This window comes from Leiobunum rupestre, chromosome 1 (genome assembly GCF_980474605.1).
Source record: "Leiobunum rupestre chromosome 1, qqLeiRupe1.1.hap1, whole genome shotgun sequence".
NCBI classification, from domain to species: Eukaryota; Metazoa; Arthropoda; class Arachnida; order Opiliones; family Sclerosomatidae; genus Leiobunum; species Leiobunum rupestre.
In genome coordinates, this window is record NC_143384.1 from 73925818 (window position 1) to 73994779 (window position 68962).

The window sequence follows — 68962 nt, forward strand, 5'->3', positions numbered from 1 at the left end:
TGCTCGAGCAATAGTCGAGATGAGAACGGACATAAGCACTATACAAAATCTTAAACGAGTTAGCACTAAAAAAAGAGAAAGATCGCTTTAATAGATAAAGGGCTCTCATTCCCCGGGCTGAAGCAGCTTTGCTGTGAGTGTCCCCCAACATTCTGCCCGAGAGCATCACCCCCAAATCACGAATGATATTTTGAGATTCGATTAGTCTGCCACCAAGATGATACTGGAAGAGGGGGTTGTTACTCCCACAATGTAGAACTAATATTTGGTGGAGTTGAAACTCATACCGTTAGAGCCCACCCAATAATCTAATGCATTGACATCTGATTGAAGTAAAAGAGCATCAGACACAAAGGTTATTCCACGGCCGACTTTGCTATCATCAGCAAAAAGTTTCAAAAACGACTCCTTGACCACAAAAATGACAAAAAGTGTGGGGAACACCACTAGTGACCGAGCACCAGGACGAGGTGATGCCATGAAGAACAACACGCTGAGACCTATTACTTAGGAAATCAGCAATCCAGTTAACAATGATTGGTTGAACCTCTAAGAGCTCCAATTTGCGAATAAGTAGGGAGTGGGGGACTGTGTCAAATGCTTTCCGTAGGTCTAAGTAGATAAGGTCAACGGCGTCCCCATTATCAAGACAGCGCGTGACAGCCTCCATAGTCGAAAGCAGATTCGTGAAGTAGGAGCGTCGGAGGAGAAAGCCATGTGGGTCATTAGAAAAGAACGATCGTTTTGAAAGGAAAGAAACATGAGTGTCACGAACATGTTTTTCGAGCTCTTTACTGGGGAGACAGGTCAAACTAATAGCTCGAAAATTGTCTACCGAGCAGGAATTGGGGGACTTTTTGATGGCAGTGACATTTGCCTGTCTCCAAATGGACGGCAGCCAACCCGACGCAATAGAGAGTGTAAATATCGATAACACAGGGGATGCAAGAATGGCAGCGCCCTCTTTGAGAAGACGGGGATGAAGATCATCCGGCCCTGGTGATTTACTAATGGATAATCGATTAAGACGCAGCACGAGCCAGAATCGCGGACATACGAGTTTAGCGCCACCTTTTCTACATGTTTTAAACAAATTCGTCTGCTAGTTTCGAATATTAAAATTAATTGTCTACTCCTACTAAAAACACGGGACTAGAAATACGCGAATAGAAAAACTAGCAGACGAAAAGCCGATTAAAAGTGTAAAGATTCTACGATAGATGGCGATACTTGCTATGTCCGTGAATTTTTTACTGCCCCGCCTAAAACGGGAGACGACAACTCCAGGTTTACTTGAATCCTCCTAGGTGTCAATCGGACCTATTTCTTAATGAATGTTACGAGCGAAATACAAGTTGGGAGGGGAGAAGGGGAAGTATGCCTTGGGGAGGGAATTATGTTAAAACCAACAAATAACGCTTCGTAGTGAGGAACGGAGGAACTAATTAGCATTGGTCAAAGTTAGTGTGACTTTTCGTCTTTATGTGGAGATGCTATCGCCATCTACCTACGATATAATACCATAGACTAAAAAAAGATCCAGAAAGACGACAATAAATGGTCTTTTATGTGGTCGATCTCGAGTTGAGCATTCATTAAACCTTTAGCATACGAAAGTACAGGGATTGTCACACTTTTGGAAATTATGTCACTTTTGGTTAAAGGGAGTATGAACTTCCATATTTATGGTGGATCAACGAATTTCACATTTCTGCCACCAGGCTTAACGGAAGCTTTAGATGATTGGCGCTAGTTACGTTTAAAGCAATTCGTAGCTCGTTTTAACAGACAACTTTTTGATTTAGTTATTATTTTTCAGTTCGATTCAGTTCAGTTTATAAAGAGCTTAACTTAGAGCGCTATCTATTGGTTCATTTATGCAATCTCTCGCAAGTCGGCGGAGACTTTTCTCGCGTTTTTGTTGTGGTCTCGCTAGTTTATAATTTAATTTTGTTTTAATTTTTAAATATATAGGAGCGTGATGAACTCTGATGTTAATAGAAAAGGTAATATTATCTTCGATCACTGTCTACAAAATTATTTCTTATCAAAAGCTCTTAGTGTTCACTGAACGCCTTTCGGAAGCCAAGGCTTAATATGAATTTTGTTGTCAAGGTTTAGGCTTAGCGTTTTGGCTCAAGGCTCTGTAGATTTGAATATTAGTTGGATTTTCAACTGCAAAAGGGAAAGTTGGTCTACAGTTCGGTGTTGCCCAAACTTATAACCATTAATTTGCTTTTATAATTTCTAAACGTTCGTTTTCCCTGTAAAATGCGGCAACTACTATTCAACAAGGAATGTTTCTTAGAATTAAACCCTTTGTTTTTGAGAGTGATGTTATTTTAAAAATTTTGGATCTTGTATTTTCCTTATCATTAAATTAAATATGAGCTACCAACAATGATTAGTATCTCCCTAGTTTATTACCTCATGAGTTTTATGATGATATGGATTCGGATTTTCTACTCTACCATTATGGGCATTTGTAAGTTATCAATGATTTGATCTAAAATAAAAATATTATACAAGAGTAGCCTTCCCTAAAATATAGAATATATTAGAAATGTGACCATGTACCTATTTAAAATGCAACAACTATTACCTCATGAGTTTTATGATTATATGGATTCGGATTTTCTACTCTACCATTATGGGCATTTGTAAGTTATCAATGATTTGATCTAAAATAAAAATATTATACAAGAGTAGCCTTCCCTAAAATATAGCATATATTAGAAATGTGACCATGTACCTATTTAAAATGCAACAACTATTACAATATGTGTCAAACTTGGCCTATAATTTAATTGAAAAACAAAAAATTATTTATTACTCCTTAAAGCAACACCTTTTTTAAGTAAAACTATATTCTACTATTTGCCATTGAATGATATTTACACCAGTAAAGAATTATAATCTTTGTTAGATAAAATGAAATGAAATTATAGTTTGGATAAAGTTAATTCTTTCACAAATTATGTTGTATTAATCGTTTGATTTGGTGTTTAATAGTTGTAGCAATTAAAGCATAAAGATAGAATTTAATTTTCACAGTCAAGGATAAAAGTTCTTTGCTTATCTAAAACACTTGAGTAGCAGTAGTAGTTGCTTTCGAAAATACGGGGCTACGTTAAGTTTCACCTTTCAGCTGTCACTCTTTGCTTTATCTTTTTACGAATGTTAAAATAAGAAGTTCAAGCTTTGCATCAATCATGCACATTAAATTTTTAATTCCAAATACTGATCTGTAATGAATATGTTGACTGATTAGACATTTTGATTTAGTAATTATAATTGAAAAACCAAGACCATATCAGGCAATAATTTTAAAATGATGTGAAATAATTTACTGCTCTTAGAAGTTGTTAAGGAATAAAATCTTACCAAAAGTGTTGGAAATATGTCTAGTTTCCAACTTCCACTTGAGACCTATGACCCTTCACATCTATTATCAAACTGGTTTTTAAATTGGTGTATCCATAAATCTTTAATTTATGCATTAGTCCCAGTTGACTATTGATTAAATAAATCAGTTTGATTCCAAGATCTGTTCAGTTATTGATCCTGGTTCAAGCGTTTCCTACATTGGCCAGTAATGTAACTTAAAAATTTAGAAATATAATGGTGTATGCATTTTGGTATTCTGATTAATACTGTGAGAGATGAGTTTTTATATTGTTTGTGTATTTTCTGTTTACAGTTATGGCTATTCAAGCTAAAAAGAAGCGCTCCAAAGGCCCAAAGTCCAAGTTTAAAGGTCGCAATGACACTGGGGGACCAGTAACACCAGGGGATAGAACTCCTGGTGAAAAAGCTGGTAAAAGACTTGATCAACAATATTCTTCGGAACCAATTTATGTTGATGAAGAAGAAGAAGAGGAAGAGGTTTTGGGATCAGATGAAGATGAACAGGAAGACCCACATGACTATTGCAAAGGTTAAGCTGAATTTTGATATTTTCTACTATACACATATCCAGCTCCCCTGCGTCTTAACAATATAAGAGACTATTAGGAAACTACTCAAAGGTTTTTAATCTTATTCGTAATTGTTTTTTTATTTCCTTAAAAATGGGTATATGTATAATTAGATAATGGCTTATCTGTCTGCCCTGTTTTTTTATAAATAAATGGAATGATTTTGGTTCCAGTGCCTTGAAAAATCATTGCTGCTAATGGGTGGGGATATTTTTCAACAAAATCTGGAGACTTGTATTCCTTTAAAAAAATATCTAATCGAAACCCCATTGCAAAGGAGAGAAGAATTTTGTTTAGAGTTTTGAATAAACATATTTTATTTTTAACTAAGGATCTAAGCAATATTAAATTGGTCGACAATTTTCAAGGGCACCACTCCCATCCTATCTCCAAACTTCCTCAAAACTTGAGGAAGATACATTTATGTTTTTTAGTATTGGCTCATCTTGTCAGCTACTGCTCACCTCCCCCACTTTTAGTGGACTTTGCCAAATTTAAAAATCAAAAGTATGAAAATATTTTTAAACCTATTCTGGGCAACATTCCTAATTGACATTATGTTATGTATAGCCCATTTTTCTGATCATTAATAAACTAAATTCACATTCCTTCCTTTGCCATATTTTAAGAAAAGTAATTTTTATACTTGGCAAATGCATATGTAAATTTGATAACAAACCTGAGAAAAATATCGTTAATAATCAATAAGGGCTGTAACACAAAATAAAAAACGCAGTAATACTTGAAAATATTATATCAAGTAGGCTTATCAACCGTCTATTTCACCATATCAAAGCTATAAATAGATCGCGATAGTATAAGAGTATTGAAATTTGTCATAATTTTTCTGTCTCGAAATGTGAAATTTGATTAAAAAATTGTTTGGTAACTAAATCCAACATGAAATTTATGTTAAAAGATTTAATTATTATCATAATACATGTGTATTATAAGAACAGTTTAACTTGTGGCTAATTATAACCAGTTTTAAATTTTATTAATGACAGTGTGAAAATGATGTGGATCTTTCCTGAAAAAAATATTTATTAAGGCTTATAAACAAAAATTAATTGAACATATATTAAAATATTTCTTGTAGGTGGTTATCATCCAGTAAAGATAGGAGATTTGTTTCATAGTCGATATCACGTAGTGAGAAAGCTTGGTTGGGGCCATTTTTCAACAGTATGGCTCTGCTGGGATCTTAGGTTGGTATTTACTATGATCACTTTTAGTGATTTCCATTAGCAACACAATTACTTACATTCTTTGTTCTTAGTGGGAAGAGATTCGTAGCTTTAAAAGTAGTCAAAAGCGCAGCTCATTATACTGAAACTGCTCTAGATGAGATTAAACTTCTTCGGAGTGTAAGAAACATTAACATTTTGTTACTTATATTGAACTTTCAATCAGCCTCGTGATCTGTCCTGATAACTGTTAGCCTACCCAACCCATGTTTTAAATCAAACCACTAAACCTTTTCCTCTTCTAATTGAGCCTTCTTAAGCCCTGTTCCCAATGGTTGTTCTAATGGGCCATGTGACAAATTGTAACATCCATAGGTTAGAGACAGTGATCCTCAAGATCCATATCGTGAGAGGGTGGTGCAGTTGTTAGACGACTTCAAAATATCAGGAGTAAACGGCACCCGTATCCTTTTCCAAAAACATTTTTCCATGGAACTTTTAAATGATGATTACATGCCTTGACTACGGTAAATCTTAGATGTGTGTATGGTTTTTGAGGTATTAGGCCACAATCTCCTGAAGTTAATAATACGGTCAAATTATCAAGGAATTCCTATAGCAAATGTGAAAACTATTGTTAGACAAGTAAGTTTCTTCATTTGGAAATTTTTTTTTTCTTAAACACTTTTCCAATGTAAATAACATCTGTTTAGGTTCTTGAGGGCTTGGACTATCTTCATACTAAATGTAAAATTATTCATACTGACATCAAGCCTGAGAACATACTTTTAACTGTTGATGAGGCGTACGTTAGAAAATTAGCTTATGAAGCCACGCAGTGGCAAAAATTAGGTCTTCGATTACCTGGCTCTCATAGTACGTTAAATACTAGTTTTTTTTTCGTCATATTTTGGTCTAATTTATTTTCTTTTATATCGAAATTAATAGTTAGTACAGCTCCCAAAGAATTTCTTGGTCCTGATCCTAGTTCAAAAATGTCTAAAAATAAAAAGAAAAAACTAAGAAAAAAAGCCAAACGCCAGCAAGAATTACTGGAAATACAAATGCAACAACTCGAAGAACTGGAGCATGAGTCTCAAACGACACTTCAAGAGGACAAAAATACTAATAGTCCTTCTCCTGAAAGTACCTCGCAGAAGTCAATAGAATTAGGTTTAGCCAATGGAGACTCTGAAGATGGTAATTTGTTTAATTTTCTCTTAAATTACCTTATGTTAAGGACAAAATTTCTTTTTCCCTATTTTTAAATCAGAAAAACTAAGTATTAGCTTCATTTTTGTAATAGTCGTTCGCTGAAGAAGGACCACGTTCTGATAGCTCAGATTTAAATAAAATTTGTTTTAAAGCCATGAAGTAGCAGCTTTTGTTCGAAAAATAATAATAATTCTTAATTAACCATGGCTCAAAGTTTTAACATTTATAAGTATTAGCTTAATTTAACTTTCCGACTTTTAGTTTCACTAGTTCCTTGTTCAAGGACGGAGAGCATCGCTGTTGATGTCATTTCTCAAATTACGGAAAGGTCATCTTCGCCAACGCCAGAAAACGAATTACCCGATGAAATTTTTGGTTATAATGGTCACGATGGTTGTCTAAATCCTTCTGGTGACTTCATGCAGCGGCTGGAACGCTCCGAAAGCACTCTTTCTCCTTCAACTCAGGAGAAAAGTAAAGAAGGAACTCTAAGGAGGGTTGCTTCATGCCCTGGTATTAAGAATTATGTCTCTTCCGGAATGGATAATTTCCACTTTGATGTTTTCTTTTGTACGATATGATATATTATTTTTTTCTGTTTACCCCACTGACGTCGATGATGCAGATAACCAAAAATCTATTGAGCACAGGCCAGATCCAGTTCTGGAAGTTTGTGACATATCAGTCAAAATCGCTGATCTTGGCAATGCTTGTTGGATGGTAAGTGGTTAAGACATTTGGGCCAGGATTAAATAAGGTTATTGAATGTTTTTGGCATTCTATAGGATCATCATTTTACTGAGGATATCCAAACCAGGCAATATAGGTGTTTAGAGGTTCTTCTTGGTGCAAATTATGGTTTACCAGCTGATATTTGGAGTACAGCTTGTATGGTATGAATGTGTACCCCATTTGACCCATAAACTTAGTTTCTGATGGCTTTTTTTTTGCTATTTTGAAGGCTTTTGAAATGGCTACGGGTGATTATTTGTTTGAGCCACATTCGGGCGAAGACTACTCGCGGGATGAAGACCATTTAGCCCATGTTATAGAACTTCTAGGTGAAATTCCTAAGCACATAGCATTCTCTGGAAAATATTCTCGAGAGTTTTTCAATAAAAAAGGTAAGTCTTTGTCTTTTGCTAAATAGTATGGCAAAGGGTGAAAAATGGAAACTTACTAAAAATTATAGTGACACTTTAATTTAAGTGAATAAATCTGTTAAACAAATTTTCTGCCTTACTCTGAAAGAGTTGGCTGCATGAAAAACAAATTGAAATAGAACTTAATGAGCATTAATGTTAGGAGTGCGGCGATGAATAGAAGATACACTCTGTAATCAAGAAGTATCCCTTTCCTAAAATTAGGGTTTAATTTAACAGGGTTGCCATGGTACCTGAAATTCCTGGAAAAGTCAGGGAATTTGAATATGGGTATGACAGTCAGGGAATTTGAATATTTGTATAAAAGTCAGGAATTTTTAAAATTAGTCTAATAGCTTTTTCCATTTGATTGCTCAAGTTTCGCTCCGAATCTGTATCGACTAGAGTAAAACCGCTAATGGAACATAAAATTTTGATCAGAGTGATCTAGAGCGCTAGAGAGCAGTCAAATGGAAAATGCTATTAAAATCAGGGAATTTGAGTATGGGTATAAAAATCAGGGAAAAGTGATAGAATTTTAAAAATTAGGGAAATGTCAGGAAATTTGTATATGGTTATAAAAATCAGGGGAAAGTCAGAATTTTAAAAATTAGTCTAAAAATCAGGGAAAAATCAGAATTTGAATATGGGTATAAAAGTCAGGGAATTTTAAAAATAAATCTAAAAATCAGGGAAATGTCAGGGAATTTGAATATGGGTATAAAAATCAGGGAAATGTTGTGGAATATAATTTCGGTCGCAAATAGGAAACTTTTACTAAAATATAGGTTAAAAAATACAATCTTGGCACAAAATAAGTCGGGGAAAATCTCCAGAGATAGTCAGGGAATTTGATTGTGAAAAAACTTTGGCAACCCTCTTTAAGCGTGCTTTAATGATTGAATCACTCGCCTAGGATTGACACAGGTTCATGCGATTTATGAGAAACCGAGTTTTTACATTAATTTTCTTTGCACATTTATTAAAATTTGCTATTACTATTAGCCAAAGCTAGATTACTTGAACTAGAAATTTAATAATATAACATTTTTCCGATTGTATATTATTTTGATTTGAAATTAGGGGAACTGAGACACATAACTAAATTAAAACCTTGGGGATTGTACGAAGTGTTGACGGAGAAATACGAGTGGGATCCAGCAGAGGCGCAAGCCTTTACGGACTTTCTTATGCCCATGTTGGCTTTTGATCCAGCTGAGCGTGCCAAGGCTTCCGATTGCTTGAAACATCAGTGGCTCAATTCGTGATTATTCTCGCAAACCTACCCATTATCTCTTTCTCTGTAGCGACAAAATGTAAACAAAACAAAAATCAATAGGGGGAAAACAATATTTACTTGAAAACCAAACCCACGCAAACTAAGATTACTTTCTCGGCCTTTGTATAATTTAGTTCGAATAACTTATCGCGATTATTATTATTGTTAACATAAAATGAATGGTTAATATTTTGTTTTCATTTTTCGCCCCCCACCCTATCTCCATCGTTCGTTCATCCGTTGTTTTCAAGCAGCTGCGTTGCTCGTTTAACAATAATCATTATTTTAAAAGTGATAGTATTTGCGACAGGACCAATAAGTTCCTCCAATGTTAGCTGCTAAACAAAATAAGCGCAAAAGCAGGTTTTTTCTCGTTGTGTATAAATAAAAAAAACAAAATAGGTTACTATTTACCGTATACTTCGGTGCTAGGAAAAACAAATTTTGATGCAAAATATAACGGCTGTATATTTATTAGACTAGACCCCGTAATTTTTATTAGGGTTTGGTTTTAATGAATAGCAAAAACTTTGTTCTTTTTTCATTTTTTTAGCAAACTTTAAAAAAAAATAATAATTTTTATCTTGAAACTCTTATAGACTTGAATAATTATTAATAATAAACAATGTGTATGGTTATTATGGAATGAATGATAAAACCGTTTATTTTCACACACCTTAAACTAAAGAACAAAAACTTATTTGGAGTGTTTCGCATTTATACCATCCTGATGAAAAAAAGGAAAACTTTTTCACGTAAATAACTTTCGTTTTCAATACCTTCTTTTCGGTTTGTATTGAGGGTAATAATATCAGGAATAATAATAATTCATGAGAAATTCTTAGGTCTATTATATCTAAAAACAATTCAAACTTGTCATATAGACAAAAACAAGCAACTCTCTAAATACAACATAAAGAACTGCCCCCTTAGGATATAAAATTAGGAATGAAAAACATTTTTTGGCTGCCCCTCCTAAAACAAAAGTAGACTACTCGAATATTTTCATTTGTATTCCAATGAAAACTTTATAATTTTACCCCGACAATGGAATAGGAAAATGTTCTTGTTAAAGCAACAAAATAAAGATTGAACAATTTAAATAAAAACCGAAGTCCCACAAATTACTTCCCGAAACCTGTTTTAAAACATCCGAGGGATTTAATATTATGTACCTTAGTGAATGCTTTGTCGTAATTTAAATAAAAAATAAAAACATTTAATTGCATTTGAATTTATTTAGCCTATGGTGAATAAAACTGAAAATATATTTGGTTTGCAAGTTTGAATTAGCAGCTGCTATCAAAAGTAAATAGGGAGAGAAAGTCTATCACTGCCTTCAGATTTTAACTTCCACCATGCTTGACACCCTTTTTAAAGAGCTAGTGATCACGTGATATTTCTAACCAATAAGGATAGCACATTACGCGCGAAGTAGTGCATTTGTGGTATTCCGCTGCCCTACATTTCAGAAACTCATTATCGACCAATTTTGAGATTTTGAGTTTCACTACCTTTTATACTAATTTTAAGTCGCTGATTCCTAATTATTTTTCAAAACGCATTTTTAAGCCAAATTTTCAAAATTACCGCGCAGAAACGCATTATCGTGCAGGAGATAAGCATCTGCTTAGGACGTAACGTTGGAATTGGTCCGATAAATTTTTCAAACGCGATAGCATTGTCTGCTAGACTTTCTCGATTAGTTTTAGGACCCACTGAGGCCCCTGCTAAAAAGCATACCGGCATACCGGGCATACCATTAGCCAAGATAGGAGTGAACTTGGCCAGAAATTTTCCTAGCTTATACAAAATGGCCTGGTTCGCTCTTATCTTAGCTAATGGCATGCCAAGACTTGTAAATAGCGGCAGTCCACGCGTCAAAAACCCCGGAAAAAATTCATGGGACTCCTAAAAAAATGTCTTTAGAATTTTATGTTCTATTAAATGACAATAAAACTTTAGAACTAGACAGCCAGTGTTTGAACTTTAAACAAAATTTACCTATTCTTTCATTTTCTGCCTTTTCGGCAATTTTTGATGTATTTCTGGCTTTCACTTGCTCATTTAAGGCATTTACATCAATCTTAAACATAAAAGATTTAAAGGAAAGAAGCTTGTTTAAAAAACATAAGCCTTGGCTAATCCGTAAGTTCCGTAACTAAATCCTATTATAAAGCCAAAGCAATTCAATGTCAGCAGCTTTATACTATTAACAAATATTTTTGAATGTATGAACTCATAAATAATGCTGTTATTTAGTTATTTTACTACTTAATTAAATAGGCAAACATAAACTAATTTAATACTAGCCAAAAAAAAAGCCCAACACAACTGTTACAACTGTACAACAAATGTCTCGTGACTCGTGAGTGAGGGACCGTATGCCCATGCTTTACAGCACGGGCATACCATTAGCTAAGATAAGAGCGAACTTGGCCAGCTTATACAAAGCGTTTTAGCTTCATTTTCGCGCAAGGTTTTGAATGTTTATCCATTTTACAGACATCTTTATTCAGTTAAAATTACTTTAAAATGATTTAATTTAATTTCAATAATAAAACTTGATAATAAATTGTTTTAACTTCATTTCCGAGTATTTTCAATGGGCATATCTGCGCTTAGAGGGGGCATACTTGGGCCAAAGGGTTGGAACTTCATGCAAACGTCATATTTAAATGTTTTTCATTTCCGACTACTTTTCAATGGGCATATCTGCGCTTAGAGGGGGCATACTTGGGCCAAAGGGATGGAACTTCATGCAAACGTCATATTTAAATGTTTTTCATTTCCGACTACATTTCAATGGGCATACCTGCGCTTAGATGGGGCATACTTGGGCCAAAGGGATGGAACTTCATGCAAACGTCATATTTAAATGTTTTTCGTTCATTTCCGACTACTTTTCAATGGGCATACCTGCACTTACAGGGGGCATACTTGCGCCAAAGGGATGGAACTTCATGCAAACGTCATATTTAAATGTTTTTCCTTCATTTCCGACTACTTTTCAATGGACAATTAATCCTTCCAAGAAAGCTAAACTAATTGAGGAAATTATTTGTCGAATCCCCGTGATTCATAGATTATTTTGGATGGAGCTGCCAGAAAACAACAATAGAGACTTGGCACTCCGTAGCTTTAGCCATGGCCGCCATTGTGGTCATATTTTTCTCCCAACGATAAAAACTATTGGAAAAAAACTGTGACGTAACACTGACAAGTCCCTATAGCGATGACTTACTAAAGAGTCGTGGATTGGCCGAAGAATAGAACGTTATATAGAATGTTATGTTATAATGTAAATTAGTTATAATAGTTTTTATGCTGTGAACAAAATGTTCCTTATTTAAGAATATTTATTTTAACAAATAAAATGTTTTCATTTTTTATTTTAATACTAAGCTTATTTATAATTAACTTATGATAATATCATTAATTTTTTTTAATTAAGTTAAGATAATATATAATGTTAAGATAATAGTTACTTTACTCCAGTTATTCTTTACTACTTATTTAACTTATGATAATATATTTATAATGTTAAGATTGTGACTTTACTTAAGTTATTCTTTACTAATTATTTTGATTATTTTCCTTTAAAATTAACTTATAACTAAGACAAACACGATTTTTGTGGAATCGTCCGATTATAATTAGAAATGCAACTAATTGCATTTAATGCGTTTCTGTTTTGACTCAGGAGTTGGAATTTACTGCGCAGAAATGCATTATGTGTTTATAATTCGTTTCTGCGCAGTATTTTGGTTTTTTTGGGGACGTTCAAAACGCATTATGTCGCATTATTCAAACATCCAAGTAATTTAAGTCATTGGTAATGTCCATAGAAATCTCATAGGTAACTAGAATGCTGCCGTGTAACTGGAAAATGGGCCAAACGCCGTGGCAGACGATAGCCAGATCTCAGCCAATCAGAGCTCAAAGAGTGGTTCTGCCAAGAATTTAATGTCACCAGAGAGAATGACGTCACCTATCTCCCGCTATAGTAGCAGATCCAAGGAGGATTATTATCCTCCTTGGCGGAACCACTCTACGGCCTCTCATTGGCTGAAGGTTCAAGGCGAACTGGCGTCAAGCTCGGCCGTAGGCGGCAGCATTCTAGTTACCTATGAGATTTCTATGGTAATGTCACATTCGGAATCTTCGTTAAAAAATACCCCAAATCAATTAATTTCCTCATTTCTAGTTAGTTTAATTTTCTTATTTTTAATAAAAATCACAAAAAGCGATTTTTCTCGAAAACAGCTTTTTGGAGATAATGGGTTTCTGAAATGTGGGGCAGTCCGGTCCGCGCTCAAGATGAAAATTTTGAATTTTATTCCCTGGCAACCATGTCACCGCCTCGCGATTTCAAATAGCCTCTCTGTCAAATGCTGACCATTATTTCCTTCGATAACGGTTGATTTTAATTAATAACTACTATATCAATTGTAAAATAAACAAAAAAAAGCTCGTAGCTATATCTATTATTTCAGTTAAACTTGCAAATTGTTCGGCCTCAACATCGTAGATATACCAATTAGTCCCGATCTCTGCTCTTAGATGGCGCCACACTCTCTGCGTTTTTCTAGTTACGGTCTATTTATTTTCAAAAGTCATGTTATTATTTTTAAAAAGTCGCATTTTAGTTTCTATCATATATCTACTTTATTTAAGAACTAAATTAACCAAATTATCGAAAGCAAAAGTTTAATATTGACGTATTTTATAGAGAACTATTTTTCATCATGGCGGAGTACAACCGATACCTTTTGTGTCCCTGTAAAGAGGCGAGGGGGAAGTCATTTCCGAAGCCCAAAAATTTTACCCCTCAAATAAGACGTCGTGCGGTTGGACCCAAGTGCCAGACAGTATAAAAATTATGTACAGACAAGAACAGGTGAATTGGGGAAGCTAAAGAGATTAAGCGGTAAATAGTACAACACAATACAATAATATAAAACTAATTCAGATATTTACAAGGGGAAATACATTTGTATTTCATGTCACTTATCACTCATAAATTGCATATTACTTATGGCATGGATTAACCTTACAAGGTAAGTTTATTTAATCTATGCTTATGGTAATTTTAAGAGCGATTACCTCTCGAAACGTCGGTAGAGTAGAAATCGCTCATAATATTCTCACGACGCTAATTTTTTTAATGATAGCCTGTTTCGCCAATGATTACCTAAGTTATTACCTGGCTTAGAACTAAAAACTCCTTAGATAAACTAATAACAGAGAGGGTAAAGTCGCTTCGCTACTAGATTAAGCAAGAGGATTATTAGATTCTTCGTTTCAAACGTTGGCAGCTCTGTTAATTTTGAATATTGTCGTCTGCTTTTTGAAGGCGGCCAGTGAAATTCGTTATTTGATTAGCGTGTTGGACATTTTCTAATATATAATTTAATTAATAAGTGCTTTATTTCAATTATATAAATGGAAACTAACGGCACCGAAGATAAAGTTGAGAAAATTGAAGATAATAAAAGAACCATCGAAGATGATGACAACGAGCCAGTTCTCGCAAAGAGGTATAAATCAAACGTTAAGCCTTTGCCTATTAACTTTGATAGAAGTCGAAACTGCCCGTATCTTGATACCATAAATAGAAACGTGTTGGATTTTGATTTCGAAAAGTTGTGTTCAGTATCTTTGTCGCGTATTAATGTGTATGCATGCCTCGTATGTGGGAAATATTTTCAGGGTCGCGGCCCCAACACTCACGCTTACATGCACAGTGTTCAAGTTGGCCATCATGTTTTCTTGAACTTGCAATCTTTACGTTTTTATTGTTTACCCGATAACTATGAGATAGTTGATTCCTCACTGGATGACATCACCTACGTCCTTAAGCCCACTTTTAGTAAACAAGAAATTAGAAACCTGGACAAAAATGATAAGCTTTCAAGAGCTTATGATGGAACAACATATTTACCTGGGATTGTGGGACTCAATAACATCAAAGCTAATGATTACTGCAATGTAATTCTACAAGCTTTGTCACACGTTCCACCATTAAGAAACTATTTTCTACGAGAAGAGAGTTATTGTAATCTTAAAAGACCACCCGGAGATACGGCATTTCTCATTGTCCAACGTTTTGGGGAACTACTACGCAAATTGTGGAACCCCAGAAATTTCAAAGCCCATGTCAGTCCACATGAAATGCTACAAGCCGTTGTACTCTGCAGTAAAAAGAGGTTGCAAATCACTGAACAAGGAGATCCCATAGATTTTCTATCTTGGTTTCTCAATAGCTTGCACGTGGCTTTGAATGGAACTAAAAAAGAAAAGAGTAGCATTGTTTACCGCACTTTTCTTGGATCAATGGAAATTTTTTCACGTAAAGTTATTCCTCTTGACCTGCCCCAGGAAGAGTATCTCAAGAGTGCTGACGAGTATCAGGAACATTGCCAAGAATCAACCTTTCTTTATTTAACTCTTGATTTACCTCCTCCACCACTTTTTAAGGATGAAATTAGAGAAAATATCATTCCTCAAGTACCATTGGCGACACTGTTGGCCAAATTCAATGGCACCACTGAGAAAGAATATAAAACCCACAAGGATTCCACTATGAAAAGATTCAAAATCAAACGGCTCCCACCATTTTTAATTCTCTTCATTAAACGCTTCACAAAAAACACTTTCTTCATTGAAAAAAATCCCACAATTGTCAACTTTCCAATAAAAAATGTAGATTTGTCAGAATTGGTCCCTGGTGCCCCGGAAGAGAGTATTTACAATTTGGTAGCAAATATAGTTCACGATGGGGAGCCTTCTAGTGGTGTCTATAGAATGCATGTTTCAACATCAAGTGGAAAATGGTACGAGCTACAAGATCTTCATGTCACTGAAATATTACCCCAAATGATCACCCTTTCAGAGGCTTATATTCAAATTTGGGAAAGAGCTTCGAATAATAATTCTTCATTGAAGAAACAATGAACTTATCATCAATTTTATCTCTACTATTGTTTTTGGCATCAGTATGTAACTAACCCATCTTGTGAATTAAAGTTTGATTCATTTTAATGGACATATTATTATTTAATTGTCTTTATTTATTCAAATATCACACTATCAGAATGGTTTTTTTAATTTTCAGGAAAAACACGGAAGCCAATCTCTCCGATTACGATCAAGAATATTACAAGTGGGCCAAAAAAATATAAACAAAAATAGGTAATACCCAAAGGACTTTTTTTTAAATTTGTAGGTTGTAAATTTTTCTAGATCCTACGATTTTCTCAGCATTCACTCCGAGATGATTGGAGATTTCAAAAGAACTTTCACGTATCAACAGGCAATTTTAAAGAATTACAAGATGTTTTTTGGAAAAGTTGTCATTGATGTTGGATGTGGCACTGGTAAAAATGAATATTTAATTACATAAGCTGATAGAGGATTTCAAATTGATGTTTCATTTAGGAATTTTAAGTGTCTTCTGCGCTCAAGCTGGTGCTAAAAAAGGTATTGATTTATTGTAAAGTATTAAAGGCAGGAAATTAATTTATTTTTTAAGTTTACGCAATTGATGCTAGTGAAATCTCAAAGGAAGCTATTAAAGTTGTAGAAGCCAATCATTTAACTGAAAAAATCACTGTGATCCATTCTTCTATTGAAGTTAGTTTTTGGGTTTCTCTCGTTCTCGGGGAGAAATATAAGTAATAGTAATTTTCGATTTAGGAAGCTGTCATTCCTGAGAAAGTTGACATTATCGTCAGTGAATGGTAATTTAAAATTTTCCTTTCCATGGTGATTTGATTTGATGTTACTAATGTTTTTATTTTCAACCTATAGGATGGGGCATATGCTTTTATACGAGTCAATGTTGGATTCAGTTTTGTACGCTAAAAATAAATATTTGAAAGAACAGGGACTGATCTTCCCAGAAAAAGCTAGGATGTTTATGGCGCTCATTGAGAAGACCGATGAATGGACTCACCAGTAAAGAAATTTACCTTGTCCAAATTGTGACTAGGTTTAAATACTCTTCTTTTAATTTTCAGGGTTGACATGTGGCACACGGTACAAGAAACGCACAAAGTTAACATGTCTCCTTTAGCTGAAAATGCTGCCAATGAACTTTGCAGTAAGTCTCTCTGTTCATTTATTCTTTTTATCGGTTAATTGAAACATTTTGGGGTATTTTAGGTAGAGTTACGCTAACTACGGTGCCAAGAGAAATTATAATATCAACACCTACTAAGTTATTTGAACTTGATCTAAGGAACTGCCGCAGCCTGAGGGAAATGGGGATGTTTAATTTGCCCTTTGAACTTTTGTCCTTTGGAGATGAGGACCTATATGGTTTTGTTTTATGGTTCAGCGTTGATTTCCCAGGAAGTATCATCCTATCAACATCGCCATATGAAAAGTAATTTGATATAATCCAAGGCACAAAGTTTTTTTAATAACAAATTAAAATAAATTATTTTATTGTAATTATAGGGAAACTCATTGGCGGCAAGCTGTACTACACATTCACCCATTGAGTGTAAAACAAGATACAAGCGTTCATGGATTGTTAACTATCAAAAATAATCCATTAAATCATAGGTAACTATAATTTATTTAAATTAGTGGCACTGTATTAGGATATTTTAATAGTTGTTTTAAATACCCCAAGACATTAAAATCTATCTCTCTTTTTAAGGTTTTTAGATTTGGAATTGGACTTTTTCATAGACTCAGTACCTCAAAGAAAATATTTCTATGTTATAGATTACTACTGTTAATTAAGTTTCTTAACTATTAAAAGTTTTTTACTTAATTTCCTTTGAATAAATGGAAGATGATTGGTACTGTAATAGCAAAAACTCCGTAAAAAGCAGCAACAGTTGCTAGAGAGTTAATTTTCATTTTCCATTCTAAGTTTTGCTCAGCTTTTTGTACTATTTTGCCTAAATCTTCTCCAAAATAGACATTCACAGGAGTTAATTTTGAAATTTCATCTTCATTCAGAGGCCTTGATGCTGGTATTAGCTGTGCTGCGATTAAGGCCTTAATTTCTTGCATTTCCTGTGCTAATCTTTTCTCCATCGCTTCTACTTCTTGATTTCCTATAAATGCATTTCCATCTGTCTTGTCTTTGACAGTTTCATCTTCTGTTTTTATCAACATTTGTTTAATGTCTGTTAAGAAACTTTCTAATTTAGTTTGTTGGTCTGTAAGTAATGTTGAACTGTCTTTGTTCGAAGCGTCTGTCACTAATTGTCTTAATTCCTTCATCCTCATTCTGTTACTAATAGTTGTCCCTACAATACCGATCACAGCTCCGCAGATTGAACCAATTACAGACCAATATTTAGTCCTCTCAGCCTGAGTTCTTTCTTGTTCATGGGATTCACGAACCGCTAGTGACAGAGCTGAGAAATAGTCTCTCTCGTCTTTTTCCAGCATACGGAATTCATCCAGCATTGTTTTCTCATCTTTTATTACAATATGTTCCTATTATGATAATTGAAAAGTGTAAAAATGCATTTTGAGCATTTGTTTTAGACATTGGGTTCAACCAATCATAGTTTTGAAAAAATAGGCTAGGATTGGTCAATTTCAACTGCCCTATTAATTTAAGTTTATATGCCTGAGTAATAAGGTGAAGATAACGATCCTCTCCCCTGGAAGTTTTATCAAGTTCACGGTGTATTTCTTTAAGTTTGGATTGCAGTTCTTGAATTTTGCGTTGGACTTCACGCCTTAGCTCTTGAGTCTCTTGGAATTTTTTCTCAGCCTATCAGAAATCAATGTGTTTCAATTGGAACGGAATGTAATGTAATAAATGATAAAATGTGTATTGTACCAGAATAACTTTATTTTGCGCTTGTTTTATGGCTGTGATTCCTATGAAATCTTCATATTGTTGCAACCAATGCGCTATAAATTTTTTCACTGGTGTTTCTGGGATCATAAAAGGTTGTGAAACTGAAGTATTAGTTCTTATTCTCAACTGTCCATACAAGGTTTTATTTGTAGGCAAAGCACTAGCTTTTAAAATAAGAAAATTTCGTAAATTTACTATTTTCAGACTCATTTTTATGATATTAAGAAATGATCCAAACTACTGTTATATTTAATATACTATTTAATTTTTATCGTTAATTATGATTTCAACCGGGACACGCGTTGACAAATTGATCCGGGATTTTGAGTCATGGATAGATGGCGACACTGCTAGCAGAAATGAAAAAGCGTTGCTATGGCAATGGAGTTATATAATTCGCGGATTTAAGTTGGTTGGCAACATTGTATCTAGTGGATAGTGGATACTGGATACTATCCAAGACGAGCTAGCTTAAATAATATTTCCATATAGTTTGTAGTTTATTATGATTTCAAATAGGAGGAGAATTGTAGATGAACAAAGGAAAATTCGTTTTTTAAATGAAAAGTTCCGAACAATTGGGGTAATTCTTTAAATTATTTGTCTAAAAATAGCTTCTCACTGTACGCATTTGTGTTGTCATGAAAACAAATAGAAACGAGTTCTTGAATGAAAAATACCATTAGAAATTATTGACCAAATTCAAAATAACGTTTTTTCACGTGACAGTACGTTTATATCCTAACATGGCGGAGTATTTTCAAGCGCAAAATGAATTTTAAGATCCACCAATAGGTGTTTCCATCTTTTTTTTTATACTCTATGGTTTCACCTTGTAGGAATAAAACAAGTATACAGGAGTTGCGGAGAGCTGCGAAATCGGTTTCGTCAGTGACCGTGAACTCGCGCGAGACGGAGGGGTTCAAACGCGACTAGCGCCAACTGCATACGGAATTTTGAAACTATTCTCATTTTATAGCATTGTTTTCGCGTCGTCTGGCGCTAGTCGCGTTTGAACCCCTCCGTCTCGCGCGAGTTCACAGTCACTGACGAAACCGATTTCGCAGCTCTCCGCAACTCCTGTATACTTGTTTTATTCCTCCAAGGTTTCACACGGAACATAAAATAATCTAGAAGGTTACCATGGAAACGAAACCTGGTGATCGCTATACACGAACTAATAAAGGAAATCAAAGAATGGTTATTTGGTTTTCGTATAAGATAGGAGCAACAAACACAACACCCCACACAAGGAGAACGCAACACGTCAAAAGTCGTGGATTTTCTTGTGTACGTTTTTCATTGGCTAGACGCTTTAGCGCCTGCTGCAGCCGTCGGAAGAGGAAAATTCGGAAATTGTCTCCCCCCCGCCCGTAAAACGTTCATCGTAAAGGCTCGTGACGCTCGTCCAATGAAATTCGTACACAACCCTTCGTTAGCGTGTTTAAAGGCTAACTGCGTTCTCCTTGTGTTTGTTGCTCCTAGTAGTTAGGCTTAGCGGAGTGCCGTTGTAGAGAAGGAAGAGCGGCCCATGCCAAAAACACGGGCTAAGAGGCACCATCCTGCAGTGGTAGGGTATTAGGCAAATAAAGGGCGAAAATGGATTCGAGTGAAGCGGACGTGACTAATGAGGACTTGTGCTATCTATGCAAAGAGGAAGATGCTCCTAAAAATAAAGGCACGGGGAAACCGAATACATGGATTGATTGTAGGCTTTGTAAGCAGTGGTTTCATGTGGAATGTGTGGAGCTGCGCATAGGGGATGCCCGTTGGCTAAAGGATATGTGGGAATGCAGTAACTGTGTCAAGAAGGATTGCTCGATATCTAGTCAAGGGCCCTTGGTGACTATTCGAACGGTGGCAACCCGTTCCCTAAGCCAAAGTCAGCTTAGTCAAAGTCTAGTGAAGGAGCAGTTGCAAGAGCTACCATCTGCGAGTCACTCCGGGATTGTGGTTGGAACTAGCGGTGATCTGATTTTGGGTGGAACTAAAGATACTCTTGCTCTGGGGGCTATGTTCTCTAGTCTGGAATCTTTGATTGTCTCAAAGTTTTCCATCATGGAAGAGCGGTTGACGGATGTACAATCTACCTTTTTGTGTGAACTGGATAGACGTGATTCACAACATTGGAAGGCATAGGGGTCACAAAAAAACTGGTTTTGAAGCACACTGCAAGTCTGGATTTTATGTTGTGAGTGATGGATCCCTTTAACAGAGAACGTTTCGAAACCATGGAAAAACGACAGACTGACCAGCGGTCTAAAATTACAGGTGGAAGCTGTTGCAATTACAATGCAGGAACATGAAAAAGAATCCAAAGCAATGCGTGACTCGATTTCGGATCTCTTGGGACAAGCTGAGACGCTAAAGGGTCCGACTATGAAATTTGAAGACTCTGACACTGCTCTTGTTCATAAGGGAAGTGATGTTGTGGATGATCTAGCTACTAATTTGGTGGCTTTTGGTGTGGCATTTAATGATCTGGACTCACCTAGTGGCGCGGAAAATTGGCTTCGGAAAAATTTGGGGATTGATGAAACTGTTCATTTCACTGTCAAATTGTGTCAACGCTTTCGAAGAGAGGATAAAAAAGACAAACCGGTGTTGATCTGCTTGTACAGTGCTGAAAGTAGAAAGTCCATACTTCTTGTCGCCAATAGGTTGAGAAACCATCAAGTACCGGAGTATAGTCGCGTTAGACTAGCGCCCGATCGCTCTAGGGAGGAAAGAACATTCTCCGAATTTCAGAGGTGGCGAAAAAACCGTTTCCAAACTAAAAGGGCTGTCGGCAACCCCAAGGATGGTGATGGAAAAAACTTGACTCCTGGCCTGCCTTCGGGGAATCAGGTTTAGGAATTCACGAGACCCCGTTTTCCAATGTGGGCTACCCGAAGGACACGCAGGGGAATTCGTAAAAAATATAGACGTGTCCGATCTCTTTTGACAAATAATGTAAATAGTTCTTTAAAATTTGGTTTTCTTAATATGCAGGGTGCTTCCTTGCAAAAGTGGATGGAAATCGATCCATTTTTTTGTAACAAACAATTAAATTTTTGTGCCTTTCTGAGACTCATTTAAGGGTTTCACATCTGGTTCGTTTTGAATCGTAAGGGTCGTGAGAAGAAAGGGAGTTCTGTGCCGAGCTAGTGAATCGTGTAAACTTTTTAAGTCTTGTTCAGAGCATATTTTCTCATGAACGGTTCCCGGATCTTGTCATAAGAAAGCTTCAGAATATAATGTAATTGAGGTATAGGGATCTGTCTCATTAGAGGCGATTTGAAGTCATTGTCGTATTTGTTTTCGTAGATATTGTGCTTGTGAGGGTTTGGCGTTTGGATTCTAACTAATTTTATCATAGAAGAATTTCTGCGTAGGAGGTTGCCTTTTTGGTTGCGGATAGTAATTTCAGCACCTTTTATGTTGACTACTTCCCATGGGTTCGGGTCAAAGATGGGATCAAATTTATTTATTTGGATTAATTTTGGAAGAACTTGATCTCCAATTTTAATGTCGTGAAATCGGGCATGATGCCTGACGTCGGCTTGTTCTTTCATTACGGCTTTCTTGGTGTTATCTCGTTCCCTTACTTCTTCGTCGTACGGTGACGGTGATGGAATTGTGGGCAGACGTGTTGTTATGTGGCGATTAAAAAGCAAAAAAGCTGGGGTTTTTCCAGTAGAGGGGTGTGCAGTCGCGCGAAAATTGAGGAGATATTTTGGTAGAGTTGTTTTCCAAGAATTTCCTTCCAAAATTGCCGTTCGGATTGTTTTTGCCAAGATTGGCATTTGACGTTCGATCAGTCCATTAGCTTGGGGCCCTCTGGGCGTTACTCGTTGATGTATATAAGGGTGCACCGTTGTCCGTTTTAATTTTGTTTGATATTCCAAAAAGTGAAAAAATATTTTGGAGATGGCAAAATCGTTGTAATCGAATAACGGCTGTATTCGTCCGCGACTATTAGGATATAGTCACCCGTAGGAGTTGGGCCGAAGTAATCCATGGCCACGGAGTGCCATGAGTAATTTGGTATAGGCGTCATTTTTACCGGTTGTTATTGTAAATTTGGTGTATTAGACTGACCGCTAGGGATACAAGTTTCAATTTTCTGTTTCACCTGTGCATTGATGTTTGGGAACCAGAGTTTATCTCGGAGTGTCTGCTTCGTTCGGACTATACCCGGGTGTCCTTCATGAGCGATGTCAACTGCTTTATTTTCGAGGGATGCTGGTAAAACTATTTGATTTCCCTTCAAGAGTAGTTCGTCAACTTTAGTGATTTCATTCCGCAACTTTTTGTACGATTGCCAACGTTTGAGTTCCTCTCCAGTGGGTCTATATGATGTCCATTTTTCGTCATCTAAGATAGCTTCTCGTACGATAGTTAGTAGTTTGTCTTTGTCGGTTTCTCTTTTTACTTCCTCAAGGGTTATGGCTTCGAGGAATGGTACTTGTAATGCCGCTAACTGAATCTCCTCATGTTGGCCATCGTCACTGTTGAAAATTGGGTGTCTCGAAAGGTAGTCGACGGGGTTGAGTTTTCCGGGTTGGTAATGGACTTCAAAATCATCCGTTAGTACCACAAATTTAGATCCCGAGATGAACAAGTGGTTGTGTTCGCATCCGTAGACTATAGCTAAAGCTTCCCTCTCAATCTGGGAGTACTTGTTTTCAGTGGTGGTTAAAGTTCGGCTTGAAAATGATACGATGGTTTCTTGTCCCAACAGGTCCAGCTGGGAAAGCATAGCGGCCACACCGAAAGGACTTGCATCTACGTGTATGGTTGTTAACTTGTTGGGATTAAAATAACAAAGGGTTGTTGCTGTTTTTAGGTGTTGTTTAATGGTTTGCATAGCTTTGTTGTGGTCGGAGGTCTAAATCCATTCGCTTTGTTTTTTTGTAAGATTTCTGAGAGGTTCCGTGATGGTGGCGAAATTAGGTATAAACCGTGCGCAGTAATTTGCGAGGCCAAGGAAACTTCGAATTTCGTGTATATTATTTGGAGCGGGTAAAGATTCCAAGGCTTCAAATTTTTTTTGGTCTGGTCGTACGCCTTCATTTGAAAATATATGTCCATAAAAAGTTAATGATAGTTTTTGAAATTCGCACTTTTCTTTGTTTAGAGTAAGCCCATTGTCCATTAATCTTTGCAGGACCATTACAACTTTATTATTGTGGTCAGTGATATCGGTACCTCCCAGGAGAATATCGTCGCTAGTGTTGATGACATTTGGTATCCCACTGATAACATTTTCAATTGCCTTCTGAAATATTTCCGTGGCACTGTTTACACCAAAATTGAGCCGTTTGTAGCGAAAAAGACCCATGTGTGTGGTGGACGTCGTAATGCTGCGGGAAGCTTCTTCTAGTTCAAGTTGGTGATACCCTTTGTTGAGGTCAAGTCTGGTGAATACTTTCATTCCGTTCATCGCGTAAATAATGTCGTCAATCTTTGGCGATGTGTATCGTTCGCGTAAAATCGCTCGATTTGGTTCCCGCGTGTCAACGCATATGCGAATTTGCCCTTGTTTATTTGGCTTAGGAACGATTACCAAGTGGTTGGTCCAGTTGCTGGTTCTATGATGTCGTTGTGTAGAAGATATTCTAATTCAGTTTTTACTTGTTGGCGTAGGTGAAATGGAATTCTTTGATGGTGTATTGCGATTGGTGGCATGGAGTTGTTTACGTGAATCTGAGCTTGAAAATTTCGTAATTTACCAATACCTTCGAAGAGACCCGAATATTTCTGGAGTACATCATCAATATTGTTGTTCGTGACGGTGTTAATTGTGGACGCGTTTGGTAGTATATTAAGTTTTTTCAAAGTAGGAGCCCCAATAATATTATATGCCGATTTGCTTGGGTGGAGTACGTGAAAAACGTCGTCAATAGAATGTTGGTTTGATAGAATTCTTGTTTTAAACTGTCCAATTAACGGTAAAGGTTCCTTGGATGCATATGGAAATACTCTGACAGTAGAGACGTCGAACTTAGGTGTCGGTAGCATTGTGGAGTATGTCTTGTAATCCAAAATGTTGATATATCCTTTAGTGCAGGAATGTCTAAACCTCCAATATTAAATATCGTCATTATTTTGTTTGGAATTGATGGTGGTAAGCTACAAGTTGTGTTGGACATATGAGGTATAGTCTCCTTTTCTGATGTCAGCGTACAAATGTGAAAATCTTCTAGTTCCGATTGATTGTTATAGTTTGTGTCGTATTCTTCGTATGGTTCATCCATTGTTACTAGTGCGGCCGAGTTTTGCCCCAATTCATTTTCTTTGGATCGGCACATACTTTCCAGATTTCCAAGCTTGCCACACCACGGGCCAATTTCGTTTCTCGCGGGGCAACTGTTTTGTCCTTGGGCATGTGGGAAATTTCCTCCACAGTTGAAACAGAGCTGATGGATGATATGCATTGTTAGGGATGTTCGGTGTACGTCGATTATTTTTCCACGGATTATTCTGAAAGACTTGTCGTGAAAATGATGTTGTTGTCGGATAAGGTTGTTGAAACCGTTGTTGTTGTTGTCTACTGGTTAGTTGTTGAGGGTATTGAAAAGATTGTTGGGGGTGATGTAATGGTTGTTGTTCGGACGAATGGCATTTGCAAGTAGTTCTGCCTTAGTCTCCATTAAGTTAGCTTGCTCTTCTGCTAATTCGTAAGACTTTGCCACCGTGAGGAGTTCGCCCATAGACATGTTCGGTTCTCTTAAGGCTTTTCGTCGTAACGACGTGGATACACATGTTTTTATAAGGTGACCTAATATTTCTTTATTGGTGTCATGAAAATCACATGACAATGCGAGCGTCTTCAGTCTGATAGTATATTCTTCGATGGATTCGTACGTTAACTGGGTCGATTGACGGAACTTGTATTCTTCCACTATTAAATTACGTTTTGGTAAAAAATAGTCGTTGAGTGCTTTTTTGGCAACCAAATATTCGTCAGGCTGTTGTGCACCTTGTTGCGCGGCTTGTTGTGCTGGGGGAATTTGAAAAGTATCATATATGTCATATACCTCTTGTCCAGCATAGTATAAAACGAGAGATTTCTTCCGTTGGGGGTTGACAATATCGAAAGCATCCAAGAATATGTCAAAACGCTTTATCCATTTTTCCCAGCGGGAACCAACATTATCTCGTGATTCTTGAACGGAGAAAGGGGGTTGATTTGGAAGTGATAAAGCCATGGTTCGATGTTATTTTGTAGTGGTTATCGTAGGATTGATCCCATCTCCGCCGCCAATTTCATGTTTTCTATGCGTTAGACTTAATTAGATTTTAGCGGTTTGAAATAGAACGTCCGTTTAGTTTAAATATTTAATAACGACTTCCTCTACATAATTTCTCAACACGCGCTCGTGGTATCTCGCGTTATTTTTTAAGAGCGTGCGTAATTCAAACGTATATTATATAAAATATCAGGGACATTATAGAAATGGTTATTCGGAAGGCTACGAACGGAAGTTGGTGTCTTAGGCTAGGCGCCCACTGGCTCTCCGTTTCGTATCCGTCCTGCCTTCCACAAGGCATTGTCTCCCTTTCGAAGCAAAGCCTTGTGGAAGGTAGTACGTAGACGTTACGAAGAACAGTGAGCACTTGGCCTTAGGCTAGGCACCCACTGGCTCTCCGTTTCGTATCCGTCCTGCCTTCCCCAAGGCATTGTCTCCGTTACGAAGCCAAGGCTTGTGGAAGGTAGTACGTAGACGTTACGAAGAGCAGTGAGCGCTTGGCGTAAGGCGACGAGTCTCCGATGGGCAGTGAAGAATTTGGCAAAAAATTCGTACAACAACTACTCTGTCGGGCGCACTTTGTAGAAGTCGGTGGCGGTTCCTGCCCTTACGTATGCAAATGAGGTGATGGCACCCTCGAAAGCTTCCATTGCAGCGCTGGACTATGCTCAAAGAGAAGCCGGTAGGAGTGTTTTGTCTGCGGGTCCCTGTACTCCGAATGCTGCCATCGAGGGGGAGCTTGGTTGGAGCACTATGCGTGAGTGTGAGGTGGTCAGCAAATTGAAGTACTTGGGTCGGCTGATGTTGATGCCAAGCCACATGTTTCCTGGTATCGTGTTTCGGGCCTTGCGACAAGAAAATGTTAGAACAGGTTTTTTTCGGCGGCTAGAGCATCTTGATAAAGTTTACGGTATTGGCACTAAAAGGAGTGAGGCTACGAACGAACATCAATGGGCCAGTATTGTAACAAAGGACGTGCGGGAATCTGCGAGCGAACTCTGGAAGGCTGAAATAAGAGTGAAGCTTAGCCTTTGCCTATATCAGTTGAAAAGTGTTCCAGCTCCAGAGTCCTTCTACGACGGATCGTGGCAGAGTCGCCTACTTTTTGATGCCCGTTGTGGTGCTTTGTTGACTGGTCAACGACAGGCTTTGGAGAACCATCCGGGAGTTTCGGATGGGCGGATGGATCACGACCCCCTCCCAACAGAGGTGCTTGTAGGCTTCGGTAATGCCGGTTCGGATGTATATCAGGTCAAATGGATTCTTGGGTTGTGGAAGAAGGCCAAGGACGTTTGGCGGCGTTTGAATAATAATTAATCGGTTTCCTTCGCTCTTATCGTATTATATATATGTTTTTATTTTATTTATATGCTTATTTTGAATTGGGTTTTTGGCGGGTTTTATTTCTGCTGGAAAATTCTGGATTGGGTTTTTGGTATTTCCTGGATTTTATTCGATGCTGGTTTTGTGTTACGTATTTTTAATTTTTTTCGACTGTCAACAAATAAATCATAAATCATAAATCATAACAGTTGCTCGTCTAGGTAAAGTTTGCGTTGTATTAGAAAGCAAAATGTGATTTTAGAAAGTAGGTTGTAATTCGGAACGATATTAATACTTTTCGCGAATTTGGTCATCAGTGAATTATAAATATGACTTGAAATAAGTTTCAATGTTTATTTAAAAGCTAGTTTCAGAACTTTCTTTTTTTTAATGTGATTGTAATAATAATAATAATCAGCTAGGCTAATACCGAAGGCACCACCTTAGGCCTAACGTGTGGGACATCATTTAGTCCGCTCGTCCACCTGATTAATCAGGGCGAGATATGTGTAACGGGGGGATACGTGGGGACAGGAGTGGGGACACCCGTGGCGGAAGTATTCCGTTGGGGGATCGGTGGTTGTCCTCAAACGGCCATCCACAAACTCTGCCTCCCAGACGCTTGGGATTACAGGAGTACGCCACTACTCCCGGCTCATAACCTTTCATCCATTGATTCGTTCACAATGTATCTTTAAAGTAGACGAAAATCTTAAGGTGGTGAATCTTGCCCAGTCTTAAGCCTCGGTTTAACCTACCGCGTATTTTGAAACGAAAAAACCCGATTACTGTCGTTAAATGATGGCTAACGCTAATTGTAATACGAAACAAATAACGAAATACGTGGGATTTTTGGCGTTAAAATATTTTGGATAATCTACGAATAGAAAAGGTCAAGCTCTTTTGGTAGGCAATCGTATATTTAACGTTAGGGAAACAGTTAACGAAGACAGCTCAGTAGTTCAAGGGCAATGCATACGAGATACGTCGGTGACTAAAAAGGTCTACGATATAACAATTATTGTAAGTAATTTAATTTTAATTGTCATATAATTTCTATAAAATATTACTCTAGGTTGTACAAGATAGAAGTATTTAAAATTCACCGGTAATCACCGCTCTCTCCCTAGATGTATCTCTAGGCATACGCATGAACTTTGAGCCCGCCTATTTCGAAAATAAAACGATAAAATATATCTTAAAAGCTTTTTTTTTTGGCTTTCTTTTAAATTCCTTTATTATGGAAAAATGTTAATCAAATATTGTTTTAAAACGATTTGTTAATTTACTTTAAATCATCGCTACATTTACATTATAGTGTTAACGGCAATTTTTGTTTATTTTTAACCAAGTTACGCGCGAGCTCGCCCCTAGAGGCGCTGCGCGTCAATCGCTCGTACTCTATAGTAAGCTTTTAATTAGTTTCTATATATACCAATAGATGGAAGCACATGCTAGGAGCGTATTTTTCATTTTCCGAATATAAAATTTAAATTTGAACAAATTTTCAATCATCTTGTACGTATAAGTGTTAGTAAACCCAAAGGGAATTTTATCGAAATTTAGTTTTTTTTTAAATTTGCGCACAAAACTGGCTATTCAAAGAATATAAAGCCCCAGGAATGGAAGGTGTAGCTCCGTCTAGTGGAACTTTTGCGCCTCTCTGATTTGCTTTGCCGGAAGTTTCTAGCGCAGCCAAAACATGCGACCAATAATATCAATCCTTCCATTCCTGGGGCTTTATATTCTTTGGGCTATTGCCCCATATGGATAACTTGTTTTTTTCATCACCTCGTATCTTCGTGAAATTTTTTTTCAATGGAATTGTTTTCTTTGTACATTATCGACAGTGCTCTACAACTTTAACATTGGAATTATTTGTCTAGCCCCTTCCCGCCAAGAAATTATTTTTCAAAAACGTGAAAAATGTTTAAATTTTTCTGAAAATTTGGAGTTTAAGCGTTCTTATATTAGACATAATAACCTAAAAATTTCGTTACTATAATTCCTTAAGTTCTTGAGAAAAATTCCCAGTCAGAGCCAAGAAAGACACACTGTATATGTATATATAGAGTAGTAGCATTCCGTAGCTTTGGCCATGGCCGCCATTGTGGGCGCAAGTTTTTTATGAATAGGAAAAAGCATGGGTGACGTCGTGTGACGTAGCACTGCCATTACTCTATAGGTATACAATGTTTAATATTTTACGTATTTTTGGGTAAATATGTGTTTTTGGCGCGTTTTTAAATATATACAACCTGTTTTTGAGCAGTATTAGTGAGTCAACAAGAATGAGGCATATGATTATAGGATAATTACATTAGCGATACCACAACAAACGTTTGTCTGCTTTTTTATACAGAGATTATATAATTATATAATGATTGTCATGAATATTGGAAAGACTAATTTTGCCAACATAATAATGAATAGGAGCTTAAATTATCTACCCATATTCTTAGATACTCAAATGCATTCTTGAAGTTAAACAAATGTAGAATGCATCAATTTAGTTGAAAGTTAAATAATAATAATAATAATCAGCTAGGCTAATACCGAAGGCACCACCTAGCTAGAGTGGGATACGGCAACTCCGAACGTATTTTACAAAACCTTGAATAAGGAAAAGTTATTTTTAGGCCCGTAGAAAAATTCTTTAGACAAATTATACCAACGGTTTAGTTTTCTAAATCTGTCAAATTTTAAATGAGCTCAATTTCGCCAAACGTTGTTTTGCACTGTCACTCCACACCAATTAAGGTAACTCCGAACTCAAAAGAAAGAATATTTATCTTATAGCGTACTAGCCGTACTACCCGGCTTCGCCCGGGATATAGAAGCACATTAAATTTATATTAATAGGTAAAAGAAGTATTCCAATATATGTCATAATATGTATTTCGCAACACAAAGTTTGCAAACAACCATAGATTCAAAGCCTATACAGGGTAGCAAAAGAAGCTTTTGATGAATTAAGCCTAGTAATATACAGTGATACCTAAATGTCACTTTTTTAGAATAAAGTTCATGTCAGTGGCATGAAGTAGCAAATATGGCCAAAAGTGGCAAATATGGCAAAATGTGACAAATAGTGACTAATAATCAGTAAATGCATTTAAATGATGTCAATAATATCTTTCAGATATATAGCATCACTTACATGTGAGATAATGTTTGTTTTTCACAAAAGAACCATTAAAAACACCTTAACGATATATAGCAGACGAATTCAAACTCAGGAAAAATTGTTGAAAAATAGCGAAAATAAATAACTAGATTGGGCTATAATTGAGTTTCTAGCCCAAAACCTGGCAACTAATCCAGTTTATTTGTCTAAAATAGCACAAATATCTTTTTCCTTGAAATGGTATACGTTTTTTTATTTTTAATAAAAAAAATTTATTTGCCACTATTTGGCATATTAGCCAGTAAAAGTATTATTCGCCATGTCGGTATTTACCACTTTTTGCCACATTATTTGACACCTGACATTAACCACTTCGGAACACTGGTAATATACAGCGCAAATGTTTGAGTTTATTATTATTTATTTTAGTTTATCTTAAAACTTGATAATAAACAACATTCTTAGTTTCTTTTTCTTCATTTGCAACAACGTACAATTTCGATGGGTCTTTGGCCCTTGAAATTCCAACGTATAGTTGACCGTAGGAAAAACATTCGTCCTTTAAATCTAAGCCAGTAACGTCCAAAGATTTTCCTTGAGCTTTATTGATTGTAATAGCGAACGCAAGCAATCTTTTGAATGAAAATGGCAAGTCTGTTGGAATTAACGGAATCCTTGGAATTAAAACATCATTGTCTGCGAAAGTTCCTGTTAGTATTGTAGCTTCAATGACGTATGCATGTAACGCTTTGACTGTCAATCTTGACCCGTTGCAAAGCTTCGGTGGGTCCAAGTTCCTGAGCAGCATGATAGGATAGCCTACTTTTAGATCCAATTTATGCGGTGGAATGCCGTTGGGACTGATTGAATTCAAAAATTCAACCGGATAGCTGGTCATTCACACATTTATCTATTGAAAAATATGTTCGTGTGGGCGCTAAATCGCTTCTTGGATGGTGGAATTAATGTCGTCAACTGTGACATTCATAGGTGTTAAAATTGCACGCTCTTGAAGCCATCTGGAATTTGTTATATTGGTTTTAACATTTGGGTAAACGCAATTGATAAGGCACTTCAATGTTGGACAAATTTTACAGTAGTCAGCAGATAGTTGTATCCTTCCAGTTTCCTCGTTGGTTTGCTCCTTTCCATTACCAATGTTGAGCAAGTATTCCGAAAACCTTTTAGATCCATAAGTGCATAATTGCTGTAATCTCATATTAACAGTAAGTTTAATTGTTAGTATTTCTTTCCAAAGAGGCGACGACTTCAAACACGCTTTAATTTCGTCAATCGTCATTCATCTTGGAATTATTGGCAGAGTTTGGCGAAAATCACCAGCAATGACAACATTTAAACCTCTCATAATGGTTTTGTTACCACAAATATTTTGCAGTGTTCTATTAACGGCCTCAAACCCGTGTTTATGAATCATGGAAATTTCGTCCCGCAGTAATATTTTGGCCTCTTTCAAAACTGGCGCTTTTTGCGATTTTTGCGTAAAGATTGTTTTCCACTAGCGCGCGTCATAATGTTATTTTCTTTACGCGCGTAAAAACGTTTGAACGTTTCAAAGCTGAGAAACGCGTCGTTGCGCGCGCCAGTGGAAAACAAGCTTAATGATACAAACAGGTGCATCATTGTGTATCAAGTCGATATAGGTATTGCCAACGTGGAGTGTGCAGTTCTTCCGCCAGTCTTTAACGTTGCTGCTATCCTAGAAGTAGCTACTGCAATAGCAATTTTCTTTTCTGCCCGAATTCGAGTCAACAAAAAATTGATTAAATACGTTTTCCCAGTTCCTCCAGGCGCGTTGATGAAAATAACGCCACTTTCAGTATTGCCATAAGTTAATGATACCTCTAAGAAGACAAATAAGTCCTTTCAAGGTTGAATCTTTGTCCAGAAAATGTGATGTCAAATCTTGTGCGGTCGAGAATGAAACTATATTGGGCTGAGATAAATTAACCAATACCAAAAAAACATTCTTTTGCCTCTGCGGGGGGAACGAATTTTCTAAGGGAATACCGAAATTTATCTCTTTTGGGGAAGTTCAAGCTAGCCTTGCACCAAACGGGATTAAAGAAACGTCAGCTTCGGCAGTTCCAAGTGTATGTTAAGGCTACTTTGATACGCAGTACGGACAGTGTTTCTTTCAGAAAATTTTCTTCGGGGGGGTTTCCCAGACATCCGGGGGTGCCGGTATCCAGTGGCGAGCGTAGCACTCCATGCAGCCTGGCAATGGCGTCGGAAAAAGGGGAAGCTCCGGGGGCGATAGACTTTTTCCGGGGGGGGGGCGAAGCCCCCCCCCCCGGAGAGATGCCTGAAAGAAACACTGAGTACGGAGATACATAGGTCGATTTGGACAAGCATATCCGCCATAGGTAGCATAGCCATTTGTCTACTTAGAGGTATCATTAACTTATGGTATTGTAGTGACTCGCTAACTTTCAATACGCGACTGGCCCGGGACTAGCAACTATTAAGGATTAAATGTCAATTATCTAATGTAAATTCCTTCATCACTCGTTATCTATGCGTTTCACGGCGCTACGGTTGGTCTCATTCTATTCCGCACTTACGTTGTTAATAGTAGAACATTTTGGGAAAAAACACCATTTATGGTTCGCACATATTTCGCTATAACTCGGAAACGATTAATCCCACGGAATTGCGGTTGCTCTCATTCGATTCGGCACAGAATAGTACGTAAGATCCAAAAGCATGGTTAGTCCTGGCCAAATGGTTGATATACTTTTTCAACATTTAATGAAATTTCGAAAAAAACACTTTATTTAGTGTACTTTTGGTCATAACTCCGAAACTATTAGTCCCAGCGATCCACGGTGAGTTTCGTGCGACTCAACGTCAAAACATACTACAGAAACGATACCCAGCTTGACTCGATTGCTAAATTTAACATTTGGGCTTTTGTTTTTCATGTTAGAGAAAAAAAGCACGTGATTCAGTACAAAGTCGGCCATAACTCGGAAACGGTTGATCCTACGGGCATGTGGTTGGTCGCATTCGACTCAGGGTGAAATTTACCACTCAAAAAAATTCGGTGAAAGCAAATTTCGGGGGCAACTGCCCCCTCCTGCCCCCCCCTTGCCCCCCCCCCCCCAAATGTGTTGGCCACCCCGCATCGCTGCGGACTCATCGGATCCTCAAAGTAGACACCAAAATATAAGTTTTCGGCCAAATTGCAAGTTGGGACGAATTTTGCCGCTGGAGAGCCTGTTTTGGGCCTCTTTTACCCGTACTACAACTCAATGTTTGAAACGCGAATAAAAACCATTAGTAAATAATATTTTCAAGGTTGGCCGTAGTCTATTCTCGCAGCAGGGCTGCCAGTTGGGTGGTTTTCCAGCCCAATTGGGCTCCTTTAAAGGCTCACTCCCTCACTCACGAGTCACGAGACCCGAGACATTTGTTGTTGGGCTGTTGGGCTTCCGTGTGACTCTCAAAAAAAAAAGGGCTAGTATTAAATTAGCCTATTTAATTAAGTAGTATAATAACTAAATAACAGCATTATTTATGAGTTCATACATTCAAAAATAATTGTTAATAGTATAAAGCTGCTGACATTGAATTGCTTTGGATTTATAATAGGATTTAGTTACGGAACTTACGGATTAGACAAGGCTTATGTTTTTTAAACAAGCCTCTTTCCTTTATATCTTTTATCTTTAAGATTGATGTAAATGCCTTAAATGAGCAAGTGAAAGCCAGAAATACATCAAAAATTGCCGAAAAGGCAGAAAATGAAAGAATAGGTAAATTTTGTTTAAAGTTCAAACACCGGCTGTCTAGTTCTAAAGTTTTATTGTCGTTTAATAGAACATAAAATTCTTGAGATTGATCAGAAGTCTCTACAGTATCAACAAAATGAAGAAACCCAAAGAAAATGGATGCAGAAAATGTTATCAGACAGTTACGTCAGGCCCAAAACAGCGAACCATACGCAAAGGCAGAATTCAACTGACTGTAAGCCATTCTTTAGTGAATTTCCTATTAGTTCAGTGCAAAAATTTGATGGAGAAGACCCCGATTGGAAAATTAAAAAAAAGCAGAAGCAGTTAGCGCTGAAAGCAGAATTAGATAAACAAATAGCGGAGAAAACTGAACTGCAACTTGCCCTAAAATCTAATCAGAAGAAATGGGATGATTTGACATATCATCAGTCTTTGGCCACGAGGCAATTGGATAAACAAGAAACCAAATTGACTAAAGACTTTCATAAAGGACTTCAGAATGTAAATAGACATTTGGCAGCAGAGCAGTTAACAAACAGAGCAAACGAAAGCCGAAGAGAGCAAAAGAGTAAGGAGAAACATATCCTAAATGAACTATCAAGCGACTTTTTGACTGAATCACCATTTCAAGCCAAATCATTAAGAGGACCTCATAGAATTCTACCTGATCGATGGAAAGGAATGAGCGACATAGAAAGAGATCACGTTTTTAAAGAATTACAGCAACAACTACGTGTGAAATCTGTAAGTCAAATATCTCTATTACCTTCTTTTTTTATTTTTTATTGCAACTTATTGTAAATTGGTTTTTTCGGGAACATTTTCATGGTTTTTTCACTATGTGTTGGTGATTTTTGACATCCCTTTTTATGATAAATGTGTTTTAAGAAATGTGGCTAATGGCATTTTTAAGAATTTCAAGGCTTTTAAAGGCACTTGGTAAATTGCCCAGCTATGAAGGGTGTTATAATAGACCTGGTGGCTCCATATACAACAAAGGGTAATAATAATAATAATCAGCTAGGCTAATCAGACCTGGGCAAAATTACAAGTGAATTTCAACTAACCACTCACTCTAGAATGAGAGTAAAAAATATTAAAAAAATTCACTCTCACTCTAGAATGAGAGTGAATAAAATTAAATAGCTTCACTCTCACTAGAGAATGAGATTGGAAAAAATTGTGATTTTTACTATTCCCCGATTTCACTTTTAGCGAACGCACTCCACTCCCAAGAGTGGAGATTTTGCCCTTTCCCCACTCGCCGAGTGTACTGGCGGGGAAAGAGTGAAATTCTTCAAGGTCATTTTTTTCACTCTAAATGACGGCGGGAGATTTGAATATCATATTTTAAATTATTATTGTATGAAGTTTTACAGTGTTCTCAAGATTTCTAAGACTCAGTTGAATTATTTTTAAGAAGTTTTACAATGTTCTAATTATTTCTAAACCTCAGTTGAATTATTTTTAAGAAGTTTTACAATGTTCTAATTATTTCTAAAGCTCAGTTGAATTATTTTTAAGAAGTTTTACAATGTTTTAATTATTTCTAAAGCTCAGTTAATTAGTTGAATTCATTTAAACGGAAACCTTGCAAATGTGACGCTTTATGCCATTCATAGAAATCGGATAACAAACTAGAACGATTTTTGAAATTTTGTCTTGGGTTCCGATTAGAACTTTTAAAAAACCATGCCTTTGGCCCATGCTTTTCTTTTGGCTGGCAACGAAAGTTACGCCATCGTTGCCAAACTGGTGAACTAACACTCTATTTCGTCTAAAATTAAATGGCCGACTTTAGCTCGACGCTAACGCGGTTTTTTTAAGTCTTTAAAGTAACTTATGTTTAATTAAAGTTGAAGAATGGCTCAAAACTGCGTAATCAAATCGTGTAAGAGTACATACTCAAAAGAAAGCATATCTTTTCACAGGTTACTGTTAGAAATAGTTGTATTACGAGAAATGGGGGAAACCGGTTTATCGCGAATATCTTCGTTAGTATTGTATGTACGGCGGGCTATAACACCAAGTATGAACATTAGGGTCCGGCTATTTCCCACAAAAATGTTCTATGGACATTTTACATACGAGCAATCGTTGTCGTATTCGCGGTTTTAACGTTGTACCCGAAACGCGTCTTACAATTTTGCGCCTTTGTTGACTTAAAACGCGCCCTCCGCTCTTCGTGTAACCGCGTTTTAATTTTACCACCCAGCTATCTCTTGTTATTTATGCAATAAATCTCTTGAAAATGAAGCTATTGTGAAGGTTGTGTGAGAAAAAATGATGGGAAAGTCGGAATAATGGGTCACTTCATTTTAAGTTCATATTTTCTGCCGTAAAGGATAAATCCAAAAGACCAGTATCAATGCTTTGAAAAGAAAACACGACACCGATAAGACTGTTCGACATGTAGAACGCGAGTGAATCAACCTACCAAAGGATATAAGAAATATTCAACATACAAATTTTCCCGTTTATATGAACTTAAATGTAATATAAAATCGTCTTGAAAAACCGTTTATTGCTTTATAACATTCAAAAATAATATTAATTAAAATTATTAACATTAATAATATAATAAGTTTGCGTTGTCAATGCGCGTATTAGAAAGCAAAATGAGATTTTAGAAAGTAGGTTGTAATTCGGAACGATATTAATACTTTTCGGGAATTTGGTCATCAGTGAATTATAAATATAACTTGAAATAAGTCTCAAGGTTTATTTAAAAGCTAGTTTCATAAATTTTCATCCATTGGTTCGTTCAGAGTTATTCTTTAAAGTAGACGAAAATTTGAAGGCGGTGAATCTTTCCCAGTGTTAAGCCTCGGTTTAATCTACTGTGTATTTTGAAACGTAATCGGGTTTTTCCGTTTCAAAATTGACGGGTTTTAAAATTCATTTTGCGCGTGAGAATACCTCTACATGTTATGGTCATAAAAGCACGCAAAGAAGGCTGTGTGCCCAAGACATGTACCTGTAGTGTCACGCGCTAAAACTTCATTTAAAAATCCGTCAATACGCAGTAAATTTAACCGAGGCTTAAGACTGGGCAAAATTCAGCGCCTTAAAATTTTCGTCTACTTTAAATATACATTCTGAACGAACCAATGGATAAAAAGTTATGAAACTAGCTTTTAAATAAACCTTGAAACTTATTTCAAGTTACATTTATAATTCACTGATGACCAAATTCCCGAAAAGTATTAATATCGTTCCGAATTACAACCTACTTTCTAAAAACTCATTTTGCTTTCTAATACGCGCGTTGACAACGCGAACTTTACCTAGACACGGCCAACTTTGATCACGCGCTGTTCGCGCTACTACGGCCAACACATTCGTCGAAATTCCGCGAGCAAGGATTTTCCCCCTATAAACTGTACTATAATGTGTAGGAGTTCAGCGCCACGCTCGGTGGTTATATTGTCAACAATGTAAAAACTATACTAAAAATAATAATCCGCTAGGGGCGCTGACGTCATACACATCTTTTGCTCATAGGTTAACACAGAAACGTCAACGAATGAGATGGCCGCTGTAGCGCGAGAGATGCGCGAGAAATCAAAGTTGGCCGTGACCTAGACGAGCAGATGCTCGGTTATCTACATGGTGCGGGAAAAATATTATTTTTTAATGTTATAAAGCGATAAACGATTTTTCAAGACGATTTTATATTACATTTAAGTTCATATAAACGGGAAAAATTGTCAGTGGAATATTTCTTATCATTTGGTAGGTTAATTAACGTTTAATTATCGCCACATTTACATTAATTTCAATGGGGGGGGGGGACCTTTAACCAAGTTACGCGCGAGCTAGCCTCTAGAAGCAGCGCAGATGGCGTTACTGTCGTTTTAGCCAAGAATCTAATCGGTGCCTCGTCAGCCATTCCATTAAGCGTTCTAGTTTATTATCCGATTTCTATGATGCCATTTTGTCGAGGCGACTACTGATAGACCACTTATTTATTTTTTAATAAAACACGAAGAGGGTGTACAAGCTTATTCAATGGAACGTTTTTGGCAGATCAAGATTTCTTAAGCCTATTTCACGCCTATTTGAACTAAGCTTAGTTGCATATGCTAATTTCTACGTTCGCTTGCTAGTCGACGGGGGTTATTAAAAAACACCCGCGTATAAATATTGTTAAATATAAACGGCAGTGGGTCAGCTGAGCCTTTGGGAGCATTAGCAAACTAATAAATATTTAAAAATAATTTGAAATAAAATATCAAATTCAAATTTCCCACTGAATTTTGGAGGGGAAAGAGTGACCTCAAAGACATTCACTCTAGGAAGAGAGTGCTTTACGATAATAGTGATTTTTTTTTATCTCACTCTAGAGTGAGAGTAAAAATATTTTATTTCTTTAACTCTAGAGTGAGAGTAAAAATATTTTATTTCTTTCACTCTAGAGTGAGAGTGAAAATATTTTATTTCTTTCACTCTAGAGTGAGAGTGAAAATATTTTATTTCTTTCACTCTAGAGTGAGAGTGAAAATATTTTATTTCTTTCACTCTAGAGTGAGAGTGAAAATATTTTATTTCTTTCACTCTAGAGTGAGAGTGAAAATATTTTATTTCTTTCACTCTAGAGTGAGAGTGAAAATATTTTATTTCTTTCACTCTAGAGTGAGAGTGAAAATATTTTATTTCTTTCACTCTAGAGTGAGAGTGAAAATATTTTATTTCTTTCACTCTAGAGTGAGAGTGAAAATATTTTATCCTTTTATTCTCACTCTCTTACGCTAGCTCTAATTCCGGGAGTGACGATTAAGCGGAAAATTCACTCTTAGGAGTGGAGTGAATTTTCAAAGAGTGGAGTAAAGAAATTGGAGGACGGCAGCACTCACGAAATATCACTCTGGAGTTTTGCCCAGGTCTGAATTGGCTAATACCCAAGGCACCACCTTAGGCCTAAGTCATCAAGCGACTTTTGAAGCCATTAATTCAGGTGGCCGGGTTACAATGCGTAGGAGGGTGGTGGCAAGCCCTGCATGCCACGAGAGCGAGCCAACAGCTCCCTACACTAACTATTACCGTTAAGCTCGACAAGTTTTTTACTGTATAGATTTACTCATAAATTTTTTTGAATGGCAAAAAATTGTACTATTTTACTTATGCCTTGGAAATGACTACTCTATGCCTTGCTCTAAAAATACATTTCATTGCTTTGATGTTTGGCATCTAGGCTGATTCCACTGTTATTGGCTAATGGATATTATATACTAGCACTAAATTTATTTTCCTAAAATTTTGTGTTTGTTTTATTAGCTGGAACACCAGCGCCAATTGAGAGAAAAACAAGAATGGGACAGAATCGTATATCTTGATACTTGTTCTTGGCAACTTGACCATCGACATGAGCAACGCAACAATAAAATCAGACTAAAAAAACTAGCTTTGGAAAATCAGATATTAGCACAACAGCAGAAAAATAAAATTAAAAATATAAATCTAGAGGCTAGAAATAACGTCCCTGATGAATCATTTTTCAATCAGTTCGGTTGTTCTGCTAGATAAATCCCAATTTTATTCAATAAGTTTACATCCCAAATTCACTTAAAGCTTGATTAATGATGTTAATACTTAGGCTTTAACTTTTAAGTTAATTTGTGGTGTAAATTTTTATTGATATTTTCAATTATGTTTTTCATGACTATGTCAAATGCACTACTATGATTGAGTGTACATGCTCTAGATACTAAATTAGGCATGATAGTTACAAAACACTTAGTCCCTTTGATTGGGCTGATTTAAAACACGATGTTGTCTCTAAAAATTTAATTAAAATGTTATTTATAACATGATTAAATTTTACAAAAAACTCAATAAATTCAATGCCATATTATTATAAACATTGGCACGTAACAAGTAAATTCATTTTCATCATTTGTGAGAATAATACTGACTAATTGATTTTATTCAAGCGCATTTTCAGCGTATCTTAGAGCAATTAACTTAAATGTTAGAGTGAGTCAGAGTTAGAGTTAACTGCTAATAAACCTATGTTATGTAGATTTAAAATAGAATCTGCAATCACTCTAGCGGTAAATCTCTGATAACCACCGCTAGTAAACATCACAATGGGTATTTTTCTGCGACGAGCTTCTGCCCAAACTATTTTATCTCTTTCAATGACACCCTGAAATAATTGATTGTTAATATTTACTTAAAGAGGTGGATACTAAGGCCATACTTGAGGGGTAATGTCCAAATTACCCAAAGGGTCTCCTTTCAATATATCGGTTCCCGCGTTATAGATTAATATATCAGGGTGGAATTCATTCAAAGCCCCTTCTAAATGAGTTTTGACTTTGGCTAAGTAGGTTTCGTCATCCGTGTGATGATAAAGTTCCACTTTCCGTGAAATAGACCCTATTTAGATAATGTTATTAATGAAAGCTTTTTATTGATTAAGACATCTGTAGTGAGATTTGCAAGCTCGTGCAAAGAGGAATTTAGAGTGATGCTACTGGTTTCATATACCATTGGGGCTTTTTAGTGGAGCTTTAAAAATTAACTTAAGGTTTGTAACAGACGGACTTTTCTCATCCTTAGTTAACAGCAGAGCTAGGCCTGAGCTAAGTAAATTTTTATAGGTTAAATTCAATTTAATAGTTTTAGGAAATCACACGGAAAACTTTAGGTCGTAACAACTCATTCTATAATATAACACTGACAGTTCGTGAAATGCTTTAAGTAGTGTAAAGGGGCAAGTACTTGCAGCTTGCCAGAACCACACCAAACTATTATGAAGCGTGCACTGAAGACTTGATGCTGGTTTTTGTTTTATTAAAGAATGAGTTCTTATGAATTTTGTAATGTTTAATTAATATAATAATAATAATCTTATTTTTTAAACCTTTTGGTTGCTGTAGGACTAATTTAATTTATTAGCCAATTTATTTACCTTAAGTTCTACTAAAATGTCATAATCCTATGGGAAACTAGTAACGTCACCGTAATATTCCTCTTCGCTAGAACTTACAAATCCTTCCACTAGAGGTCTCTATCTTAGGCAAGATTAATAATTACACCAAAAAGCCATCTATGATTTGAAAATGTCAAGTGAGGGGTAACTTATGAGATAAGTTTTTCTATTCAAATTATAGTAAAGGTAGTACAACATAGCACTAGAACTAAAATTTAGATTTATGTTCTCAATACCATAAATGTCTTTTGGGTTGAATTTTTCAATACTTTTGGCTTCGGCATCATTAGGATAGATATAGGCGTTATAGACATCCATTATGTAAATTTGTCGGTCATTGGCAAAATCACGTTCATGACCATTACCCTTTTTAAGATAAGAATTTTAAGTATATTATTATAATGAATGAAATTCAATTTAGCTTCAAACCTGATGAGCATCCAAATCCACTATCATAGCCTTTGAGCAAGATGGTGCTCGATTAAATAAGAACTTGATGGTTAAGGTTATGTCTGTTATTGTAAATTTAATCACTTAAGATGTTTTTCTCATTTGGTGAATTATGGTCATTTTACCAGCATAGGCGCAAAAACCACCTCCCGCTAAAGCAGAACAATGGTGAAAACCTCCTCCAATGTTAATTGCCCTGATAAAACAATTTCACATAATTTTATATAGTTTAAACTTTGTAATTATTTCTATTTACCATCCATGATCGAATGCCAATTTTCCTGCCTTTTAGGATATAGAAAATATTTTAGGACTTTAGAAACTGATATAGTGAATATTTTGGTAAGGGTACTGTCTTTTATAACTTTTTTATTGTATTTATATAAGATAATGATATTGATAATATATCTAATTTGGACATGGTCTTGAATTTTTTCAGTATTTATTTCAATCTACTTACTAATATTGAACCACCAGTTTGGTATCGTAAAGGTGTTAGTACATGTTTCTGAAGTAAGAAATTGGGTAGAATCGCAACTGGAAAAATTTCTGTGACTCTGGCAACATAGGCACTCCTCTAATTAAGAATATACGCAAATTCCGCTAATTATTTTGAGAAAATAAGCGAGTTTTAAATTGTGTTTACCTTGAGTTGGTCCAGGTATTTTTGAGGGTGGACTACCATAAGGTCTTCGGATGTAGCTTCTATTGGTTCAATTGCACGAGATTTACTGTTGCATAAACCACTCTCTGATACACAATAAATGTAAATTATATTTCATATTTAATTTCTTTTCCAGTTTTTATACCCATTAGAAAGTCATGAACCCTCCTCCATTTCTCCGAATCAAAAGGGTGGAGTTTTTGAAGGCCCAGAAATGTTATATTATATTTCTCAGTGTAAACAATGGGCAACTCATTTGGTTGGAGATCTTTATATAAATTATGATCAGATGATGTTTGGGGTTGGCGAGGTAACTGGCCAAATAGCCTGTTTCAAATATTAGTACCACAACAATTAGTATAAACCTACTAACATATTCAAATTCAAGGTGGCATGACCATTAAAATGATTCTCCAGCATTGTAAGGAGATAAAAATTCACCCCTCCTGAGGCTGCCCAGGAAGATGAGAAAGACATTCCCTAATATAAATTTGCTCAGTCTGCAACAGCATTCACCATTAGAGTGATAATCTGAACGAGCTGCACAAGTATGTATTTTTCTCTCCTTAAGTGATTCATGGATTAAACACTTAAGTGTTTAATCTATGTGTGACTGGTGCAACACTTTAATAAATAATAAAAATAATAATAATCAGCTAGGCTAATACCCAAGCATGGACTAATTAACCCAAGGCACCACCTTAGGCCTAAGTCATCATGCGACTTTTGAAGCCCTTAATTCAAGCACATGTAAAATCTGACTGTTTCAACTCCATAATTTTAAGTTGTTAATTTATTTAAGCCTTTGTTTTAATATATAGTTTTCAATTTGAATATACATAACTCTATGTGACTATTATACCTGGGTGCAGGTTTCTCAAATCTACCCATTTTTGACGGGCTATTTTATAACATAATTTTACGAAGTGATGTTAAAAAACTCAGCATATTAAAAAGTTGGGAACATAAAGATAGAAAAGAAATAGAGGCACTATTGTATCTGGCGAAGTTCACTGCGAGTGCCGACCCCCTTTTCGCCAATGTAGGAAGACATGCAGTGTTTCCACTCTGCGGTCGAGATTTTCGCCTATTTTAGGGGCAATTTTACCAGTTTTCGCCAAAGAAATCGGTTAACAAACTAGAACGATTTTTGAAATTTTGTCGTGGGTTCCTATTAGAACTTTTAAAAAACCCTGCCTTTGGTCCATGCTTTTCGTTTGGCTGGCAACGAAAGTTACGCCATCGGTGCCAAACTGGTGAACTAACACTCCATTTCGCCTAAGATTAAATGGCCGACTTTAGCTCGACGCTAACGCGGTTTTTTTTAAATCTTTAAAGTAACTTATGTTTAATTAAAGTTGAAGAATGGCTCAAAACTGCGTAATCAAATCGTGTAAGAGTACATACTCAAAAGAAAACACAGGTTAGTGTTAAAAATAGTTTTCTTTTTACCATAATTTCCAATCGCTAAGAACGCACTAGAAAACGCGTTTCTTTCAAATCATAGAAAGCTATTTTTTTTAATAAAAAATGAAGAATGGTTCAAAATTCCGTAATTAAATATTTTAGGAGTAATTACTCAAACAAAAACATATCTTTTCACAGGTTACTGTTAGAAATAGTTGTTTTACGAGCAATGGTTATGGGGGAACCGGTGCACAGTAATGGTTTATCGCGAATATCTACGTTAGTATTGTATATACAGCTATAAACCCAATTATGAACATTAGGGTCCGGCTATTTCCCACAAAAATTGTTCTATGAACATTTTACATACGAGCAATCGTTGTGTCGTATTCGCGGTTTTAACGTTGTACCCGAAACGCGTCTTACAATTTTGCGCCTTCGTTGACTTAAAACGCATCCGCCGCTCTTCATGTAACCGCGTTTAAAATTTACCACCCAGCTACTCTTGTTATTTTTGCAATAAATCGCTTGAAAATTAAGCTATTGTGAAGGTTGTGTGAGACAAAATGATAGGAAAGTCGGAATAATGGGTCACTTCAATTTAAGTTCATATTGATTGCCGTAAAGGATAAATCCAAAAGACCAGTATCAATGCTTTGAAAAGAAAACACGACACCGATAAGACTGTTCGACATGTAGAACGCGAGCGAATCAACCTACCAAATGATATAAGTAATATTCAACATACAAATTTTCCCGTTTATATGAACTTAAATGTAATATAAAATCGTCTTGAAAAATCGTTTATTGCTTTATAACATTCAAAAATAATATTTTTAATGCGCCATGTAGATAATCGAACATCTGCTCGTCTAGGTAAAGTTTGCGTTGTCAACGCGCGTATTAGAAAGCAAAATGAGATTTTAGAAAGTAGGTTGTAATTCGGAACGATATTAATACTTTTCGCGAATTTGGTCATCCACGGACTGTAAATTTTAGAGGACGAGTAAAGCGTTGCCTTCCCCTGTAGAATTTTGGTTTCCCCGTGCATCAATCACTTCGAAATAGAGAGAGAGAGAGAGAGAGTCCGTCAAGGTCATTTGTACCAGGCATAGAGCTAGTTCGAACCCCCCCCCCACGCACGTTATCTGGATATCTGGCCGACCGAAATACAAGCCCTTTAGTTAATGACCTTGAGCGACTTCCGTCAGCCTGATCGGTGAACGGGGCGTAAAATACCTCGGGAATACCGGTCCTCTAAAATTTACAGTCCGTGGGTCATCAGTGAATTATAAATATAACCATAAGTTAATGATACCTCTAAGTAGACAAATAAGCCCTTAGAAAATTCGTTCCCCCTGCAGAGGACAAAGAACGTTTTTTTGCTATTAGTTTATTTCTCTCAGCCCAATATAGTTTCATTCTCGACCGCACAGCGGCGTTGGTCCCGAGATATTTTTCAAAACTTTCATTTTCGCGGGAATCGGAGAGACAAGATTTGACATCACATTTTCTGGACAAAGATTCCACCTTGAAAGGGAATACCGAAATTTATCTCTTTTGGGGAAGTTCAAGCTAGCCTTGCACCAAACGGGATTAAAGAAACGTCAGCTTCGGCAGTTCCAAGTGTATGTTAAGGCTACTTTGATACGCAGTACGGAGAGACATAGGTCAATTTGGACAAGCATATCCGCCATAGGCAGCATAGCCATTTGTCTACTTAGAGGTATCATTAACTTATGATATAACTTTAAATAAGTTTCAAGGTTTATTTAAAAGCTAGTTTCATAACTTTTCATCCATTGGTTCGTTCAGAATGTATCTTTAAAGGCTACGTTCAGTGAAGCTCAACGGTCTCAACGTTGACAACTTTTTTAACCGAACGGTTTTTGTAATTTCCGGTTTTGACGTCACGTTGGCAACGTTAGCTCAACGAACTCACCGATTGAAAGAGGTTTCTTCGTTGTTAAACGGAATCGTGACGTCACAGCACACGGGAAGGCTAGCTGCGGACGACTCAGCAGACGATATTTAAAAAAATTTACAACAATCGTAAAAAAGCGTTCAGCAAAAGCAAGAAGGATTACTTATCACGGCCAACTTTGATCACGCGCTGTTCGCGCTACTACGGCGAGAGATGCGCGAGAAATCAAAGTTGGCCGTGACGGAATTAACGCAAACGTAAGACCGTTAAGCTTCACTGAACGTAGCCAAAGTAGACGAACATTTTAAGGCGCTGAATCTTGCCCAGTCTTAAGCCTCGGTTTAATCTACTGCGTATTTTGAAACGGAAAAACCTGATTACTATCGTTAAATCTTGGATTAATAATATTTATGATATTTTTAATACGAAACAAATAACGAAATACGTGGATTTTTGGTGTTAAATAAGCTTAGAACGTATTTCGTTATTTGTTTCTTATTACAAGGAGCGTTCGCCATCTTTTAACCAAGATTTAACGATAGTAATCGGGTTTTTCCGTTTCAAAATACGCAGTAGATTAAACCGAGGCTTAAGACTGGGCAAGATTCAGCACCTTAAAATTTTCGTCTACTTTAAAGATACATTCTGAACGAACCAATGGATGAAAAGTTATGAAACAAAAATTCGCGAAAAGTATTAATATCGTTCCGAATTACAACCTACTTTCTAAAATCTCATTTTGCTTTCTAATACGCGTGTTGACAACACAAACTTTACCTAGACGAGCAGATGTTCGGTTATCTACATGGTGCAAGAAAAATATTATTTTTGAATGTTGTAAAGCGATAAACGATTTTTCAAGACGATTTTATATTACATTTAAGTTCATATAAACGGGAAAAACTGTCAGTGGAATATTTCTTATATCATTTGGTAGGTTAATTAACGTTTAATTATCGCCAACTTTACATTAATTTCAATGTGGTGGGGGAAAACATTTAACCAAGTTATGCGCGAGCGCGCCTCTAGAGACAGCGCAGATGGCGTTACTGTCGTTTTAGCCAAGAATCTAATCGGTACCTTGTCAGCGGCCTTGGAAATAACGGTGGTCAAATGGTCAAAGACCAGTTTATTAATTGCCCAGACCAGTTTATTTATTCAAAATTTGGGGGGTCACTGGTCACCGTGTCCAGTTTATTAATTCGAAATAATAAGAAAAAAATAGAAGGTGACCAGTTTAATAATTCTAAATAATATAAAATAATAGGAGATGACCAGTTTATTAATTGTGGTTTCTATTTATTTTGATTTCCCTATAAACCGGATATCTATGTACCGCGACTCCGCGAAGTACCGCAGCGGCCGCACGTCGAGGCTTTATGCAGAGTCCCTCGCTTTCATCGCACGAATTAGTCCAAGGTTCTTACAAGCGGCACTTAGATATAAGAAATGTATATAAAGGTCTAGATAAATTTCGGGGCGTCTAAGCCTAACATAAAATACGGAATTGACACCTAGCAGACACCATAGACATTAGAATAAGAATAACCTAGACCAATTATTGATAGTCAGGATTCAGGAAGAGCGCGTGCTTGAGTCGGAAAATTCAACTCTCCCCATCATTTCGCGTGCTCTTTTTCTCTACGAACCTTGCTCTGCGCCAGATGGCGAAAATACGTGGCGCGGTCTATCGAGTAGTGGAGTAATTAAAAAATGTGGGAAATTCAAGTCGTACGTATTCTAAACTCAAACTTTTTAGGTTTGACGCAAAATGTAAGGGATTTAATTTCAGTAAATAAAGTTTGATTTTGGAAATATTCGAATATAAAATAGGTAAAAAATGTGCTGTTCCCAACTGTAAAAGTCGTTCTACGATTGACAAAATATCTTTTCATAAGTATAAATAATTTTTCATATAAACTTTTTATGGTTAAGATTTCCTCAATCTAACATACATCAACGCAAAAAATGGCTAAATGCTATAAGCCAGTTAAACTTCAAACCTGGTAATGACCATTTTGTGTGTGGAAAACACTTCAAAGATGATGACTTTCACGTTGGCAAAAAGGGGAGTCATGATCAACTGCGGAAAATACTAAAAGAATGCACAATTCCTTCTGTATTTTTGGAAAAAATAATTTCGGATTTAAACCTAAATTTTATTAAAACTGGAACAAAAGAATTTAATTATTTAGTGTTAAATTAAAGTAGTAATAGGTAGCTACATAATAAAGGCTTTATGGCGGAGCTATAGCAAGCATAATGGCATGGGAGACTTTTTCCAAGATGCCTGGAACCAACATTGCACTTCCTAGTACTGAGAATCTTTCAGAGACATTAGATTTTTCAACAATCTCTGCATTCTTGGAGCAAAATGAACACTTCTGTGGTCTTGAGTTGGAAGTGAAAACAGACGATCTCAGGATCATTTAGAATTGTACTTTAATACAATTCGTCAGAGAGGAGGGTGGAACAACAATCCCACCTATAGACAATTCACAGCTGCGTACAAAAACACTTTAGTTACAAAAATTGAAACTTCACAAAGTGGTACGTAACGTGATTGCATTGGATTATACTCATGTTCTAAATTTATGCGAGATTAAAATTCCAAGCAAGGACATCCTCATTTTGCCCTAAACACTAGGAAGAATTAGATAATTTCATTTTGTTCCTTACTGATGAAACATCAACATCCAACATCTTTAGAGATAACATAATTTATTATATGAGTGGATTTGTAGTAAGATCGCACGCGCGGTCTTCACTTTCCCAGATTCAATAATAGAGTGTTGTCGTCTGATACGATTTTGAAAACTTGTAACGTCACAGCTGTAGTGTTAATAGTGGCCGCCATGACAGTTACCGTTTTTTATCAATAGGCAAATTACAATGGTGACGTCGCAGGGTTTCAGACGACAACACTCTATTCCTCTACTTACTTCTATCTCTATGGCAGACACCGAGGAAGGCACGTGAGTGACGTGACCAAGAGCGCGAGCTCTCTTAGCATTTTAGTACTAAGTGCTTGACCTTTCCGCAGGCCGTAGTCTTTTAGTATAATTTTTAAGCAGGAGACAATGCATGACTCTCGTGACGATAGCACGAGCTTTCTTACAGATAGATAGCGCCTTATAAGGATAGCCTGCAGAAATTACGCGTTTCTGCTAGCTGTCACCTCCGTATTCACTCCCTTTTAAATATTTTATCTAAACCTTCATATACGTTTCCTATATCTATGATTCTATATTGTCAGATACAATATAGACTCCTTGGTCTAACGTAGGCAGCGCGTTAAGGCACGCCTGTTTTTGACCGGGAAAATTCACCCCCCCCCCCGCGCATGCATGAAAGCGGATATGGGCAGAATTTGCAACGCCATCTATCCTTCCTTTGTTTACATCAAATAACAGTTGATTTTCAAAAAGGCATAATGTATTTCATTTCACCACGCGTCGATGGCGCCACGTAATCTGCCCATCTCATGGCTTCAGTGTTTCCACTTTGCGGCGAAAAAGGGCGTTTTCGGCGAAAACTGTCTTGGTGAGCACCAGAAATTTTAAAACCGGCGAAAAGGCGAAAACCATTGAAAACGGCGAAATATGCGGCGTAAATATTTTCAGTCAGAAAAACTATAAAATCATGGTCTCTGTAGTCCACTTACTGGGCCCCTAATAGCAACCCATTAAATTTTTTGGCAGAGATAAAATTTATCTAATATGTTTTTTTTATTTAAAAAATAAATAGTTACCTTTTGTAAAAAATAAATATATTGCTTAATTCTAAGATTGGAAATAAAGATAAGAAACATATGCAGTGACACTTAATCTATGGGGCGAAATTGTGGCGAAAACGGCAGCGAAAATCGACTATAGGACCGGCGAAAACCATAGAAATCGGATAACAAACTAGAACGCTTAATCGAATGGCTGACAAGCAGCCTTGGAAATAAGCAATTTTTATAACTGGTCCTTATGACCAGTGACCCCTTAGATTATTAATTACTAAACTGGTCCTTGTGACCAGTGACCCCCTAGCTTATGAATTATTAAACTGGTCTCATATAAAATGTTCTAATGTCATTTTATAAGCCTAAAAAACCTATACTTCATGTTTAGAAGTTAGATTATGGTGGTAACATTAATTTTACACGTACTCAAAATAGTTCACTTATTTTATGAGTATCACAAGAATAGTACAATACAGTACTATCTCACCTAAGACTACTGCCATAGCCTAGAAGACCCTCGTAATTTACCGTATTCTCTCTCTCTCTACTCTAGGCCCCGTAACTCCAGAGTCCCCGGTCTGTTACCGCGTAGCCTACCGTACTCGGGGGAAAGGGAACTAGAGGATTGAGGGTTTAAGGCTTTGAGGGCAGAGGGAAACCTAAAAAGTTTGGGTTTAGAATACGTACGACTTGAATTTCCCACATTTTTTAATTACTCCACTACTCGATAGACCGCGCCACGTATTTTCGCCATCTGACGCAGAGCAAGGTTCGTAGAGAAAAAGAGCACGCGAAATGACGGGGAGAGTTGAATTTTCCGACTCAAGCACGCGCTCTTCCTGAATCCTGACTATCAATAATTGGTCTAGGTTATTCTTATTCTAATGTCTATGGTGTCTGCTAGGTGTCAATTCCGTATTTTATGTTAGGCTTAGACGCCCCAAAATTTATCTAGACCTTTATATACATTTCTTATATCTAAGGTGAATATTTTGCGTTCATTTCTTGGATTATAATTCAGTTTTTATCGCTCTTTCGGCTCGTGATCTTTGTTTCGGGTGATTATGGTTTTTTGAATGTTTTTCGGCCTTTTAAAAGTTTAAGTTTGCATCGCAAAACTAGGCCTTGCTCTCCGCGTGGTGTGTGTGTGTTTTTTTTTCTCACTCTCGTTCATATGCCGGCGAAAAAATCTAAAAAAACAGGTCCCGTGTTGCCTGCTTCTGCGGATTCGATTCCTGAAAATCCCCACTCTTCGCTCTCGATATGTAAACCGTGCGGGGGGGGGGGGACATTGCCGAGGGGTCAAACAGTATTCAATGCGTGGACTGTGGAGACTGGTACATACCTGACAAGGTGTACGAGGGGGTCGTCAACGACTCACGTTTTCATTGGCTTTGTTCGTCTTGTAACCCCTTTCTGAGGCTCTCCTTTCAAACTGTGCAGGCGAAGATTGCCGATTTAGAAAATAAATTTTCGGAGTTTGCCCTCCCTCCTCTGGACCTTCATTAGTCAGTCAAAGCCTCTCTTTCCGATTTTGAAAACCAACTGCGGGTCTGCCAGGCGGCGCAAAGGGACGACCGAGCGGACATCCGCTTGGCTGCCGACGAGCTTTCGCAGTTTGAAGGCCTTTGAAAACCTCAAATCCGTCCAAGATACGCTCCATACAGCCTCTAACGCTCAATCTCACCGCATAGACGGCCTGGACAATTCTATTTTACAAATGGCGAACATAAACTTTGCTCGCTTCTGAGGTGCACTCGCTCTTCTCCTCCCTACACGACAATTTTACAACCCTGGAAAATTCACTTGTGGAAAACCTTGCGGGTACGCGCCGCCTCCCTCCCGCTGATTATGTCACCTCTGAAGAAGCTAAATGCTGTCCTCTTTGGTGTGCCTGAGCATCCTGGGGAGGACAATCGGATTCTTGACGAACTCCTTTCTTCGTGCGGCGTACAGACCACCATTCCGTGTCACAGGCTCGGGGTGGTTTCGTCTTCGGGTACTGGTGCCCGCCCTCATCCGCTACTTATCACATTCCCACATATGGCGGGGAAACGTTCCTTCCTCGGTCTTATAAAAAAGCTCGTATTGACCAAACGCCACAGCAGTTGGCGAACTACCGTCGCGCTTGCGAAGAACTTAACCATCGTTTCTCCAATGGCGAAACTCACCTCGCTATCCGCAACAATGTCGTGGTTTCTCTAGCGTATGACCAATTCGCAGCCTCGGGAAACGCGCCACGGCCCCCAGGGCCACCTCCGGGATATGGGCTTCCTTATCCAGCTAATGGCGTCTACAAGCCGCTTCAACACAGCGGCCCACATTCGCAAAATTATCTCCAGCCAAAAAACTGGGTCCCGCCGCGCTTTCGCCACTGACTTCGGCGCGGCCTACCTTGGTGCGGTCTCTCTCGCTAATGATCTTGACAATATCCTCTCATCGACAGTAACTGATCTCAACCCTGACGCTCTGCCGTTTGTCCCTTATAGCTGTTCGGCTGTGTTATCTTTACCGTCTCCTGATGATTTTTATCCTCGAAACTGTGCGCCTTGTGCTTTTACCTTTTTAGCAACAAATACTGGGTCTTTGATTAGTAAAATCCTTGAACTGTGTGCGTTGGTCTGGGAACTGGTTCCTGACGTATTGCCATAACAGAGACCTGGTTAAATAAGGACATATGTTCTGAATTGTTCCACATTCCGGGTTATAATTCCTTTCGGTCCGATTGTGATTGGTCAAGAAGTGGGGGATGTGTTCTGTATTTTCGATCGCACCATGTGGCTACTGCTAATCGCTCCCTAACTTCTCCAAACATTTTGGCTTGCCAAATTAAACTTGATAAAAAATTATTTATTGTGTTATGTTGCTATCGTAGCCCTTCGGCGATTCCTGAGTTCTTGAAGATTTTATTGGGGACGATGGAGAAAGCCTGCAAGTTAGCTGACCGTGTGCTTATTATGGGGGATTTTAACGCGCCTGGGATAAACTGGGCTTCTTGTACCACAGGTAAGGGGGTTAGATCTGTTGAGAAAAGGCTCCTTGATACTGTGTCTTACTTTCAACTAACACAACATGTTTTATCTCCCACTCGCCGCCGTGGGAACAATATCCCTTCACTTTTAGACCTCATTTTTACTTTTGATTCTGGGATTCTGTTCATGACCTTTCCCACCTTCCCTCCCTTGATAAATGCGATCATGATGTTCTCACTTTCTCTTTCGACCTCCAGTGCTCCCTTCCGGTGCCCATTTCCCCGTCTACACGCTTTGCCTATAGTCGTGGGGACTATGATCTATTTCGCGCTGCACTGCTTTCGAAGGATTGGTCAGCCGTCCTCGATGTCTCTACCTTGGGCGAAATGCTTGATAGCCTTCTGCTTTACGTTACTGAAGCCAGGGACGTGTTGGTGCCCTTGATCTCCATTAAACCCACTAAACGTTCGGGTCTGTTGAGGGAGCCCTGGTGGTCCAAGGAAACCGAGCACCTAATTCGAGACAAGCGTTCTGCCTTTCGTTTATTCAGAGCGTCACCTTCTACTGACAACAGACATGTATTTGCGAAAAAACGTAACTTACTTACTAAACACATTCGTTCCGCGAAATATAAGTACGAAGCCCGTTTAATTGATGAAATCATTACCAACCCCAAGGCGCCCTACTCGCATGTTTCCCGTTCTCTTAAACCCAAACCCTCTCTGATGGTGGTGGAGATCTCTGCGGGGGTATTAATCCGCGATCTGGTTGAGGTGGTAACGGCGCTTAACAATTTCTTTAGCTCCGTGTTCACCCGTGAGCCCGATTTGGAGGCGGTATATATGGGTGACTTTTTCGCTGGTTTTGACCGTTCTGAGCCCTCTGATTTTGTTTTCAGTCCCCTAGACTTTGGCCTATCGTATTCCACAGTCCGACGATATTTAAAGCGACTGCCCACTATTAAATCCCCAGGGCCTGATGACCTTCATCCACGATTACTTTCAGAGGGTTCAGCCATCTTAGCTTCCCCTTTATTAGCCATTTTCAATTACTCTATTTCGTCTGGTCGTCTTCCACTTTTATGGAAGCGGGATAATGTTAATTCGATCAAAAAACTTCCTAACTCCAACGCGGTTGACACTTTTAGAGGTATAAATCTAACCTGTCTGCCGTGTAAGGAACTGGAGACCAGCGTACGAGATTCCTTGGTGGCGTTGCTTACTAGCCGATCTTTCTTCTCGAGAGACCAACATGGGTTTCCCTTAAGACGTTCGTGTTTTACGAACCTCCTCTCAACCCTTGAGGAAGTCACTACGTGCCTAGATTTGGGGCATTCCGTTGACTTGGTCTATTTAGACCTACGCAAGGCTTTCGATACGGTCCCGCATTCGCTGCTTATTCGGAAACTTGAGTATTTAGGGCTTCCACCTTTGATTGTCAATTGGATCGCGGATTTTTTGAGTGGTCGAACGCAACGTGTGGTCCTGCGTGGGGTCTGTTCGGAATGGTGTGAGGTGACCAGTGGGGTGCCTCAGGGATCTGTGTTAGGCCCAACTCTTTTTGTTATATTTATTAATGACCTTCCTCTGGTAATCAAGGAGTCTTTTCTCAAATTGTTTGCCTATGACAATAAGATTGGTCATAAAATAGCTTCACCGACTGATTCGCTATTACTCCAACGGGACATTGATGCTTTGGCCCATTGGGTCTCCTCGAACGGTATGAGCTTCAATACTACTATATCGGTTGTTCTCCATTGCGGGGCTAATAACCCTCGCTATCAGTACAGTTTGGGTTGTAAAGCGATACAGGCGCATGCTGTGGTTCGGGACCTTGGGGTCATGCTTTTCGGCCATATGTTCGGGGATACCCGTAGCAAAGCCGCTTCTGCGCGCGGTACAAGGGCTTTATATATGCTGCGGAGATCATTCTCTCATTTTAGTGTCAAATCTTTCAAAATCCTGTACAGTGTCTACATTAGTCCTCACTTAGACTACTGTTCCAGCATTTGGTCCCCCCACCTGGTCAAAGACATTGAGAAGCTGGAAAGGGTGCAAAGAAAGGCCACGAAGCTAGTTTCAGGGTTCAGAACCTTACTATATGATGAAAGGTTAAAAAGGTTGGGTCTTCTGTCCCTTAAGGACAGACGTCTTCGCGCTGACTTAGTTGAAACCTTCAAAATCATTTATGGCCTGTATGATGTTACTGCAGTTGACTTCTTCGACATAAAGTGGGAGGGGTGAAAAGTTCCCACAATCCGTAAAAAGTGCTGCAACGGGGTAGCTAGGCGGGTTTTCTTCACTCAACGGGTTGTTAACTTTTGGAATGATCTCCCGGCTGCCGTTAAAGGGGCTCCAAAGTTCATTGGCAAAAAAAGAAAATTGAGCATGCTTTTTATTCCTCCCAACCCCTCACTCGGCCTTGGCAGAGGCGGGCAGAGTCAACCGTAAATTTCGCACTTTACTGACTTTCCGGGCCGGATTAAGACTTTATGGGGCCCTAGGCCCAAGTTAATTTTGGTGCCCCCCTTCAATAGCGAGCGAAGCGAGCTAGGCGCTTCCTCAATTTATAATTGAGAAATGGAATTAAAATTAATTTTGCTGCCAGATTTAGTATGTCGTCAGGGGCTAGACGGCAGTCCGTCAGAGAATGTGACCATAGAAATCTCATAGGTATCTAGAATGCTGCCGCCTACAGCCGAGCTTGACGCCAGTTCGCCTTGAACCTTCAGCCAATGAGAGGCCGTAGAGTGGTTCCGCCAAGGATGATAATTATCCTCCTTGGATCTGCTACTATAGCGGGAGATAGGTGACGTCATTCTCTCTGGTGACATTAAATTCTTGGCAGAACCACTCTTTGAGCTCTGATTGGCTGAGATCTGGCTATCGTCTGCCACGGCGTTTGGCCCATTTGCCAGTTACACGGCAGCATTCTAGTTACCTATGAGATTTCTATGAATGTGACAATCAAACGTTTTTGGTTCATAGGGGTGAACGCATTTACTAAAATTACTCCGGAAAATATTTTGTGAAAACCAAATGATTAAAGTTTTGTACTTTTATTTTCTTCGAACCCTCTTGGTGCCCCTTTTAGGCTCGGTGCCATAGGCCAAGGCTTATTCGGCCTATTGGTTAATCCAGCCCTACTGACTTTACACACATTTTGCCACCGAACTTTGGAGCCCCTTTAAGACCAAATCCTCCGCATCGGCATTCAAGTGTCGATTAGATACATATAACATGGACTAATTAACCACCTAATTAGTCCATGCATATAAAAACTGGGGAATTTTTAAGAATAGCACCTTTTGTTTTTTTTGGTTTTTGTTTATTGTTTTAGGTGTATTATTTGTCAAGGATTACAGAAATGCCAAAAGTTTTAAGCGCAATTTATTATTTAGAAAGATATGATAAATATAAAATTGTTACTTACCGCCAATATTTATCTCGGAGAATACATAATATTTCGACATTTTTGTACTTATTGGGTGAGGTAGGACTGATGAAGAATTAGATTTAACGGCAAGATACTACTAAATTTAAAAAAAAGTGCTAAGTGAAAGGTTTTTTTACGGCGAATGCATTTTTTTTTATTAAATTTTTTTCTAATTGTTAATTAGTGGTCAAGGAATCTAAAAAAATAAAATTATTTTGCGGGAACATGTTTTTACAAGAAATAAAAGAAGCAAAAAAATGGGAATCTTGAAAAAATGGGCTTTTTGATGGTACTGCATTATACAAAGCTTTTGGGTAAAGTAGGACTGATGAAGGATAAAATGAGAAATTGTGAAAAATGGGAATTATTCTTTGGGCGCAGTTCCTAACTAAAAGTGAAACTGGACTCGTATTGGCGCCTTACGGCGCCGCGCACTCGCTTCGCTCGAGCGCTGGGGGCGCGCGGCGCCACCCCAGCCCCATTCTTGCTAATCAAGCTGTGCCATCTATAACGCAACCTAGAGGACAGTACCTAGTATAGTCTCTTGTGGTGCGAATTAAACAAGGGATAGCGACTGAGAGATGAATAGATCCCACACGAAGGAGTTTTCCCTCCTTCTATTAACTCCACATACGGACATCATATCCAGTGAAAACGTACCCAGTATCTAGCGAATGGAATTCGCCGTAAAAAAACACATTTCACTTAGCAATTTTTTTTAAATTTAGTAGTTATCTTGCCGTTAAATCTAATTCTTCATCAGTCCTACCTTACCCAATACGTACAAAAATGTCGAAATATTATGTATTTTCCGAGATAAATATTGGCGGTAAGTAACAATTTTATATTTATCATATCTTTCTAAATAATAAATTGCGCTTAAAACTTTTGGCATTTCTGTAATCCTTGACAAATAATACACCTAAAAAAATAAACAAAACCCAAAAAAAACAAAAGGTGCTATTCTTAAAAATAGCCAAAAACGGGGGCTGAACTGTTGTTCATTTCAGCATTACTTACAATTAGCCTTTTTTTTAATTTTATTATGTCGCTTCATATGTATCTTTTTTTTTGTGAAATTGTTTTTTTTTTTCGTTTTTCGGGCACTATCATTGTATCAATTAATATTAATGTAAATAGGTTCTTTAATTTCGAGCATTATAGTATCGCGTATCAGGGCTCAATAAGTGTACAGCTTTTTTATCCTGAATTAAAAAACATTTATTATTATTATTATGAATAACTAACATTTGCCCCCCTTTTTTCTGTTATACTCTAGTCCCTATCGGGAATTGTCTGTAAATAATTTTTTTTATATTCTTTTTCTTCTCTCACTCATATGATATCATTGTTGTACATTATATTCTGGAACCACACTACTTTTGTATCTAATCCGAAGTCTGTATACAAGTCAGCAACGGCGTCACAGATGTTTATTGTTCAAATAAATAAATAAAATAAATAAACCTTTTGTGTCGTATACAAGAGCGTGTTTCGAAGTGGGAGTCTGGAATCTTGGAGATAACCTTTGCTAAAGATCAGTGGTCACCCCAATATTTTGAGATATATAAAGGTTTCCCTGCTAAAGGAAACAGTTTTTACACGGATCGTATTTTATCGGAAGATTGTATTTTTGCTGTACGATCCTAGCCTTCGGATCCTATATCGTACGGAGGGTTCAATTATCGACTTATCATAGAAATTACAAAATTTGTTAATGATTGTAAGAAGGGGAGGAGAATCAGATTTCAGTTTAGCCAAAATAAAAACTTTAATATAAAAATATATTTTAACTAACAATTTTTTATTCATTTTATGCTTTATAAAACAAAGGCTAAGAAAAAATGTTTTGAAAATTATGATAATTATAAAAAAAAATTTCATATTGTCTCATTTTCTACATTGGCATTCTTAGAGCTCCGTCGAGTCTAACAACTTCTCCATTCATAAGAGGGTTTTCAACAATAAATTGCGCAAGATGTGCATATTCTTCAGGCTCTCCTAGTCTTTGAGGGAAAGGAATTGTAGTGGCTAGGAACTTGCGTACTTTATCAGGTAAAGATTGAAGTAACGGTGTATTAAAAAGACCTAAAATGATGAGTCAGATGTTATTAAAAAGACCTGGGGTATTTGATTTTATCTGAATTACCTGGTGCTATGGTGCAGACTCTAATTCCTTGAGTTGATAAATCCCGTGCAATGGGGAGGGTCATACCTACTAAGGCCCCTTTACTGGCGGAATAAGCTGCTTGACCGATTTGACCATCATAAGCTGCCACACTAGCTGTGTTAATGACAACCCCTCTTTGGCCATCTTCGTTGGGAGTATTTTGACCTATTAAACCAACTGCCAAACGAATAACATTGAAAGAGCCCACTGTGTTAACAATTAACACTCTCTGAAAATCTTCCAAAGAATGTGGAACATTTTTATGAAAATTATAGGTTTTGAAAGCTACTCCAATTCCCGCACAGTTAACTGCAACATCCAGTTTCCCAAATTTTTCTTTAGCTACATCTAAAGCTTTTTTAACGTCGTCTTCTGAGGTTACCTATTTCAGGGATAAATATTTCTTTAATAACAGAAAATTGTTAAGCTTATGAAGTTCTACATTTGTGGGTGAAAAGATGCATTTTTCATTTCCTATACTAGAAGCCACCTCTTGACCCTTAGATGTGGGTAAATCACAAAGAATAACTTTTGCTCCTTGTTGGACAAACCTCTCTGCAGTAGCTCTGCCTAACCCAGAGGCCCCTCCAGTTACTAAAGCTACCAGACCCTGTCAGATAAAATGCATTAAATTTATTATGGATTTAAAAATAGCAATCGATCTTACTTGAATTGATCTTATTCGAGACATTGGTCGTTTGTATAGGTCTAACTTTATTTTATGTTGAAACGTTTAGAAAAATCTAATGCTTATAATTTAAAATTGTTATGAACCTTCAGAAGCGGTCCCAAATTCTTACTCCTTAGACCTAGCAGAGAGACTGAGAGTGTAAAGCACTCTCTGAACCTAGTCAACTTTTTTTCATCGTCGTGAGTCCGTAGATACCGGATTTACGTAATAATTTCCATTCAACAAAAATTGCGTAACACAAAATTTTTACAGAAGTTAGGCGTATCCTAGAGTTTGTTTTATAATTTTTAAAACACCGGTCTTTGTTGTTTATGCTTTACTGAACCAAAATATGGTAAGAATTTAAATTAAATAAACCAAATTAAACCCTTAAGGAAATCTGGTCAAAGAAATTTAAAATTTATTGAAAATAAGTGGTACTGTTAGTTTTTACTTTAAGCCTTGATCTGTCTTTAATGATTAATCTACATGAGTAAACATAAGATTATAGTTCTTCGGGTTAATATTAAAGCCTAAATTCTAAAAAGGGTTGTATAAATGAAAAATCTTAAAGATTAAATGTTTTTTAGGCTGCGACTTTACGGCCATATTTGACTGTGGTACGTCACACCTTGAATGCCGCTATGTGTTTAGAGAATTTTTCTTCTCAAGTGGTTGAAAAACACAACAAACCTGAGGTTGAAGTTAGGTAATATTGCGTAGGTGTTTAACATTTTACCCAGAAGTTAAATCAACAGATTTTGTAAACATTTTCAGAAGTAGCAAAGAACTGCTGTTAACGCCAGTTGTAATCAGTCGTAATGAAAAAGAAAAAGTTTTAATAGAGTCTTCTGTAAATTCTATACGTATAAGCATCGCTATTAAGCAAGCTGATGAAATAGAAAAAATCTTGTGCCATAAATTTATGCGATTTATGATGATGCGCGCGGAGAATTTTATTATTCTCAGAAGGAAACCCATTGAGGTATATACTATGTTTTACAATTTTTTTGGTGATGTGGAGTATTGTTTCGTTCATTTATACAACTTTTATTTCGTACAGGGATACTCTATATCATTCCTAATTACAAATTTCCATACTGAACAAATGTACAAACACAAATTAGTTGATTTTGTAATTAACTTTATGGAGGAAATTGATAAGGAAATCAGTGAAATGAAGTTAGCTCTTAATGCTAGGGCCAGAGTATGTGCTGAGGAATTTTTGAAGCGGGTAAGACCAAGTATAATCTTTTCTATGATCACATTCTCACACATTTATTTTTGATTAATTTTCAGTTCTAAGAGTAAAATGAGGTTTCTTTACTACGAATTATTTAAAAACATTTTCAAGAATCATTTTATAATCAGTGAAAACATCAAGAGATTTGAGTTTATCTTAATAAATTTTTTCCACAAATTTCTTGCTCTTTTAAATGGAGGGTGTATAACTTTTAAAATGACAATTATGGTTCAAATTTTAGAATGTTTTCCAAAACTCCAATGCAGTTTAATAGGGTACAACCCTTTTGAGACCCTAATATCAGAAATAAAGAAGTACCATTATCCAAAATGGGAAATATATAATTTTATTTTGATTTTTTCAATATATTTCAACAAATTTGCAAAAAAACAATAACAAAAATATTAAAAAGGATTGATTTGATTGTCTTTAAATGCCCTAAACTATTTTTTAGATGAGTAAGGTTTAACAGGAACAATTTTACTAAATATTTTTAGGTGAGGTATTTTAAACTGCCCTAAATCACTATGATGCACCTTTTAAAGGTTTTAAATGTATAGAATTATGAAAAAGTTTCCTATAAACTATATATTATAAATATTTTAACTTGAGCGTAGCAATAGTAAGATTATGCAATATTTTGGACAGTTTCAAGTCGAATGAAAGGCTAAGTAAAGCTCTATTGCCATTAGGGTCTAGTTTTTTTTTAGTTTCTTTAATTTTATAAAGCTAATTAAAACAAAATAGACCAGTTGAAGGTGAAATTTGTTAATTATTAAGGCCCCTAATATTTGAATATTTATTTTCCCTAAATAAAGCTAATTTGTGCATTTACATGTTTGGTGCTAGCCAGTTTAGGAATTTCATCGACATTTCATAGCCCAGAAAGCAAGCCTACAAAATGTTTTGGATTAGTTAAATATTTGGGAAAGGAACGAAGGCTTTAATTTTTTATTACGGCATTAGCTGGGAAGGCTCTGAGTAGAACTGGTGTTGCCCCTTTGTAGAGTGCCCTGATACCTTCTTCCCGCATGGTTTGACGGAATACATCCCTTATTCCCCTAGGAAATGTGCCTTCAGGTGCTATTGGGAATAAAATTTTCATTTATAATTATCATTTTACCACACTGACATCTGCAATAATTTAAATAAAAACCTGTCTGTAGTCTGGATTTCAACACATCTGGGGGAATTGCGACTAGCCAATTGCAAATTCCTGCAAATCCACCAGCTAAAATAGTTCTACCTGCACTGAGGTCATTGCGACTCTTGCCCTCAGGTGTCAGAACTCTTTGTAGCCATTCATATGACATAAAATACATTCCGCTAGCAGGAACATCTAGAAAAAATTATATATTCGAAATCTGTTTTCATATTTAGAATAATTTATATATAATAACAATTTTTAACAAAAGTGAGATAAGTTTTAAAAAGGGTTATTATCAGTAATTTTTTCTGCCTGGGTCTTATAGCTTTCTCAGTCTTATCTTTAACTAATAGCCAGGATATCCTGCAATTTTTTTCTAATCTAAGACGTCGTCCTGTTGTATTGTTTTTGCCAAAGAAAACTATGTACACTGTAGTGTTATAGCACAATGCATAGGCTATGTGTAGCTGTGGTCTTTTTATGTTTGGGGTTTCTATGGAATACGTTTTCAACAACTAATACTCATATATTATTTATGTATCCAACTTCAAAATTTGCTGAGTTAACTATACAAAATGAAAATGATCTTAACGAGTTAGTTGATATCTCGAATGATACTACCAGACTGACTTTAAAAATTGCCATAAAATCCACAGTGACTAATCCCGTAAGTTAATTTGGAACATTATGATAATATAAAATTATACAGTTTTAATATTTAGGTCATAATTGAAAGTGCACCATTTCAAAAGTTTAAAAATTTAACATCAGTTGAGTTTGTGACGATGAACTGGGAGAATTTGGTTTTTAAACCTCTAGCAAACTTGACTAATATCAAAACTCTGTTGTTCAAAAGAGTTAATTTCAATGTGGGAAATGTCATTATTTCTAATCTAACTGAATTGGAAGTTTTATCGGTATAGTTTTATGAAATTTGGTTACTACTTTAAACTTGATTATCCGTAATACAGTGTAATTATTGTTAGATCAGTCACTGTAGATTGGACATAATCAGATCAACGACATTGCAAGGTCTGCATTCCTTGCTTGAGCTATATCTGGCTAAAAATGGAATTGAAACTATTGAACCATTCTCTCTACAAGATTCATTTTTCCTTAAAAAGATTTCCCTATCCCACAACAAAATCTATAACCTCCAAGCTGATTCCTTCGCAGGGCTTATCTTTTTGGAAGTTCTGGATTTAAGTCATAACAAAATAGATCATTTTTCGAGTCTCAGTTTACCCGATCTACCTTATCTAGTCAGGTTAGAGCTGGCAAATAATCCAATCAAAGTTATAATGCCCAACTCCTTCTCAATGATTGGGAGCTTGAGCAGACTAAGTTTTGGAGATTTGCAACAAGGAACATACATTTCCCAATACGCTTTCAATGATTTAAGGTTTGATTTTTTTTGTAAATTCTTAATATTTTCTATACCGTTTGACCTTTAAATTTTTAATTTAACAACTAGATATCTGACGTTTTTACACATTCCAAATGTGGATAACGAAGTCATAGAGAAAGGAACTTTTGAGGGATTAATTTATCTAGTTCAATTAAGACTTAACGGCCGTATCGAAGCGCTGAGTAATCACGCTTTCGAAGGACTAAGTTCCCTGAAGAACTTAATTTTAAGCAACTGCTCTATCAAATGGGTTTCTCAAAATGCTTTTACCGGCTTATTCCAGCTTACAACTTTGGATCTTTCTTCTAACTATATTGAGAACTTGCCAGAAAACATCTTCGATGGTTTAAACTCACTCCAAGAACTTATCTTAACTGATAATAAGTTAACTCAAATGTCTGATAATGTTTTTAAATCCCTACCTAATGCTAAATCTATAAGACTCGATTCTAACCCTTTAAATTGCACTTGCGCCATGAAAATGTGGAATAAGAAATTACTTTCCAGCCTTACGAGCCAAGTTAAGGCTACTAGCATTTGCGATGAAATTACTGGAAATTGTGTTACGGTTATGAATGTTCAAGTTAAGTATTTAGAGGAGGTTATTCCTTTGTGTAGAACCCCAGAACAATACGAAGGGTTGAATGTTTTCCATGTATTAGATAAAGAATATTTAAACTGCTAGAATTTTGTAAAAGTTTAAAAGCTTGAGGGTGGTATATTACCTCTTAATAAAGTTGCCGAAGTTCCTTTGTATATGCTTTTTAGACCACCTTCCCTGTAGAGTTGTTTTGTGCAATCAATAGGACCTTTATATTTTACTTGCCCACCAGTTGCGGCTTGTACCTGTAAAAAATTCTTATATAGTTTGGAACTTTGTTTATTTAGTAAATATAGCTTGTGTTATTTACTTGTAAAAGGCATTTGATTCGTTCTCCAGGGGTCATAATAGCGGTAGTAAAAACCCCAGCTAACATACCAGCGTTAAAAAGTTGAATTAAACTGTAATTGAGAAAATTTATTCAATTATCGGCATGACTTTTTGAGGTTAGGTATATTTACGTTAATTGTTCATCATCTGATTTTTGTTGCAAACTTTTTCCAACCCCAAAGCCGAAGAAACAAATGGCAAATACAGGGGCTACGCCAGCTATCGGAGCTGCCATTCCTTTGTATAAGCCCATAAATCCCTGTTTATGAAAGCGAAAGAAATGTTCAAGTTCCTTTAGAAATTTTTAAAGTTGGTATCAATAGTTTAAATAATAGCTAACTATGCCCAAAAAGTCTTTTTTTTTTCACACATGCATGCATGAATATGAATGTGAGGTTTAATGTCAAAATTGCTACAAGCTTCGTAATGTTAAATAATTTAACTAAAATTTTGCCTCGTTTGTTAATGGATTTCTTTAATTGATATACTAGAGACCACAAAGTTTATTTGTGGTCAGACATTGGATAAAGGGTACTATAAAAATGAATAATAATAATTTTTAATTCTCAATTTTTAAGTGTTAAGTATTTGAGCAAACAATAGCTATCTTTAGACTTGTACAGTGTGTTCAGACTTTTCATCAAATTTTTGAATTTGGGTAACCTTTAACAGAGTTCATATTGAAAGTGGCCAACTTAGCCTAATCTCCCCCTCATAAACGATTCCAAAATAATAATGATTAAGGGAAAATCTAAAAAGTGTTCGGTCAAGTATTTTAAAATAATCTTCTATAGATTTTACATCTACACTAACTCTGTATTTTTTTTATGGTTCTAAAGCTACAGGCTCCATTCGTGTGTTATAGGAAGTTAACAATTGCGAATCCTTGAATTAGTTTAGCTTTCAATTCGCAATCTCTGCCCAGCTTTGACCCACTTTTGTCAATTGGCTAAACAATGTCATTTTCATATTTTGTTTAGGGCAAATAACAGCTCACGCTGTTGGTTATATTTTATACCAATAATAAATTTATTTGCTGTAGGAGCAAATTTAACAGGGGTATATTTCTCTACACAATTTGAGAAATGTTAAAAACCCAATTTCTAATAAGTAATTTTATTTTCAACAATAAAAATTTATAAAATTGGACATGAATAAAAATTTGTAGAATTTAACAATTTTATACCTCTTTTACAACGATTTGCCTTGCGCAGTCAAATGTACCTTGGTATAGCGGTTTCTGTCCAGCCAATGGTTTTGGCATAGTTTGAAGTCTCACCTGAGAATTATAATTACCATGTTTACAATACATTAAATATAATTTTTTTTTAAATTAAAGCTCACTTTAATTGTGTCAAGTGGGTGACCTGCCGAAATACAGCATGTTCCTCCGACACCACCCGCTAAGAAGTTCTTTAATGGGCTTGTGCGTTGTTTTTCAGACATATTTAAAGATAATAGCTGACAAAATTAACTAAAATTAACAACCTAAGTGACCGAAAAAAAAATTTCCCCTAGTTTGCTACTCTGTAATTTTCGTACTAATTTCGTGGTTCACTAGATTAAGAATTTGAACTTTCTGGTTTTTATAAAAAAAAATTGTAACTGGGCTTGGAAATTATTTTCAAATAAAATCTCGTTACTTTAAATTATTATTTACATTAAAGATAAACTCGCTAACCTCTCAAATCAAAATCCCACTCACGTCTGCCTATGACCATGTGACGTCACATTTGTTTTTGAATTTATTGCAGCGGTCGTACCGTAGATGGCGATAGCGTTTTCGAAAATATATTTTTTTTTTTCAAAAATAAATTATTTTGCTTAGTATGGCAGTTGAATCATAGGTGGCGATAGCGTCGCTTAAGCTTAGAAGGGTGGGCCCTAATTCCCGAACAGCGTTTCAACCATCGACAACTTGTTTGAAGTTGAAAAATTGACTATTTAATATTAATTAGTAAATGGTAGAACAACCAAAGGATCGTACAACTTTAATATTTAAACAATGTATTTTTCGTCTGGAAGTATGTCAACTTTTTATTTTTTTTAATATTTAAACATCAAACTCAAAACGATTTTCTACTTTACTTTTATCATTTTCATTAGCAAGAGAACATTTTTCATCTTTTTTAGAAGGAGAGGGCCGATTGCCGCAAATATTTGAAGACCTTTAGGCCTTAATGTCAATTTGGCTCCATTACGGCGAACAGAATCTAAAAGTTTGCTTTTAAATGATGACGGGTGCCTCTAATTATACGGCCCGGCGGAATTTTCATACCAGATGGCGCCGCGTGATCGCCGAATATCGTTTATAACAAATGAGAAAATAAATATTTCGATATTTTGTTTTACTCCGAGCTAAGTTTTAGTCGAAGACTTTAAGTCGGAGTCTCAGCCTTTTGCCTAGCCATTTTTATTTTGAATGTTTTTTCCCCGTGGTGGGGCCTCCTTATCGGACCGAGTTTAGACGAAGCGGGGGGCGGGCGAGTGAAGGGGGACATGAAAGTTCATTCCAATGTCTGGACAATCAGCATTGCGTTTCTGGTTGTTGACCCTTTACTTTTTCCTGGCTAAGTTATCTCTTCCCAAATATTTCAACTCTGCCAACAGGTTGTTTTTATTATAGGGTTTTCGTTTCTAAATCTGTTAAAAAATTAGAATGATAGAATTTATTCGAAATATTTATCCCAATAAACCCAAGTGACATAATCACACAATAACCCGAAGGGTTTTTTCCACGGATCATGACAATATTATTAACCCTATAAATGCAATTTCATAAAAAAAAATTTACTTTTACCAGCTCAAAAATAAAATTTGAAATAGTCAAGGAAATTGCTCCTAATCTCAAGGGTTTTTTGAATTTCTTAAAATTTTCTGGTTGAAATTTGGATATTGTCGAGAAAATAGCCCAAAATCTTGAGGTGAAATTTGGAAATAGTTGAAAATAGTCGAGGAAATAGTTCAAAATATCGATATGAAATTTGAAAATAGTCGAGGAAATAGTTTTATCATCGAAAACATCCCCAATCGATCCTAGAATTCGAAATAATTTTCCTATCAAAATCAACCATAATTGAACCTGGAATTCGAAATAGTTTTCTCATCGAAAACCACCCTAATTAATCCTGGAATTCGAAATAGTTTCCTCATCGAAAACCACCCTAATCGATCCTGGAATCCGAAATAGTTTTCTCATCGAAAACAGCCCTAATCGATCTTGGAATTCAAAATAGTTTTCTCGTCGAAAACCACCCTAATTGATCCTGGAATTCGAAATAGTTTTCTCATCGAAAACCACCCTAATCGATCCTGGAATTCAAAATAGTTTTCTCATCGAAAACAGCCCTAATCGATCTTGGAATTCAAAATAGTTTTCTCATCGTAAACCACCCTAATTGATCCTGGAATTCGAAATAGTTTTCTCATCGAAAACCACCCTAATTAATCCTGGAATTCGAAATAGTTTCCTCATCGAAAACCACCCTAATTAATCCTGGAATTCGAAATAGTTTCCTCATCGAAAACCCCCCTAATCGATCCTGGAATTCAAAATAGTTTTCTCATCGTAAACCACCCTAATTGATCCTGGAATTCGAAATAGTTTTCTCATCGAAAACCACCCTAATTAATCCTGGAATTCGAAATAGTTTCCTCATCGAAAACCACCCTAATTAATCCTGGAATTCGAAATAGTTTCCTCATCGAAAACCCCCCCTAATCGATCCTGGAATTCGAAATAGTTTTCTCATCGAAAACCACCCTAATTAATCCTGGAATTCGAAATAGTTTCCTCATCGAAAACCACCCTAATTAATCCTGGAATTCGAAATAGTTTCCTCATCGAAAACCCCCCCTAATCGATCTTGGAAATCAAAATAGTTTTCTCATCGTAAACCACCCTAATTGATCCTGGAATTCGAAATAGTTTTCTCATCGAAAACCACCCTAATTAATCCTGGAATTCGAAATAGTTTCCTCATCGAAAACCACCCTAATTAATCCTGGAATTCGAAATAGTTTCCTCATCGAAAACCCCCCCTAATCGATCTTGGAATTCAAAATAGTTTTCTCATCGTAAACCACCCTAATTGATCCTGGAATTCGAAATAGTTTTCTCATCGAAAACCACCCTAATTAATCCTGGAATTCGAAATAGTTTCCTCATCGAAAACCCCCCCTAATCGATCCTGGAATTCGAAATAGTTTTCTCATCGAAAACAGCCCTAATGGATCTTGGAATTCAAAATAGTTTTCTCATCGTAAACCACCCTAATTGATCCTGGAATTCGAAATAGTTTTCTCATCGAAAACCACCCTAATTAATCCTGGAATTCGAAATAGTTTACTCATCGAAAACCACCCTAATCGATCCTGGAATTCGAAATAGGTTTCTAATCGTAAACCACCCTAATCGATCCTGGAATTCAAAATAGTTTCCTCATCGAAAACCACCCTAATCGATCCTGGAATCCGAAATAGTTTTCTCATCGAAAACAGCCCTAATCGATCTTGGAATTCAAAATAGTTTTCTCATCGTAAACCACCCTAATCGATCCTGGTATTCGAAATAGTTTCCTCGTCGAAAACCACCCTAATTGATCCTGGAATTCGAAATAGTTTCCTCATCGAAAACCACCCTAATCGATCCTGGAATTCGAAATAGGTTTCTAATCGTAAACCACCCTAATCGATCCTGGAATTCAAAATAGTTTCCTCATCGAAAACCACCCTAATCGATCCTGGAATTCGAAATAGTTTTATCATCGAAAACCTCCCTAATCGATCCTGGAATTCGAAATAGTTTCCTCGTCGAAAACCACCCTAATCGATCCTGGAATTCGAAATAGTTTTATCATCGAAAACAGCCCTAATCGATCTTGGAATTCGAAATAGTTTTCTCATCGAAAACAGCCCTAATCGATCCTGGAATTCGAAATAGTTTTCTCATCGAAAACAGCCCTAATCGATCTTGGAATTCGAAATAGTTTTCTCATCGAAAACCACCCTAATTGATCCTGGAATTCGAAATAGTTTCCTCATCGAAAACCACCCTAATCGATCCTGGAATTCGAAATAGTTTCCTCGTCGAAAACCACCCTAATCGATCCTGGAATTCGAAATAGTTTTATCATCGAAAACAGCCCTAATCGATCCTGGAATTCGAAATAGTTTTCTCATCGAAAACAGCCCTAATCGATCTTGGAATTCGAAATAGTTTTCTCATCGAAAACCACCCTAATCGATCCTGGAATTCGAAATAGTTTTCCAATGGAAAATACAATTCGATCCTAGAATAAAAATTAGTTTCCTTCCCAAACCTCAAACAATCCTAGAATCCGAGTAGGTTCTATAATAATTACAGAATAATCACCAAAATTAAGTATTGTTTATTTTATAAAAATGAAATAAATTACACTTAAAACCCGAAAAGGGATTAAGAATTCTCAGCTAAAAAGGAGTTGAGTTTTCGAATCGAAACGAAGAAGGAAAGTGAAAAGTTGGCCAGCCAATTTATTACCCTCTTCTCTGATTGTGAGCTAGGTGGGTGTTACGAGACTTTCGATTTCTTCTGGAAAAGGGATGAAAGATGGGAAGGTCACCTTTCTTTTAGAGGTCACATTCTAAAGCCGGGCTGTTGGCTGTTGGCTCTTTGGGTTCAACGTCCTCCTCATCCAGGGAGAGATCACCTCTTCTCGAAAACTGGTCTAGGCCTACCTACCCGCAATGTGGGTATTTCCCACTCGCCATTTCATATCACTTGTAATTCTACTTTATTGTTATCCGTATTTAATAGTG

At 36.8% G+C, this 68962-nt stretch overlaps 8 protein-coding genes across 13 annotated transcripts; 4 read left to right on the forward strand and 4 right to left on the reverse strand.

The window, feature by feature from the left end:
* The first annotated feature begins 1845 nt into the window (after positions 1 to 1845).
* LOC149966367 (SRSF protein kinase 3-like) lies at positions 1846 to 10023 on the forward strand. Of its 5 annotated transcripts, none has more exons than XM_090153479.1 (13): positions 1846 to 2006; positions 3701 to 3937; positions 5077 to 5185; positions 5257 to 5344; positions 5540 to 5627; positions 5703 to 5809; positions 5878 to 6040; positions 6113 to 6364; positions 6641 to 6892; positions 7005 to 7099; positions 7165 to 7272; positions 7341 to 7503; positions 8605 to 10023. In XM_090153479.1, the coding sequence occupies exons 1-13, from the start codon at positions 1982 to 1984 to the stop codon at positions 8787 to 8789; spliced, it is 1872 nt and encodes a 623-aa protein (XP_090009605.1). In that variant the 5' UTR covers positions 1846 to 1981; the 3' UTR covers positions 8790 to 10023. The 5 variants fall into 5 exon arrangements, with proteins under 5 accessions (XP_090009605.1, XP_090009599.1, XP_090009586.1 ...); XM_090153473.1 differs by having other exon boundaries at positions 6641 to 6889; positions 6987 to 7099; XM_090153460.1 differs by lacking the exon at positions 1846 to 2006 and adding an exon at positions 2358 to 2485 and having other exon boundaries at positions 6641 to 6889; positions 6987 to 7099.
* A 4110-nt stretch (positions 10024 to 14133) lies between these two features.
* LOC149966368 (protein arginine N-methyltransferase 6-like) lies at positions 14134 to 17579 on the forward strand. The gene is made up of 11 exons (XM_090153488.1): positions 14134 to 14340; positions 15918 to 15965; positions 16046 to 16179; positions 16241 to 16282; positions 16335 to 16435; positions 16499 to 16542; positions 16613 to 16759; positions 16822 to 16904; positions 16967 to 17189; positions 17264 to 17371; positions 17469 to 17579. The coding sequence occupies exons 1-11, from the start codon at positions 14246 to 14248 to the stop codon at positions 17548 to 17550; spliced, it is 1107 nt and encodes a 368-aa protein (XP_090009614.1). The 5' UTR covers positions 14134 to 14245; the 3' UTR covers positions 17551 to 17579.
* LOC149966369 (mitochondrial potassium channel-like) lies at positions 17366 to 18955 on the reverse strand. Its single transcript, XM_090153492.1, has 3 exons — positions 18615 to 18955; positions 18399 to 18545; positions 17366 to 18262 (listed from the first exon to the last, which is right to left on the reverse strand). The coding sequence occupies exons 1-3, from the start codon at positions 18843 to 18845 to the stop codon at positions 17582 to 17584; spliced, it is 1059 nt and encodes a 352-aa protein (XP_090009618.1). The 5' UTR covers positions 18846 to 18955; the 3' UTR covers positions 17366 to 17581.
* Positions 18956 to 19078: 123 nt separating this feature from the next.
* LOC149966370 (RIB43A-like with coiled-coils protein 2) lies at positions 19079 to 39949 on the forward strand. The gene is made up of 4 exons (XM_090153508.1): positions 19079 to 19218; positions 34015 to 34096; positions 34161 to 34819; positions 39353 to 39949. Exons 1-4 carry the CDS (start codon positions 19141 to 19143, stop codon positions 39599 to 39601), a joined length of 1068 nt encoding a protein of 355 aa, XP_090009634.1. The 5' UTR covers positions 19079 to 19140; the 3' UTR covers positions 39602 to 39949.
* HDAC11 (Histone deacetylase 11) lies at positions 39681 to 43206 on the reverse strand. The gene is made up of 10 exons (XM_090153500.1): positions 42989 to 43206; positions 42272 to 42453; positions 42109 to 42212; positions 41923 to 42039; positions 41719 to 41747; positions 41588 to 41658; positions 41442 to 41524; positions 41282 to 41378; positions 40278 to 40456; positions 39681 to 40223 (listed from the first exon to the last, which is right to left on the reverse strand). The coding sequence occupies exons 1-10, from the start codon at positions 43015 to 43017 to the stop codon at positions 40047 to 40049; spliced, it is 1068 nt and encodes a 355-aa protein (XP_090009626.1). The 5' UTR covers positions 43018 to 43206; the 3' UTR covers positions 39681 to 40046.
* Positions 43207 to 57367: 14161 nt separating this feature from the next.
* Positions 57368 to 58590, reverse strand: scu (hydroxysteroid 17-beta dehydrogenase 10). Its single transcript, XM_090153524.1, has 4 exons — positions 58432 to 58590; positions 58207 to 58374; positions 57744 to 58146; positions 57368 to 57682 (listed from the first exon to the last, which is right to left on the reverse strand). The coding sequence occupies exons 1-4, from the start codon at positions 58453 to 58455 to the stop codon at positions 57492 to 57494; spliced, it is 786 nt and encodes a 261-aa protein (XP_090009650.1). The 5' UTR covers positions 58456 to 58590; the 3' UTR covers positions 57368 to 57491.
* Arpc4 (Actin-related protein 2/3 complex, subunit 4) lies at positions 57512 to 59921 on the forward strand. Of its 2 annotated transcripts, none has more exons than XM_090153540.1 (5): positions 57512 to 57649; positions 59025 to 59143; positions 59212 to 59419; positions 59498 to 59668; positions 59734 to 59921. In XM_090153540.1, the coding sequence occupies exons 2-5, from the start codon at positions 59079 to 59081 to the stop codon at positions 59737 to 59739; spliced, it is 450 nt and encodes a 149-aa protein (XP_090009666.1). In that variant the 5' UTR covers positions 57512 to 57649; positions 59025 to 59078; the 3' UTR covers positions 59740 to 59921. The 2 variants fall into 2 exon arrangements, with proteins under 2 accessions (XP_090009666.1, XP_090009660.1); XM_090153534.1 differs by lacking the exon at positions 57512 to 57649 and adding an exon at positions 58630 to 58789 and having other exon boundaries at positions 59734 to 59920.
* Positions 59922 to 60077: 156 nt separating this feature from the next.
* On the reverse strand, positions 60078 to 64882 carry LOC149966374 (mitochondrial carnitine/acylcarnitine carrier protein-like). The gene is made up of 8 exons (XM_090153518.1): positions 64508 to 64882; positions 64350 to 64442; positions 63295 to 63422; positions 63144 to 63234; positions 62958 to 63078; positions 60834 to 61016; positions 60636 to 60760; positions 60078 to 60571 (listed from the first exon to the last, which is right to left on the reverse strand). Exons 1-8 carry the CDS (start codon positions 64607 to 64609, stop codon positions 60509 to 60511), a joined length of 906 nt encoding a protein of 301 aa, XP_090009644.1. The 5' UTR covers positions 64610 to 64882; the 3' UTR covers positions 60078 to 60508.
* Between the last annotated feature and the right edge of the window lie 4080 nt (positions 64883 to 68962).

Bases quoted from the DNA above. Each gene is read 5' to 3' on its own strand.
- LOC149966367 (XM_090153460.1), top strand. From the start codon at position 2,401: ATGATTAGTATCTCCCTAGTTTATTACCTCATGAGTTTTATGATGATA. The intron at 3,938-5,076 runs GTTAAGCTGAAT...TATTTCTTGTAG, and splicing joins CCCACATGACTATTGCAAAG to GTGGTTATCATCCAGTAAAG. The intron at 5,810-5,877 runs GTAAGTTTCTTC...ACATCTGTTTAG, and splicing joins TGAAAACTATTGTTAGACAA to GTTCTTGAGGGCTTGGACTA.
- LOC149966368 (XM_090153488.1), top strand. From the start codon at position 14,246: ATGGAAACTAACGGCACCGAAGATAAAGTTGAGAAAATTGAAGATAAT. The intron at 16,543-16,612 runs GTAATTTAAAAT...TTCAACCTATAG, and splicing joins GACATTATCGTCAGTGAATG to GATGGGGCATATGCTTTTAT. The intron at 16,905-16,966 runs GTAAGTCTCTCT...GGGGTATTTTAG, and splicing joins TGCTGCCAATGAACTTTGCA to GTAGAGTTACGCTAACTACG.
- LOC149966369 (XM_090153492.1), bottom strand. From the start codon at position 18,845: ATGAGTCTGAAAATAGTAAATTTACGAAATTTTCTTATTTTAAAAGCT. The intron at 18,546-18,614 runs GTACAATACACA...GATTTCTGATAG, and splicing joins CGCAAAATAAAGTTATTCTG to GCTGAGAAAAAATTCCAAGA. The intron at 18,263-18,398 runs GCATATAAACTT...TTATCATAATAG, and splicing joins ATCTTCACCTTATTACTCAG to GAACATATTGTAATAAAAGA.
- LOC149966370 (XM_090153508.1), top strand. From the start codon at position 19,141: ATGATTTCAAATAGGAGGAGAATTGTAGATGAACAAAGGAAAATTCGT. The intron at 34,097-34,160 runs GTAAATTTTGTT...GTCGTTTAATAG, and splicing joins GGCAGAAAATGAAAGAATAG to AACATAAAATTCTTGAGATT. The intron at 34,820-39,352 runs GTAAGTCAAATA...TTGTTTTATTAG, and splicing joins AACAACTACGTGTGAAATCT to CTGGAACACCAGCGCCAATT.
- HDAC11 (XM_090153500.1), bottom strand. From the start codon at position 43,017: ATGGGTAGATTTGAGAAACCTGCACCCAG. The intron at 41,525-41,587 runs GTAAAATGACCA...TTACAATAACAG, and splicing joins TGGTTTTTGCGCCTATGCTG to ACATAACCTTAACCATCAAG. The intron at 41,379-41,441 runs GTTTGAAGCTAA...TATCTTAAAAAG, and splicing joins TGGATTTGGATGCTCATCAG to GGTAATGGTCATGAACGTGA.
- scu (XM_090153524.1), bottom strand. From the start codon at position 58,455: ATGTCTCGAATAAGATCAATTCAA. The intron at 58,375-58,431 runs GTAAGATCGATT...TTTATCTGACAG, and splicing joins CTCGAATAAGATCAATTCAA to GGTCTGGTAGCTTTAGTAAC. The intron at 57,683-57,743 runs GTAATTCAGATA...TCATCATTTTAG, and splicing joins AGTCTGCACCATAGCACCAG to GTCTTTTTAATACACCGTTA.
- Arpc4 (XM_090153534.1), top strand. The intron at 59,144-59,211 runs GTAATATTGCGT...AAACATTTTCAG, and splicing joins AAACCTGAGGTTGAAGTTAG to AAGTAGCAAAGAACTGCTGT. The intron at 59,420-59,497 runs GTATATACTATG...TATTTCGTACAG, and splicing joins TCAGAAGGAAACCCATTGAG to GGATACTCTATATCATTCCT.
- LOC149966374 (XM_090153518.1), bottom strand. From the start codon at position 64,609: ATGTCTGAAAAACAACGCACAAGCCCATTAAAGAACTTCTTAGCGGGT. The intron at 64,443-64,507 runs GTGAGCTTTAAT...TATAATTCTCAG, and splicing joins ACCCACTTGACACAATTAAA to GTGAGACTTCAAACTATGCC. The intron at 63,079-63,143 runs GTAAATAACACA...AATTTTTTACAG, and splicing joins GAATCAAATGCCTTTTACAA to GTACAAGCCGCAACTGGTGG.